We start from the raw sequence: 72,089 nt of genomic DNA on the forward strand, positions 1-72,089 counted from the left end.
TATTCAAGTATAGATGTATGTGTAATGTGTGTGTATATATATAGGTGTGTATGTATACATGGGCATAGCTTAGTATAAAGTGGGGGGTGCACCCGCCCCCCGAATGTTTCGGTTAGAAGTGTAAAATTTCCTATTTTCGCCCGAAAATTTTAAAATTATATAGGATCCCCCCTCCAATTATTTTGCCTAAATATTTATACAATATATAAATTGGGTCCCATTACTTTCCGCCCCCTCGGAACTTTTGTTCAAGCTCCGCCACTGTATGTATATATGTATAATTTATATTTGTGTGTATATATATATATATATATGTGTGCATATACATGCTTATATATGTATGTGTGTATTTGTATATGTGTGTGTATATATATATATATATATGCTAATTAAAAATTAATAATTCGAGCCAACCCGAGCCAAGCGGACCTTTGCTCATGCTTGGCTCGTTTACAAGCAAACCGAGCAGCGGCTCGTTTACAACCGAGCGTCAAATCAAACGAGCATTTTACGGGCAATTTCCGAATGAGCGTTGTAACACCCCTAAAATTATTAAATGATTAGTATTTATATTTACCATAATAGGTAACTATTAAATACATAAGGATTAATATGACTTAACTTGGTTAAAATTTGCTAATTGATACATAACTAGCAACTAAAAGTGTCCCTTTAGTACATACTAATAGGAGAGGGGCTGAAATAGACAAACAACAAACTTAGTTTAATAAAAAGAAGTTTAAAATATATAACACACACTTGTGTGTGCTCTGGTGCGATGAGGAGAAGAGAAAAAACACCCAAACCCTAATCTTCATCAAAAGGTCAAAATTAAAGCTTGAAAAAAGAGCCCAAATTCATGCATGAAACTATAATGGTGATCCCCAAATCAAGAGGATCATAAGGTATGTTGAATTTTAGTATTTGGTGATGTTATGAAGTTTGGTGAAATTCTTGATATAGCAATCCTTGCATAAATTGTAAGAATTGAAGTGAAATAATGATAGTTTAACTACTTAGAATCATCATACTTGCTATGTCCATGAAGTGATTACTTGAACAACGTGTTAGGATTCAATAGCACATGTATGTGTAAATGGGTTTTAGTAAAAGTGTGAGAAACATGATGTATGATGATTTAGATGATACATTTGATGAATGATAAATTGAAATTTGATGATACATTGGTCATGTTGCGAATGTGAATGTAATGAATTGAGAACATATGGGTAAATGATGTTTTCTTGTTAAATATAAGAAGTAACACAAAATCTTTGCTTGCAAGGTGTTCGATGAATTGCCTAAAGGAGAATGTTTTGCTATGGTAGCATAGAATAAACTGGAAAAGAATCATATGAAATGATTCTTAATGAAATTGGCAATTTGTTAATTAATCGGGTTGTTTGCTATAGGCGACTCGAAGGATAAGTTGGGAGATCAATCCGGAAGCGATACTCGACTCAAGGGAAAGCTCTAAGGTACATGGCTTAACGCTTCGTTATTATTGTCTTTTAAATTCCTTATTGTTTGATGTGTTGATAAGTAGAATAGGAAACTTGTGTGTTTGATTTACTTGATGTGAAGGAAATTCATGGAAGTAAATCAAACGGATCAATTTAAGATAAGTGCAAACTAGGTAACGGAAGCACTTTTACTTAAATGACAAACACGGGAATGGGAGGTCATTGATTAAACTAGCGATCCAATTACGGTAGCGTGAAATATCGAAACTCAGAATGAGTATAAGAAATATGAGAAAACTTAACTAGAAGCGTTGTTATTTAGTCTAAGTTCATGATCTTAGACTTCAAATGGGTCAATCATGTTAGAAGCGCAAACCAGGATTTGGGAGCGTGTTGGACCGTTCCGATGACCTTAAACGTCAGTAGAAGTAGTTCATCTCAGTTTACAAAGGCGGAAACAGAGTAAACCAAGTCAAAACAGCTTGTTCCTTCCAATTTCTCTTTCTATTACTGATTGCGAGTCTTTACAATGATTCTGATACAAATCCGACAGCACCTCGACTCACAAACACACATGCATCACTACTGACCATTTGAAATGAACTGTCTATTTATAGACCCATGCTGTCCGTTTGAACAAGACACATCTTGTTCAAACGATCACGCTTCAAACGACCAGCATATTCAAACGGCCAGGTCCTTCTTCAAACGGCCAGATATCTTTCAAACGGCCAGGACCATTTCTACCTATACAAACCCTAATTTATTCATGTTTAAGCACTCGTTTAACCTATCTAGACATAAGACTTGATAAGACGTAGTCAGCAGACAATTAGTGCACCAACAGAGCGCAAGTCAAAGAGTTATAAACTCTTAGGGTGAGTATGATTAGTAAATGCACAAATTCCACATGTAGGAATTGTGCTAAGAACGTCCAACTACTAATAGTTGAACGGGTCGAATAATTGAAACGAGTATTAGTTAACGAATGTGTAAATCACTTGATTTGCAACTCCGGATATCGGAAAACTTTTATGGATATAATGTTAATGTGAGTCAACTTTATACACTCTTACAATGTCAAAAATACCCTTTTTGCGTAAAATAGATTTAAACCTACATGAGAAAAGGTTTTGACATATAAACTGATCATACAATATTATTGAACATGTTTTGACATATCGGACTCGTCATGGGACTCATTCGACCATTCGGACCCGTGATTATGCATACGACCCATTAAAGTGGCGTAAACCACTTTAACAAGTCATAACGGGTCAAAACACCTTTAGACACCTTCTAATCAGAATGTAAGGTATTATGAACCATATTACACGAGATCCTTGACTCGTTTGGTTAATAAACCTCATTCTATCCATTTTTCCGTTTAAGTCACGATATACACTAATTAATAATTATCCAAATTATTAGGAAACACTTGAACCACTTGAGCTTTGCTAAAAACAATTAAGTAAGTCATCCACAATCCAAATGAGTACATAGTCCCCACTTTCAGTCTTCAAATTATTTTGGGGTGATTCATATGTGCCTATTACTTTTCAAAGTTCACAAAACCTATTACATATGATTTATATACACAACATGCTTTACATTGTACGAAACTTGATGGTCGTTGAACATGACAATGATACATTCATTAACTTTGGTCAAGTTGACCGGTAGTATGTTATGGTACCATAGGATTGACAACCCCATTCACGCTTCCTAGGTCTGTTTGGAAGTTTCCTCTAGGAATGACAGAAACTGTGTAACACATTTGATAAACCTTTATTTTTAAGGGTTTGTCTGACAATCAACAAGGCTTGAATGTATTCGCCGACAAACCACACCTTGTTTTATACAAATAAGGCAAATTGTTTACAACAAACATTTGGACATTCCTTCTGAAGGTTGGCTACTTGACGAATAATTGATGATGACTTTAACGTATTATTGATGATCCTTCTGATAACGCCCATGATGAGGGGAAGATGGACGAAAACGTTGTTACTAAATTCACGTCTGGAGGCCCCTGTCAGCAAGCTATCCTCTGATTCTAATATGCACTCGATTTTAGACTCCTTTGAGTCCGTGACATTTACAGCCTTATAGATGGCCGGATTACAACCTTCTACTACTAACTCGGACGCCGCCGCCGCTATGACTGCTGCACTATTCACCTGCCCGAGGCACCGAATCTTTACAAGACCCAGAGTCTGCTTCTGAGCCAGCTCCTGTTCCTTTTGGGTCAGCCTAATGTTGCACCTGCTGATCCTGCACCCTTGATTGATCATGACCCTGTTTCTTTTGGTTTACCAGACATTGCATCCCTTATATCTGACCCAGTACCTACACCTGACGATCTCCTTATTGGTTGAGACGTTTGTTTTTGCACCCGCGACCGCTGATGTTGCTCCTTCTCTCCTATGGAAACCAATGTCCATTGCACTGGCATGCCTATCGCTTTCTCTTAGGACTTACCCGCACCCCGGAAAGGTACTCCAGGTCGGCACCCGCGTGACGATCCCTATTGCTGCTGCAGCATTTACTACGACCTCACGGGCCGCGCCGTTTGCTATATTCACCTCTGCGTCGCTGGACGAGCCATTTCGATGGCTCCTATCATACCTTATACTGATTTTAGACCCTTACCATCCCTCACTTTATGGAGGCTACACACAGGATGAGCACACCTGTCACATCAATTACAGTTTGAGGTTATAAGTCGCAGAGTTTTAGAGCTTGAGCTGATACCACGTCCTCCACCCTGTCTATTACCAGCATACTTTGATCCTCCACATATATCAAGGTTCCTTTTGCGCTCTCAACCGTTGCTAGTACACCTTTCCCAGGTTTCTGATGCTCATTTCTTTACTATCAAGCGGCAGAGCAGATAATTACTTCGACGTGTACACAAGCCCGAGGAGGAAGTCCACGCATGTTAACAGTTTACTTTACTTTCCTCCTCCACCTCAGACACCGGTATAGTGGTTTCTGGATTATGCGGATTGCATTACATTTGGGTAAAGACACTAATGATAAGCCGGGATTGTGGAGACTTTTAAAGACCACTTCAGACTATGTGATTTTGAGACACTGATATACTTGTTGGGCAAGGGTAGGGTGACCCTGTGCCCCTCTTGATGTGATACATTTTGAAAGACGATACAATTGTGGTCGGAGAATAATGAGAGCCCAATCATCCTAAAACATGCGACAATACTTTGTGGCCAATGACCAACGAAACCTCAGACGCTATGTCTTCGTTAAGCATGATTGTTGATCCATATATGTGTGCTGTAATTATAATGCTACGTGCTTGCTTACTATGCTCTCATTAAACATAATTACCAAATTGCTTGGTTATGCTATGATTATGCTATTGCTTGATTGATTGGTATTATAACCTATTATGTGTATGTACATATGACCACTAAACAACTAAATGCACTTCCTGAACAAATAAGACTTGGCCTAACCAATCTTCTTCTTAGAAGATGTCGATACAAGGGAACGTCGATACCAACAACCCTCCGCCAACAACAGCGGCATGACTGCAAGGGCGCATCTCGCAGGCCATCACACAGCTCGAGGCCCTTCGCTCCGAACACGGCAGAGGTACCTCAGGAAATAACCCACCCAGCGGCTGCACCTACAAGCAGTTCTTGAACCACAAACCTCGAGAATTCGACGGCACTGGGGTGCCTTAGCTTTTGTGCGTGGAGAAGACGAATTCTGTTTTACGGTTGAGCAAATGTGCCCCAGAACATCAGGTCGCGTACGTAGCTGGACTATTTGTAGATGGGGCTCTGTCATGGTGGAACTTTCATGTTCAGGCAATGGGCGAGACTGCTGCGAATGCTTTGACGTGGGACGAACTGAAAGAACTAATGCGAAAAAGGTATTGCTCTAGGGCAGAAGTCCAAAAGTTGGAGACTGAACTATGGAACTTGAAAATGGAAGGCCCAAAGATAACTGAGTATGTGCAGAAATTTGGCGAATTATCACAAGTTGCTTCGCGTTTGGTGGAACCAGAATCTAGGAAGATCGACGCTTCATTGGGGGACTGGCACCTCAGATTCTAAGCCTGGTAATAGCATCTAAGCCTTCAACAATCATCGAAGCTATCAACATGAGCGTGGCGCTCACTGAAGAAGCAATTAGACTAGGAGAATTTTCCACTTCGGAGGAGAAAAAGGAGACTCCTGTAGAGTCATCTGGGGATAACAAGAGAAAGCTCGCAAGTTTCAAAAAGGTTACTCAGGCGAATAACAAAAAGAAGGCCAAAAAGGGGAAATATTATATGGGTATCCTACCTAAGTGCGAAAATTGTCTACGTTATCATGTCGGGCGATGTAAATATGAAAAATGTGATAACTGTGGTAAGAGGGGGCATCCTAAGGAAACTTGTAAGCAAGACACTGAACGTAGAAATGGAGGTCAAGATGGCAGCGAGAATCACGTAGAAAACAACGACAACGACAAAGGCAGGATGAGTGACAAACAAAAACGTGCTCAAGGGTGTCTTAACTGTGGGAGCAAGAGGTATTTCAGAAAATACTGCCCTAAGAAGAATCAGGCCCAAGGATAAAAGCTCAGTAGCTGAGCTAGGGGAGCACACCAGGAATCCAAGCGTGGATATCGGTACGTCCCATATTACTCAACGTTATGTACCTGTGCTGCTAGAAACTGTTGCAAATATTAGCTACGCATCTCTAGAGTTTGAGAGTATACTTGGTTGAGTAGCAAGTAAGTTAGATAATCCGCACTCGAAAGAACTAGCTAATGGGAAGCTAGCGGAGGCCAACGAAGTAATTGAAAACGACAAGATAGAACCCGGAGAACGTGAGTTTAAGCTTAACCTACTACCAGATAAATTGGGAAGCTTCGACAAGGTAATTGGATGGATTGGTTGTAAAGTGATCAAGAGGAGATTGATATCCGCATCCCGATGCCAAACGAAGAAGCAATCACGACTCATGAAGCAGGATACGCCTCTACGAATTACTAAATGCTGGGAGGCACGAAAGTTGTTGCGTAAAGGATGTGTTGTTTTCTTGGCTCATGTCGGGGACAAGGGAGCCGAAGAACCAAAACACGAAGATATTCCTGTGATAAGGAAATATACTGAAGTCTTCCCCAAAGACTTGCCAGAATTATCGCCTCGACGGCAAGTCGAATTTCGCATCGATTTGATCCCAGGCGCCACGTCTGTAGTTAATGCACCCTAGCGGCGTACACCTCCGGAAACGCGAGGATTGACAGTGTAGTTTCAGTAGTTGATAGAGAAGGAAGTTAACAGACCAAGATTCCCGTTATGGGTAACCCCAGTTCTGCTCGTCAAGAAGAAGGACGATGATATTCAAATGTGCATCAACTACTAGGAGCCGAGCGAGCTAACCCACGAGAGTTAGTGACTCTTGCTAAGGATTAACGAATTACTTATCTAACTAACTGTGAGGATCCAATTACTATTTCACGATTGATCGACGATCGAGTGTCATTAGCGGTGAATTCAGGAAGAAAGTATACCGGGGAAATTGTGGGACAATAACTTGTTTTAAACATACACAAAAATGGTGTTTCCTATACAATACACAAAACAGATTTACACAGAATGCGAAACTTTGTGAATCTAGAAAACTTGTAAAGGTTGTTGCTTAAGAACCATATCTGTTAACTCAATCGAACACCATTAACCTGACATATATGCCATTTCAGTTAGCAAAACAGAAAGTACTTAAATATCTTTTGTTGAAATCCTCACTTTTTGCTTCTAGCAAGTAGATATTTGCATCTCTACTCCCCTTAATGGTAGTTGCATCGCGTTAATTCTCTTCGCTGAGAGCCAACACTCATTTGCTTCGAATATTTGGTCATTTCTCCATTTTAGCAAATACTCATTGTTCCATTACTTGAAAACTCGTATGTTACGCATGCACCATTTGCTACGAATGCGGTTTCATTTCAAACGCTTCATTGAAGTTCAAATATTATGTTGACAAACCTAATTACGAATTTGTGATTCGAATGACCTACACTATTATAATTGTTGGCTCTTTTGCTACCAAGTCAACACACTTCTTGAAACTTCTCGTATTTCAAGTTATATTCATGGATTATCTTTGTGGCCATGCCGAGGTTCCTTTGTTGATACATACGTTTATTGTCGGGTTACGCTAAAACCAAGTTCAATTGCTTGAACTTATCCATCTCGCATGTTCAATTTAAGACGCCATATGATGTATTGGGAACATCATATTCAAATATTTTTGCAAAGGTTCTTTTGTTTTGAGTCGTAGTAGATTTGATTGGTCTACGACCCCACTAAATCATTTGTTAATTTCGATACCTTACGGTGACAACTGACAAATTTGCATGTATCCGTACAATTAATTAATTTTAATTATGTGCTTAATGACTGTGCTTGATTACAACTGACGAATTAAACTGCTTTATGATTTTTGCATCATACATACTTATGCATCAAATTTCATACTGTCACTCCATTCATTACATACAAGCTTTAGGGTCTGTTTGGTATGGGGTAATGGAATGGACGAAGGAATGGAATGGACGAAGGAATGGAATGGACGAGGTAATGGAATGGACGAGAGAATGCAATGGATCATTACCATTCCATATCTTGTTTGGTTACCATGTGAATGGAATGAATTATTATTGTGTATTGCTCGGTAGACAAGAAAAACGGAGTAATAAAGTTAGCGGTGAGTGGTGGTGGTGGTCGGTGGTAGTGATTCTGGGTGGTTATAGGTGGCGGTGGTGGGTGTCGGCGGCGGCGATGGGTGGTGGTGGTGGCGGCGAGTGGCGGTGCGGCGGTGACGACGAGTGGTGGTGGCGACAAGGTGGCCGTTGGTGGCGGGTGGCAGCAAAGGTGGCGGTTGGTGGCGGCGGCAGCGGTTGGTGGTAGCGGTGGTGGTGGCGTCGACGATGGGGTGGGCGGCGACGGCGAGTGGCGTTGGCGGTTGGTCGCAGCTGTGGGTGATAACGGTGGCGAGTGGGTGGCGGCGGCGGCGGTGGCAGTCGGGGTGAGGTGGTGGCGGGTGGCGGCGATGGCGTCGGTGGTGGGTGGTGGTGGTGGGTTGTGGCAAGGTTGTGGGTTGTGGTGTTGTTGATGATGAATGGTGCAAGAGTGGATGGAATGGAAAAAAAAACATGGGGGGTGGAAGGAATGATTTTGAGGGAATGGAATGCCTTTTGGAATGAGTGATTTCATTCCATTGACCAACCAAACACTCTTTTCTTCATTCCATCGTAATTACTCATTCCATTCCACCTCTCATTCCTGCGTACCAAACACTATCTTAGTGACATACTTGATGCACATATGTAACGCCCGTCTTATATATCAAGATTTTATTAATAAAATACACATTTAAATGCTAAAATGTGACTTTACAAAAACTTTTCATACTAACATTTCCACATGTTAACAACATTTCAAAAATTGCAACTTAATGTAATTGGATTCGTCGTTTTAAAGATACGACAAAACGCCGCGCGGAAGCTTGTATTTTATCGTGTTCGGTTCCTCATCGAGCTTGATCTTCATCCAGGCACTCTTGGCGATCACCTATGATCAAAACCAACTTAAAAGTTAGTTTTGATAGTCAAATATTAAGTTCAAACAAGTACAGGGGTTAAAATGACAAAAATTAAAAATTTTCCGGAGTTAGGGGCGTCGCGTGACGCCAAGGGGCGTCGCGTCACGCTAGGCCCCCTTTTTCACAGACTGTTGCTTCAGCTGTTGCTGTACATTCCCAGCTCAACCCGATTTCACGGAAACGGCCATAGCTTCTTCGTTATTGATCCGTTTTACGCGATTCTTTTTCCTACGCGTCCATAATTTAATTCTCCATCATATGGAGTTAAAATCCAACATCCAACATAATAAATTTTGAGACTTCTAAGCCTTCGACTCGTTCCCCTTTTACCGAATTTTAACCCGTTTATGCATTTTATCAAACAAACCTATTTATTTGATTCCTATATCTCATACACTTCTTCTAATTAATGTTACCTACTATATTAGGTTCTAATCATAGGTTTATTACACAATTTAAACCCGTTTTCGCTCGTATGCTTATTTTGACCCGTTAAGGGTATTTTAAGCACTTTAAAGCTTGAAATCGCTTTCATTCCCTTCTAGCATTGTAGTTTTACATTTCTTATCTAGTAACCTCCCACTACAACTATATGTGTATTGGGTTTAATGTGGATATCTATATGTTCCGAGTTTTACCCCTCGGATTACCATTTTACGGCAAAGACTCATATAAAGCCCTTCGACCCAAGAATTTACGTTTTTCACTATCTAACTTATCCTAAGCATTTATATAATCATAAAACTTATTTCCGAACCACCTTTAAGGGTCGTTCGTCCGAATTGGCTTATAATGGCAATTTGGTCAATTTTCATCCTTCTTTAACTACAAGGGTCCTTTAAATACTTGATTAACCCAAAATCCGACCCTTTTAACTATAATCTTATTTATAAACCCATGTGCTTCTAAAACACCATAACATAATTCAATTTATTCGGTTTACCTTAAAGATAACCGAATATCTACACTTTAACATTGTCTAACTCTTATAGAACTCCAAATTCTACATGATGAGTTGTGATATTATACATACCTGGCTCGGATCAATATATTGACCCGTTTCAATACCTTGCCTTAGTAGCCGCTAAGCAATAGCGATGTACTTATCCATTTGATATTTATTCCTATAACATGTAACTCGACAAATCATTAGACAATATTGTCAAAAGGTAATAATTTCACCTTTCGACCCGTCTATTTACCTAGGGATCTTCGTCACTTCAAGTAAATGCCAATTTCATGTATTATGCTAATTTAAAGTCTACTAGCGAGAATACGGAATCAAGCATAACGTAACGGAATCGTAGTTACGTACCTTTTAAGCACTCTTTTTAAACGCGTATTTCCACCGGCTTGTCCACTTGACGATCCGGATTCCTTGCCTAAAGAGTTCAATTCACAATCCGTTTAGAACCCTTTTTATAAGTCTTTACGCACAATTTCTTAACATATTCAAATCTGCGTTTTACTCTACCTTTAACACTTTAACCCTCATTTAGGCGTTTTATCAAACACCTAGCGGGTCAGATTTCTACATGGTCTAAGCCAAGTTCATGACTTGAGTTTATCACCATAATTAACTTAAATTAGACTACATGTGCATATTTTAACATCAACAATTTAGAGATTAACTCACAATTTCAGTTTACACTAGAACAAGAGTGTTAATCCTAGTGTTTATCGAGTTCCACTAACATATTAGTCACCCACTATGGTGATTTTGATCCTTACAATTAACATGCAAGAATTTATCAAGAAATCATCTAGGGTTTGTCCCTACACCTTATATCACTTCCAATTTCATGTTTACAACACATAATTAAGCTCTACACTCGATTTCAATCACATGCATTAACTTTGAATCGAAGCAAAATGACCTAATTTGACATACCTTATGACCCCTTTGATGAGGTGATCACGATTCTATGTTCAGATTCCGATTTCAACTGGATTTTGGCCTTCAATTTGATAGTTTAGTACATGTTAGGGTTTTGGAAGTGAGGGTGTCGCCCCCTTCCTGTTCTTGATCGACCAGAGCCTCAATTGAGGTGTTTGGTTTTATTTTTTTTATTAAAACTAATAATAATAGTTTCAAGTTTAACAACATTGGTCCCTCCCCTTTTGTTTAACATTTAGTTTTGGTTATTCTAACCTTATTTCAAGTTATTTCTAGACTTGTAGTTAACTAGGTTATAATTTTCCTAGTTATTCATTTTGTTCAAAAACCCGCTTTATTTTAAGTCCCGTTAAATCTCGGGCCTTTTTATTATACTTTGCTTTCTCAAAGTATTCCCCATCCTTTTAATAAATATTAGACTTATTTATTTAAATCATAATATTCATCGGGTTAATTTTACCACTAACGGTATTTTACCCGTTTTTACTATTAACGAGGTTTGATTACCAAACCCGTTTTCGGGGTGTTACAAGTCTACCCCCCTTAAAGAGGTTTCGTCCTTGAAACCTTTTCTTTCATAATTTATCGAGTTTAACTCCATGCATATGCTCTCAATATTCAATTGAGCATTGCTCATATTTTAATCGATTGTTAGTGTTACCAGAAAAATTATGGTAATACCTTTTTGGTTACAAAACATCTACGTGCCTCATACGACATAATGTAACTTGAAATAACGTGATTCCGTTATTTCTACTAGTTTAGTTAACATAGCGATATTCATCGCTTTTATATATTATTGAACTCTTTGTGAATCCGTTACCTTGACCCGTTTAAAGGTCTTTTAGTGAAATCTTTCACTTTTAGCAACTATTTCTTTTGTTTTCAAATTCGTTTATTCGGTTCAGTTACATCGAATCCTCCGCTTACGAGCAAACCAAATTTCTCGATTTGAATTGCTGACCTTCACCGGTCTCACTAACTAGACTTATTAGTCCAGTTACTTTTTACCGCTCACTTGGTTATAATGCGATTCTACTTCACATTACATTTCTTGACCGTGATCGTGTCGCATCATGTTTAATTTATATATCTACCTTTTATTTTTGAAAAGATCACTTTTCGAATATATCGTCTTGCGCCTATCAGCATCAAGACTCGAATCTTTCATGCTTACTATTCAAATTCCTATCAGAATTTATATTTGTAAAAACGTTATTTCTTACTAAAACTGAATTTTTAGTTTAACGTTTTTCTCTTTAACTATGTCAATTACTCATATCAAGGAAATTGACAACCCATAATTTATTGTTTTCCGTTCCCGTTTTACACGTACATCTTTCATGTGTAAGGTCTCGCGGGCCGTTACTTTCAGCTTATATCCTTTATCTTTATTGACCGAGTTGTCACATGTCCGCTTAGTCTCATTAGTCTGTTAACAGGTTTATCACGCGCTTGTCTTATATTAACAAGCGTTTTGTATTCGTCATGACATTTTCTTAACTTTGAATAGTTTTGCCGGCTAGCCTAATTTGCCACCGTCACTTCATACCCCGCCACACGGTTATACTATTTTGCCATCTCCGGCCTTATGTGTGTTTAAGATTTTCTAAACCATCTCATACTACTTATGTTTGTTAAGACATTGCTTTTGACTAAAAACTAAATTTTTAGTTTACATTTTCTCCTTGTCTTATATCTTTTTCTCATGTCTAGGAATTTTCGTTTTAAGTTTTATTCCTGACTGTTATTATTTTACACGGAGAATTGTAACCAGTTTCCCTTGCTTTACAATATTGACCCGTAGGTTTCTTCACTTAGCCTCATGGGCTATTTCTTTATATGTTTCACCTTTTAAGGTGAGACCCAACAGTTCGTCTCTTTCTAGTTATGACCCAACGGTCTCCTTGGTCTCGTAGACCTTATCACTACGTTTTATCCCGTAGGTTATGATGATCCCATAGATCGTCTTTTATTCACGTCTACATTCATATGTCTATTTATACATATATAGCTTTAAAGCATCCTTTGTTATGTTTGGAATCATTTAATTTTGCTTTTGAACTTTAGTTGACCTTGACCGTAGTCTAAGGTTTCATTTGTTTACTTTCGGGCTATCTTTCCGACTTTACGAATTCTAACGTCATTTACACGTCGGTTTATCTTACGCTTACCGTTACCCGGTTTATACTTATACTCCTTTACAACCCATTACCCGGGCCCTTCTATCTTATTGTTTTTAGCTTTCCGATTTCACCGGTTTGCGCTTTCCTATTATATTTAGCATTATTCCTCAATTGACTCGTTTGACTCATTTTGGGTGAATTTTCATCACTTATGAATGTCAAACTTCATTCTCTATTTGACCCGTCCAACTTTGAAATGGTTGAACGTAATTACCAAAATTTATGTTTGCGAAAATTCTTGTCATCTTTTAGTCATGACTCGTATTTCGAGTCTTTTGACTTTCTATTTCGCGTTCCCGTCTCTCGGTTTGCGCATTCACCCACAATCCTACCCGTTCATCTGGTATTTTTACCGTAATCATTATCAAGTAATCATTCTTATATGGTTTTAGACATCATTTTAATTTATTTGGTCGTCTTAGCGAAATCCATCGCTTTATTCAATTAAGTCCTTTATTCATTATTTAATTCGTTTGACTTGTTCATGTGAATTTCATCACTTATGTCGATAAAAATTTTATCCCCATGCCTTAGCATTCTCATTAGTTGGTTTGTATTTTCATTTACTTCGATCTTTGTCCCTTCTTTCGGGCTCGTCATTTTAACGTAATACGCTTCCGTTGTCCGACTTGCGTTTACGTTTACTATCAAACATCTTATTTATTTGATTCATTTGGGTACTATTTAAGTTAGTCCCATTCACCCCGCCCTTACTACATCGGACGTAAATGTGTCCGCTACAAGAAGTTCATAGTATCATATGCCACTACTTACTTGGCCAGAGTAAGCGATCGACACATGATACACATGACCTTTTTATAGTTTTCACATCACACCCTATGTAAGTAACGGCTCTATTTATTTCATACCTTTTATTTTATTTAGTAAAACTTTATTTAATTGCCAAAACAGCAATCGTTAGTTTTACTAGTTTTACATTTGAACATATAAAATGTTTTTCTTCTCTATCAAACTATTATATAATCGCACCCGTTATTGTGATCGCTACTCTTCTCAATAGCATTATATTGAGAGTTTTCCACTTGGAATATTACCACCGTCCAAGTTTCCATATGAACTAATCCTGTTATTTCTTTGTTATTCATCATCGTGAATAACACATTTTCTATTAAATTTCTCTTGGAAATATCATCCTGAATAGATATCCTATTCAGGTTTTCTAGGTTCTATCATATATATGCAACCGTCATTCTTTACGTGTTTGTTGCATACGACTACTTGTGCGATTAAATTTAAAGCGTGCACCTGTAATGTTTGCCCCGACGGGCGTTCCTTGCCATTATCCCTATTCGCGATTGTTACGCAATTTGGTCCTTTGTGAGCATGCTCCACTTGTCATACTTCGGACCGTTCTTCTATCCTATCCGTCACTTGTCACACCCTTGCCATCTTCAGATGCGAGTATCCTTTCATTTAAAACATTTACAAAGATTAGTAATGTCAACTTCACTAAACGCCCGTATCATAATACAAGGCTTTTCAACCATACGTGTCAACACGCGTAGTTTCGTTAACTATATCTATCAATTATTTAATTGAGGTATCGTATATTACACGATAACCCTATGTGTTGTTTACAACACTTTAACATGCTAAACCATTAAAATACACGTACTTACCGGATTTGCGATCAAGCCACGAACCGAACACCAATCTTTATCAAGAGCATAAGGTTTAAGTCCAAGCATAGTTTTCCCACCATACTTGAATCTCTTAAACCAAGGCTCTGATACCAACTTGTAACGCCCGTCTTATATATCAAGATTTTATTAATAAAATACACATTTAAATGCTAAAATGTGACTTTACAAAAACTTTTCATACTAACATTTCCACATGTTAACAACATTTCAAAAATTGCAACTTAATGTAATTGGATTCGTCGTTTTAAAGATACGACAAAACGCCGCGTGGAAGCTTGTATTTTATCATGTTCGGTTCCTCATCGAGCTTGATCTTCATCCGGGCACTCTTGGCGATCACCTATGATCAAAACCAACTTAAAAGTTAGTTTTGATAGTCAAATATTAAGTTCAAACAAGTACAGGGGTTAAAATGACAAAAATTAAAAATTTTCCGGAGTTAGGGGCGTCGCGTCACGCTAGGCCCCCTTTTTCACAGACTGTTGCTTCAGCTGTTGCTGTACATTCCCAGCTCAACCCGATTTCACGGAAACGGCCATAGCTTCTTCGTTATTGATCCGTTTTACGCGACTCTTTTTCCTACGCGTCCATAATTTAATTCTCCATCATATGGAGTTAAAATACAACATCCAACATAATAAATTTTGAGACTTCTAAGCCTTCGACTCGTTCCCCTTTTACCGAATTTTAACCCGTTTATGCATTTTATCAAACAAACCTATTTATTTGATTCCTATATCTCATACACTTCTTCTAATTAATGTTACCTACTATATTAGGTTCTAATCATAGGTTTATTACACAATTTAAACCCGTTTTCGCTCGTATGCTTATTTTGACCCGTTAAGGGTATTTTAAGCACTTTAAAGCTTGAAATCGCTTTCATTCCCTTCTAGCATTGTAGTTCTACATTTCTTATCTAGTAACCCCCCACTACAACTATATGTGTATTGGGTTTAATGTGGATATCTATATGTTCCGAGTTTTACCCCTCGGATTACCATTTTGCGGCAAAGACTCATATAAAGCCCTTCGACCCAAGAATTTACGTTTTTCACTATCTAACTTATCCTAAGCATTTATATAATCATAAAACTTATTTCCGAACCACCTTTAAGGGTCGTTCGTCCGAATTGGCTTACAAGGGCAATTTGGTCAATTTTCATCCTTCTTTAACTACAAGGGTCCTTTAAATACTTGATTAACCCAAAATCCGACCCTTTTAACTATAATCTTATTTATAAACCCATGTGCTTCTAAAACACCATGAACATAATTCAATTTATTCGGTTTATCTTAAAGATAACCAAATATCTACACTTTAACATTGTCTAACTCTTATAGAACTCCAAATTCTACATGATGAGTTGTGATATTATACATACCTGGCTCGGATCAATATATTAACCCGTTTCAATACCTTGCCTTAGTAGCCGCTAAGCAATAGCGATGTACTTATCCATTTGATATTTATTCCTATAACATGTAACTCGACAAATCATTAGACAATATTGTCAAAAGGTAATAATTTCACCTTTCGACCCGTCTATTTACCTAGTGATCTTCGTCACTTCAAGTAAATGCCAATTTCATGTATTATGCTAATTTAAAGTCTACTAGCGAGAATACGGAATCAAGCATAACGTAACGGAATCGTAGTTACGTACCTTTTAAGCACTCTTTTTAAACGCGTATTTCCACCGGCTTGTCCACTTGACGATCCGGATTCCTTGCCTAAAGAGTTCAATTCACAATCCGTTTAGAACCCTTTTTATAAGTCTTTACGCACAATTTCTTAACATATTCAAATCTGCGTTTTACTCAACCTTTAACACTTTAACCCTCATTTAGGCGTTTTATCAAACACCTAGCGGGTCAGATTTCTACATGGTCTAAGCCAAGTTCATGACTTGAGTTTATCACCATAATTAACTTAAATTAGACTACATGTCCATATTTTAACATCAACAATTTAGAGATTTCCCCACAATTTCAGTTTACAATAGAACAAGAGTGTTAATCCTAGTGTTTATCGAGTTCCACTAACATATTAGTCACCCACTATGGTGATTTTGATCCTTACAATTAACATGCAAGAATTTATCAAGAAATCATCTAGGGTTTGTCCCTACACCTTATATCACTTCCAATTTCATGTTTACAACACATAATTAAGCTCTACACTCGATTTCAATCACATGCATTAACTTTGAATCGAATCAAAATGACCTAATTTGACATACCTTATGACCCCTTTGATGAGGTGATCACGATTCTATGTTCAGATTCCGATTTCAACTGGATTTTGGCCTTCAATTTGATAGTTTAGTACATGTTAGGGTTTTGGAAGTGAGGGTGTCGCCCCCTTCCTGTTCTTGATCGACCAGAGCCTCAATTGAGGTGTTTGGTTTTATTTATTTTTATTAAAACTAATAATAATAGTTTCAAGTTTAACAACATTGGTCCCTCCCCTTTTGTTTAACATTTAGTTTTGGTTATTCTAACCTTATTTCAAGTTCTTTCTAGACTTGTAGTTAACTAGGTTATAATTTTCCTAGTTATTCATTTTGTTCAAAAACCCGCTTTATTTTAAGTCCCGTTAAATCTCGGGCCTTTTTATTATACTTTGCTTTCTCAAAGTATTCCCCATCCTTTTAATAAATATTAGACTTATTTATTTAAATCATAATATTCACCGGGTTAATTTTACCACTAACGGTATTTTACCCGTTTTTACTATTAACGAGGTTTGATTACCAAACCCGTTTTCGGGGTGTTACATAATGATTAAAGCCATGATGTTAATCATCATATAAGACTTGTTAAATAATGATTAAAGCCATGATTTAACAAGATTAGGAGGTGATTATGTGTTACATAGAATAATCATCTTCTAGTATAAACATGAACTTGAAAAAAAATGATTTTCTTGAAATATAGGTAAACAAAGTAGGTCGATGATCATGTAAATCCGAGGTTTACAAGAGACTTTTCTAAATAAACCAAGTTTAAAAGACGGTTTTTAAAAGATCATGATTCTTACACTATCTTTGGAAAGGAATAAGCATATGGATGCTAGTGAGACATGAAAATGTGGTAAATAAATATTTTTGTAAAATGTGTTCACAAGTTGTGAACATCTAAAAATCCCGAGAATGAGATTTTTACAAAAGAAAACACACTTTGAAGGGTAACTAAACCCACTAAACACTTCACCGAGTTACTACGCGTTTTTATAAAACATCAAGTTCATGTTGTGTTATAAATAGAATGTTCTTGCACTTGAAAGACGTAATATTGTTTAGTGACTTGTTGATGATTGTTTGGGATGAGTTTTGCAAAAGAAAATGATATGCTTATTAGCATGGACACCTCCGTTTACAAAGGAAACTCTAGCGAAATTTTCTAAAATTCCAGCACTTAGAAAATATTTTTCTAACAGGTGTTTACAAGTATATTTTAACTTGATTTTCAAAATAAACTTCGCCATAGGTTTTGTTACAAAAATACAAGGTATCGGAGGTTGGTTTTTGTAAATAAAAATGGGTAAATATATATTTAGAATATATATTTTATACTAAGACACGTGTGTGAATATTTGTATATTTTGTGAACTAGTTATATTATTTTAGGGTAAAATAATATAACTTAACAAAATACCTTGACCTTTACAACTCCAAAATAATACCATAAACATCAAGGAATAAAATATTTAAGTTACACACTTGTCATTGTGAAACCGAACGCGGAAACGTAATTTACAAAATATTCCGGGATATATCATTACGCTATATTTTTGGTAAATATTATTTTGGAAATGAAAGAAGTGAAAATATGGTTTTGTAAATATTACCAAGTATATCATATTTTTGACAACGAGAAAATATATTATATTTGGGAGATAAAATATATTTTCATTTTCCTAGTATATTTAGAAGATATATAATTTTTGTAGAAAAATATATATTTTATGGGACAATACATGATTGAACAAAATAACTTCATATGTATCTAAGTGAGACTTGAAATATATGGTTTTGGTAATATATATTGGGAATATATTAACATATTTTTACTTGGAACAATACACCGAAATACGACGCCAATACATGGCTAAATACACACATACAAAAATACAAATACACATGTATGAGATACCCCCCCATCCTTGGGAAGGAAATACGAATACAAATACTTGAGAAGTATTGTTACAAAATATTGTTCAACAATTATTCCAAAACTAAATATAATTATTATAACTTGGAATAATATCAGAAACATAACTCAAAAACATAAATACTAAGACAGGGCGCGACCCGTTCGTCTAATAGACGTTAGACCATTGTAGGTAGTCGTGTTTGCTGAGGAGATTTGGGTTACAAGTACCGAAGACGCAATACAGTGAGTTCATGTCCCCCTTTTCTCTTAACTGTTTTCAGTTTTATACTTCGGGGGTGAAATACATGTTACAATTATTACAGACATTTTATACATGGTATGGTTAGCTTAAGGAGGGTTACTACTTAGATCATGTGAGTGGGTAGGCGGATACTTAAGGCCATTAATTCTCGTCGTAGGACCGAGGGACATGAGTGATAGATCTATTTGGGTGTAGCGAGCCCCACTACTGAGTCCACTGAATGGACCATGTGGTGACTATGTCTCACAGCCGGAAGCCCGGTGCGAAATCTGCTAGGTTTGAGTCTTCCTGCATCACTTCACACATACCATTGGCTTTGCAACCCAGTGGTGATCTCTTTTTCCTTATTGCTACATACCAGGGACTTTTATACATATAGACATATTTTAAAGGTTTACTCATACACATATACACATGAACTCGCTCAACTTTTGTTGATTTTTCAAACTACATGTATTTCAGGGAACTAAACGGATCTGGCAGGTGTATGCATGTGTCTACAAGCTGCCTGTTAAATAAAGGATGTCATCTGTAGTCGTAGAGTTTAAAAGATGTATCCTATTCCTGGATGGGATACATGTTTCTAAACTCAGGATTATTTAAAGTCTTTTGTTGAGTCCATGGGAACTCATCTGAACAGGTTATGGTTTGTAACTAATTGGCGTCAATGTTTTCAAGACAATGGTATTGTGGTATTTGCTAAACTTTATTAATGGATGAAAATCTTTTGGTTTTATCATATAGCATTGTTATGATTGATTGCTATGTATTAAGAAGTCACACCAAATAACCACGCTTCCGCAAAAGTCATGGTGTGACAGCTAGATCTAATGGGTACGGGCGAGACCCACTCACGGTCCATGGGTGACTACTTAGAGTACTGTTGTGTCCCAGTCGAGGTGAATTAACACTAAAAATCGTCTACTCGGGTTGAGTACCTCCTATGTCGTCACATATATTAATGTCCTTGCAAAACATTAATGATCAACATGTTCATAGATGCTTTACATACCTACTTCCAACTAAACTTTCAAATGTTTTTGAGATTCATTTGATGCGCATATACATAAAACACATAAACTCGCTCAACTTTTGTTGATTTTTCAACTTACATGTATTTCAGGAAGATAAATGGATCTTGGTGCAGCGTTGTCTACAAGTTTTTGGGTTTCAAGTCTCGATGTCATCCACATTTTGGAGGGTTTGGTTTATATATCTCATCTTAGATGAGATATAGAATGCAAAGCCTCATGAAACTTATCTTTTGTTAAAAACAAGTCCTTTGATGGAATTTTAAAACTTATGTTGGTTTGTAACTTAACTTAATACTTGTGATGGCTGGATATTTAAACAACTTATGTTTTGTAATGTTTTAAACTTGTGTATGGATGAACATCGCTTAATTTAATGCATGTAGTTGTTTGTTATGATCGAATGCAATGAAAACTGATCAAGTTACACACACACGCTTCCGCAAAAGACAGGGTGTGACAAAATCGAGGTGAGTTCACAACTTTTACTAAAAGCATGCGTTCTCGGTGGTTGGGAAACGAAATCAAAAACGCTATCTCCTTGTGTGGGATACAAACAACGCTATCTCCTTGCGTGGGATACAAGTAACTTTTCTCCCTTTGTGTGGGACACTCAGTTAATTACTATTTATATTAGATGCAACAAGTGTGCTAAACGAAACTCTATCACGAAGTCTCTACTTACTATACCGATTAGTCGCCGGGGCCTGGCGAACGGGTTATTATTTGATAGCGCTATTTAGGTTGCACCAGCCTCGCACCGTGCCTGGAGAGGATCAGCCGTGAACTAATAGACCTTGGCAAATCGTCAATGATGTTAGACATTGACTAATATGGCAACAAACAACATGAGGTCGCTAAGTATTCGGTATTACGCAGTTTATTAGCTTACATATGGGGTAGCTCCCCATGGCATGATATAAATGAGTAACTTAACTACTTAAACAAAGTTTTTATGGAATTAAAACTGGACAAACTCGTGAACTCGCCAACTTTATGTTGACACCCTACATCATGCTTTGCAGGTACATAGTGACTTAGGAGCTTGCAGCTTGGGGAAGTGTAGTGGTTGCCTTAACCCGTGTTGGGTTCTTTTATTAATTATGAACTGTGAACTTATGTTTGAACCATCTTTACTTATGCTTCCGCTCCGTTGTTTCCTTAAAATACTGTTTTGAACTTAAAAACTTAGGACTTAAACTTTTATTGTCTCTAATCATAGTGGTTTGGTGAAACTATTTTACTATTATTATTATAATTGTTCAATATGATTGATAGCCGAATGCTGGTCAGTCACACGTCTCGTGATAATACTCCGTATAGGTGTGACACATTTGGTTGGTTTATAATAATGGGAGAGAGAGACTATCCAATGAAAATGAAAATCGGGGGTATAGATAGGAGGAGCATTGGATTGCTTACTACCTTCCCGGCTGTTTGTCATCGGCAAGTAAAAGTAAAACCCTCCTCATTGCGAGTGCTTTTAAAACCCTACGACTACTACGACTGCTTGAATCAATCGGCTGCCATGAAATCTCCTCTGGAAGAATCCGACGTCGGCATCTCCTGCTACATCTCTCCGCTCCCTGGTTTTCGAGGCATTCTCAAGCAACGGTATCATCTCTCTCTCTCTCTCTCTCTTTCTTTTGTGTGTCCTCCATTCATTCATTAATTCAGTCTTGTTTTGTTGTGTTTACAGATATTCTGATTTTGTGGTGAATGAAGTCGATTTGAATGGGAATGTTATTCATTTGACCTCCCTCGAAGCGCCAACTGAGGTTATTATTATTATTATTATTATTATATGTTCCCTCCTTTGCTGTGCTTTGAGGCTTAATCATCTCTTAATTAATTCATTTTAGGTGAAGCAGACAGCGGAAGAACATCAACTGAATGGTAATCATGATGATGAAATCGAATCATTTAGAGCTCTAGCCGGTGACTCTGATGCCAACTCCCTAAAGGAATTCATAGATAAAGCTACTGCTACTTCAGATGGAGCTACCTCCATTCTTCTTTCTTCAACTTCTGATAAACTTCACCGCACGGTAACACCTTCCTTTCATTCCATTCCATTAACTCAGCAGTAGTATTTATCAACAGCTTCATTACCCATTGACCCCCCTGAGCCCTCATCAAATACAGGCAATGCATAATTTCTTTAAAGAAAAACTCAACTTCTTGGTTACCGACACAGTAGATGGACCTGAGCCCTCATCAAAATGCATTCGCGTGAGATTAAATTCAGGGGCTTCTTCTAAGAAACGGAAAGGCAGAGGTGACAACACTCCTTATTATGATAGTCGCGGTTCAGATCACTGGCCAGATCACCTTGGAAAGTTCCTCAGGTTTCTGTTTCATCTTTGAATTAAGTTGTTAGCTCCAACCAGGTAGGGCTCATTTATTCATATGAAAGGTTTTCAAATATGCATCTCCAGATTTCATCTATGCAAGGAAAACAAGGATACACAAGAGGCACTAGGGTTGATTGGAAAGATGCTTGGGATTCAGGTTACTCTTCTGATTAATTTCTTCAGTTATATTCCAAGTGAAAAGTTTCTCTCTCTTTTTCCTTTTCTAGGGTCCATCTCATGTAGAATCATAAACCCTTGCAGTTACTTATATTTACTTTTACAGCCAAGGTCATTTGGATTTTCTGGTACAAAAGACAAGCGTGCAGTAACGACTCAACAGGTAACTAGTCTTTTGCTATAACTTAAACCAACAACTGAGCCAAGTGTACGAGTTCAAGCTGCGGTTCGGTTTTACTGGTTTACCGTTATGACCTGAGTTTACACACCTGATAAGAACTAGAAATTAAAAACTTCGATTACTGAAAGAACGATTACAATTAGCCACTTTCGAGATAGGCTTGATCTCCAGTTTTAGAGTAAAAAAACCCCTAATTTAGATAAACAAAACAACCACCCCAATTAACCCTAAAACTATGATACTTATCTAAGAGAAATAGCGGGAACGGTTACACCCACTACTCCTGAATACGTGGGTTAACAGCCCACTTCTAAACTACAACTAATTGGGCCTAAGTTCGTATCAACACCCCTAATTTTTGCAACATGCATGTTAATACGTGAGTGATGGATTATAGGTTTGTATCAGTATGCACATTAGGTCTTTTTGAGTTGTTTCTTGCATAGTTATTAAAGGCACTAGGTGCACTCAAGGCGCATAGGTCTCGCCTGGGGCCTAGGCGCAAAGCGCAAAAATAGCGAGGGCCTGAGAAAAATAAAGCGCATAATGAAAAAATTTTAAAAATATATTAGGTATTAGAAAAAAGAATACTGTTCTTCAAATAAAATAAACAAAGTCTATTATGTAACACTTTATATCATCTAATTAGTACCAAAATATTAGTGTATTAGTGTTAAAAAGTAGTTTTCCTTGATTAAAAGTAGAAATTTGGCTAGAATCTTGTCGGAATTTAGCTGGAAACTCTCTGGAATCTAGGAATCTTGCCGGAATGTGCGCCTGAACCATCACCTAGAGAGTTAAAGCGCAACTGCCTCGCACGAAAAATGGGCCTAGGCGCAAGAGGCGATGGCTTTTAACAACTATGGTTTCTTGCGTCTTAACTCAGTTTTCTTAATGCATCTTGAACTTAGATTTACTAAATGCATTTTGTAGTTTAACTTTTCCTATTTGTTTTTTGGCTCAAATGCTACTCGTTGTTCATATATAGTGCTTACAAATTAGGTATTACATGACAATTACAGATTGTATATAGGGTTACATAGGCTTGATTACATTAAATAGCTGTGAAATATCAATAGAAAACACATCTTTTCCCAAAGTCTCCGAAGTTGAGTTTTCCATTTGATCTCGTTCGTGGTTAAGCTCATAATATCTTATAATAGGGGACTAATTGAAGTATTGTGTACTTAAAACAACTGATTAGGATATCGGTGTATTAGTGAAAAAATGGAACAGATTCTGCTTCTTTCTGTGATGTCTGACCTTTCCTCTGTCATACTTGACTTCTCAGGTTACTGTATTCAAGCAGCGGGCAAATAGATTAGCTAGTCTAAATAGTAGATTAATTGGAATTAAAGTTGGTGACTTTTGGTAAGTGCAAGAAGTTAAAACCTCTTGGTCTGTTCATCATTAATCAATCCTTATATGTGTTACTTGCATGTAGTTATGTGAATGAAGGGCTTGTTCTTGGTCAGCTTCATGGGAATCGATTCACAATCACACTGAGGTTTTTGCATAACTAAGATTCATTTATTTTATTTGGCAGATAAAAAATTGTGATTATTTATTTATTTTTTTTTGTAGGGGAGTGGTTGCAGATTCAGAGGATACTGTAAAAGCAGCAGCAGATGCCTTGGGAAAGCATGGATTCATAAACTATTTTGGCATGCAGGTAAAAGTCCCACCCAACACTAGAACACCCTCTCTTTCACTTTGTAATTATTTTTTCTTATTCTGGAACAGCGATTTGGCACTGGTTCTGTACCTACTCACCTCATTGGTGCTAAACTACTTCGTGGAGAATGGAAAGAGGCAGTGAGCATGATTCTTGATCCAAGGGATGGTGATATCCTTTTAATTTAAATGTTGTAAAGTTTTTTGATTAGACGCTTCATTATAATATAAGTTTTCCTTAATATAAACTTTTGGACACAAAAGGATGACATAAGGAGGATACGGGAATATTACAAAGAAAGTGAAGACATTGATGGGACCTTGAGGCAATTGCCTCGCTTTCTGGTAGCTGAAAAGGCCATAGTAAGTTATAATAGACATTTTTAATCATATATTTCTTGTTGTTTTCCTTTCATATGTCGCTTACTTATAAATCAGTTAATGAATTTTCTTCTCTCTTGCTCACGTTTTACATTGCTTTGTATGGTTAGGCAAGCAGCATCAATTTATATAGTGTTTTCGTTTTTGTAACTGAATTATGTTTTCAACTTATTATTATCAGCTGCAGTGTTTGAAAAAGAGTCCTGGGAACTACTTGCAAGCTATGAAGGCTGTACCTAGGACCCTTAGAATGATGTAAGTATCACTTCTATTATCTAAGCCGAATATAAGTATGCTTCTTTAGGATCTGAAATCCACATCTTCTATGCTGTTGTTACAGATTTATATTTGAACAACTTTGATTATTAGTACTTAGTTTGAAGAACTCTAATTTATCAACGGATGGTGCTTAGCTCTTTTTTTCTATGTATTATTAAATCTAGAGTTGCAAACTTTATATATATATATATATTTATGGACAATGGCTTGAGTGACAAGCTTCGTCAATATAAAGTGGATTTTCGTTTACTTTTCAGGTATGTGCACAGTTACCAAAGCTATCTGTGGAACCACGCCGCTAGCATGAGAGTACAAAAATACGGTTATGATTTAAAGCATGCTTCCGTAGCTTATATTATGCACCCTGTAAATGTATTTGTGTAGAACTAAAGGATAGCTTAAATAAATAATTCTGTATTTTTTCAGGGACTGAGCAAGTAGTGTTAGGGGATTTAGTCTATTGCAATGAGGAAAGTTGTAATGAAGTTGTTGATTCTGAATTTGAAGCACTCGGGTGCAATGATTCATCTGAGATTAACCATTTAGATGAGGTTGATGCACGTGCATCTGAAGGAAATTGCACCTCGGTTAAGGTCAGATAATACTTACGATATCAGATGTTATATCAAAATATGAACACTCTTCAAGTGTATTATGGCTCTGTTGGAACAAGCTCACAGCTTAAGAATATATTGTTAATAGGTAGTGAACAGTGAAGACCTTGCTTCAGGACGTTACACTTATACTGACGTCGTTCTTCCTTTGCCTGGGTAAGGACTAAGGAGAACACTTCATGTTACATCAAACTCTTGGGATATAGAATTTGGTTTATTTATTTTTGACATTTTTATGTGGCAGTTCAAGGGTAATTTATCCACAGAATGACATTGAACAATGCTATCAAGATTTGGCCAACAAGGTGTGTTGTTTGGTCTTGCTAAAGTGTATGTGTGTGTGTATATATATATATATATATATATACTATATTATAATGCATGAAGGAATGATACTCAAAAGTTAACAACTTTCTTTTTAAGTTTAATGCATAAGGTAAAACCCAAAATTGAGGGTAAATTAGTCTTTTAAACACTAAATACACTTTAGTCCCCTTATTTTGGTTACACTTTAATTCCCTCATCTTTAACCAAATTATGGATAATTAGTTAGTATTTACATTTTATCCCCTTATAAAAAACTAACCACCCCACGATTTTAAATGGCCATAACTTCTTCGCACGTTAATATTTAAAAAAAAATACACCAAAAAAACAAGCATTTTATTTTCTTTAATCTGAGTATAGTATAGCTATAGTTTTTTTTAATTAAAAAAAATGATATGTGACATGATTAACGGTGTCTAGGAGTGAGCAATAACCGAATCGTTAACCAAAAACAGATGAAATCAAACCGGAATCAACCAAAAACTGAATTAACTGAAACTGATTAGTTAAAACCGAATTAACCAAACACCGGTTATTAGTTTTTTGTAGCCTCGTTTAACCAAAATTAACCGAACCGAACTGATTATTCATATTTTATATATTTCTAGCTTTTATTCCAGTTCATGTATTTCATATTTTATATCTTCATTTCGTGTATATAACTATTTATACATCCGTTTCGTGTACTTATACATCCATTTCATGTATTTACACCTCAGTTTCATGTATTTCTAAGCAAAACTTTTAGCCCAGGTTTGGTTTTCTATTAACTGAAATTGAACGAACTGAATAAAAAACCGTCAATCTAATCGAATAAACCGAACTGATTAGCCAAAATCCGATTGGTTAATAAAATAGACTAAACGATGACTTCGGTTTAGGAGAATAACTTAACCGATCGAACCATGCACACCACAATGAAATGGACTAACCCATGACTTCACTGGCCTTTACATCGACAAAATACATCCTTGACTTAAGTTATTTATGAAAAAAAATTTAATACCGCACTTTGCTATTTTTTGGACTTCCATTATGAACATCATCATTATTTCTATGTTTCTAAAGTTTACTTGTGAACATTCACTTATGAAGTGTATCTATTCTGTGTTTTCTCAATAATAAGTTCTTTTGGTTACCTCTTTTTACATGCATTTTTTTAATAACAATCCCATATCAATCATGAATGTAGTGTTTGTTTCATGACAGGATGGTGTCAGCTTGACAGAGAGTATGCATAACGTCAAGTTAGTTATCCTACTTCATTTATTTTATTCTTTTTGCTTACCGTATGATATGCTATCCATCGACTTGAGGGGTCTCAACAAACTTTTGGAATAAAATTCAATCTTAGTATACATACTACATGTTTCCCGGTGGATAAAAGTTAAATTAAAACTGTATTAAATTGGTGGTAAAAACATATCCCGACCCTCTATTTGAATATGTGGATGTGCATTTAAGCACCATCATATGTAATAAATGCTACTAAATTTTGCTAGGGAGTTCTCACTGACAAGCATGACTGGAGCTTATCGACGGGTATTTGGAAAGGCAAAGGATTTTGAATGGTAACTTATGTCTTCCTTGCGAGAAATGAAATTTTAATACTTGATAATTTTGTTACCGTTACTTTTCTGATATTAGTTTCAATATATATTGCTATCTAGGAATTTTAGACTAACTTCTGAAAGGGTTGTTTGTTACAGGGAGTTGATAAAGTATAAAGACGTAAGTATCCCGTTGACAAGGACGGATTTAGACATTGTTACAAAAGCTAACAAAACACAAAACGAAGAAGCAGTGTTGCAAGGGGAGCAGTTAGCCCTCAAATTGAGCTTCACACTTGCAGCATCTTGCTATGCAACTATGGCAATCAGGGAGCTGCTCAAAACATCAACTTCTGTAAGTGTTATTCGATGCATACTCAACGGGCGGGTTGGGTAATAGTCCTTTTAAGGATGTGTTGAAATGACAACAGATCCCATTTCTTGTACAATATTACAACAATAACAACATGAATCTTTGAATAAATACGATTTTGGAGGTTGTATGCATTACAACAGACCCTAGATGCTGTTGAATTGTTCGACCCATCTGTCTTGTTCTTGTAGCTATTTGATTCTCAAGTTTCACAAGTACATGAGTTGAAATTTTCACTTTTATGTAACAATATTGCACATTAGGAGTTGCTTTTATCTAACCTAAGAATTTGAAAAACCAATACAAAATCGTTGAATTTTTTTACAAAACAGCTATTAAATTTCAGCATAGTTAATTAAAAAATCATTTAAATGATATCTGAACACAAAATGGCAGATAACAAAAGTTCATTTATCAGGGCCAATTGCTAAAGCAAATGACCATTTTAGCCCTTTGCTACTCAAAAAGAATATATATATATATATAGGGTTAGGTTAACGTACAATATCTCTTATCGTACAATATGTACGCGCTCATCTCAGCCGTCCGATCTGGTGCGAATTCAATTTTGAACATGCGATTTATGCTGAGAAAACCAACATGCGAAATTGCTAAAAAACATGCGATTTCATCAAAAAAACCAACATGCGAAATTGCTACAAAAAACCAACATGCGATTTCCAGCATGTTTACTTATAACATGCGATTTCATTATATCGTACGTATTGTACGTTAAGCGGTATTGTATTTTACACTTTCACTATATATATATATATTAAATTTGTGAATTTACAACTTTCTTATCTCAAACTCTATTATAAATTACATACTGATGTAAGATTTTTAAGTTCAATACATGTACAAGTTGTTCAAACGTCCAACATATGACTAGTAAATGCAAAACCGTAGATAATATAAATCAAAATCACAAAAACTCGATGCACGTTACAAAACTTGAGATCTAATAAAATTCTACTGATAGATTTTGAAATCTAAACTAAATTTACCCTTTTAAAATTAATTCTTTATACACAATTAGCAACTTATATAACGTCCATGACTTAACAGGGAAAGTAACACCACCTTTAAGTGTTTTCGCCATCAAGTCTAAATATCAAACACGTACCCAAGTAATATATTGAAATTATTACAAGGGTAGAAGAACATCATTGTTGAACAAGGACCAGCCTTCTGAACTGGGTTTTTGAGATGCGCTTTCCTTACCTGCTGGTTTACTTACTATCCAATGTTAGATCTATCTGCTGATTACCTAGATTAATAGTTGTTGGTTGTCTTCTGGTCTTGTCTTTATGTTTGCATGATATTGATTGCACTATGGTGTAAACGAGCCAAGATGCTTGTGAGCTCAAGATCGATCAGAAAAAGCTCAAAATGAGCTGAGCTTGACGCACACAAGCCTGTTATTTATATTATTATATCTGTATGATAAGTTTATAATTACATATTAAATAATGATTAAATTGAATAAATAATATATATTATTATATGTTAAAAACTAAAATAACAACATTATATAAATGATTTTATGTTATATAACAATTAAAATATTTATTTAGTACATAATAAACGATCACTGGTTGAGTTTGCTCGATTTTTAGACAGCTTTAGCTCGAGCTTAGGTGTTGGGATCGGCTCTGACCCGTTTACACCCCTAATTGGCATTTACGGTTTGTTGATTGTGCAGGTTGCTTTTCACAAAGCATTGAACCAGTAGACTTGTCATACTGGAGATTGGATTACAAGGTGGCGAAGGCCTAGTATGGAGAGAAGAAATGCATCGGTAGGCTGATCTAATTTATAAAATTTTGTCTCTTTTACATTAGTAAACATTTGGACTTGACAATTAGACAATCAGTAGATGTTTGTTTGAAATTTCTGAAGTCGTCTCTTTTACCCCAACCAGGTTCATAAACGGTTATGTAATAACTATTTTGCGAGCTTAATGAAAAAACAGTTGGGCTGTACATAAAAAATGTTCTGGGCTCAAGCATAACAAGCTTGGAGGACTGGCCAAGCCTCCTCAAGCTTGGTCTGCTTAGAGAATTAAGAGCTATATTTCTTAGATTCTAGCTCGGCTTGGCTTTTTTTCCATGCAACTAAAATACTTTCAAGCCAACCACCCTCGAACCACTGAAAGTAAGAATCAATGGTTAAAAAATGTCAACAGTGACCGAGTTGACTACGACGAGTAAAGGGTCGAAAGAGGTTCGTGTTAAAACATGTGGTGTTTAGTAATATGGGTTGACACGGGGCGAGTTAGTCTGGAAGCACTTCTTTGTCCTTTTTAAAAATGATCTTCAGTATAATTTCAATAACATTTGTACCTTAAGCCAACGCATTCTGGTATAGACCAAGTGTAATGGACATGGGGCAAGCTTGTCGATACTTCTTACTTTTTACTGTGTTCAATAGAGACCCAGTTTACAAGTCTTGATTTCCATGCATTTTGACTCCATTCCATCTATCTATACTTTCTATAAAAGGAGAAAACTCGATGACATAAGAAAAGCTGATGTGGCTGTCCAACAATGCTTTTCTTATGTCATTATTACATCATAAAGCCTAATTTAAAATCACTTTAAAATCCAAACCATTGTCCTACGTTCAAATTTCAAAGGTCTTGCACACATTCAAAGTTCTAAGATCTGCCCTTTATTCATAATTGAAACATCTGATGTTCATTCAAAATTCAAACCTCTGATATTTCATTAAAATGGAGGGTAATTTGAAATTTAAAACTTATAGGGATATGTAATTTGCATTTAATACGATCAAAGCTTCAATTCTTCTCTCTCATATATAGGGTCCCATCTTTCAAAATTCAAATCCAAACCCAAACTCTTCATTCCTCCCAAAAACTAAAAATAGAATAGAATGCGTGTAATATACGATGATCTGTTGACTGAGTGCAGATGGAGGGATCGGATGGTGTGCCGATAGATCTGTTTGTGTCGAAGACGAACCTACCTCGCTTTGTATTACTATTTATTCTTCGATTTCATAATAAACCTTCATGTGTTGATTGATTAGGATTATTGTAATCATGTTTGATTTTAGTTCATGTTAAACCTTAATATTTGTCTTCGATTTCACATTAAAATTGGTATGCTTACACAGGAAATAACATTCCAATCTCTAGGGCTTAATCGCCTGAAGTCCTGAACAACAAATCTTGAACAAAATGGATGGTTCATCCCAAAGTCCGTGCTGACCAGGTTTGACTTAATCGATCTACCCAATCCCCTCAAATTCATCTTCTTTATAAGATTCAAGTCATGTGGCTGCCAGTATTTGAACTAGACTTAAAACACTTGTATTCACGTTATGTGTCGATTACACTCTAAGGGTGTGATAGTCGCATAAAAAGCTGATAAAACTAGGGGATCTTTAACCTATTTTAGTAATCTTTCAATTACTAAAATAAAGGAAAATGTCCAATAAACTATTTGAAGATAAAAAAAAAAAGTTCCGATTCACTACCAAACATCAATCTTTCATTCGACCTGTGACTCAAATGGTCCAAGTCACTAAATGAACTAAGTGTCCCAAAATTACTAATTACAATTGAAAAAGTCTCCAAAATTGCAACCCAACACAGACAAAGAAATATTGTTAGAAATTAATGTGCATTTGCCATTTATGTTCAGAGTCCGGGTCAACCAACTTGCGAGATGCTTGCCATAATTGAGCTTCAATCGCCAATTTTCGAAGCTCAATAAGACCACGCTCAACTGCAACAAGGAGAAAAGAAAACATTACAATTCATATCAATCAGGGTGAGCAATTGGAGAGAAAAACATTAATGTGTGTTTGAAGTACTGATATACTAATAATCTAAGGGGCTGTTTGGCAAACCTTGTGTTGAGCCAATAAGAGGCCTGACCGATTAAGATGTAGCCTCTTAATGGGTAAGCATGTTTCTAAAACTTACCTTGTGAACCATGAAGAGGTGTTTGGTGGATGATGAGATTGTGACAAGTCTTAATGATGAGCCAACACAAATCTCTTCATTTTTTAACATAAATAAATAAATGTAAAAGAGATGGTACCATTAACTGCATCATGAGAAGTAGGTGGATGACCTTGGTTGATCCAGAACTGCAAGCGCTCATCTACAATATCTGGTTCTAACCCATGAATTTTTACCCTTCTCCAAAAGTATAATAGCCAAGCCTGCAACAGTATCCGTTAATTCCATGTCAAGTCATCAGTTTTACAACTTTGAATTCATTGATATTTGCAGATGGCTAAAGAACCTTAATCAAAAGAAAATAATAACTTACCTGCTTGAACAGCACGTCATCAGACTCCTGTTTACTCAACTCTGTGGAAAAACAGTAGGCTAAACAACAAGATGATTATGAGATATGTGAAAATTGTATGTTGGGTTGGGTGCAAACCCAATGCTACATTGGAGAAAAAAAGAAGAAAGTAATTTCCTATGCCTACAGGTTACTCCCTCCATTGCTAAGTGGTTTTAGGGTGGAACCCAATGTGGGTTTAAATGTTGGGCAGGTAATCGGTTTTATCACGACAATACTGAAGGTCGGATCAATGGACTTGGATCTTAGGAAAAGTAATTTGTTTTAGAGTGGAATCCGGTGTGGGATTGATTATATGTTGGGCACGTGAGCTAAATAATCGGTCCTATCATCCTAAGTATGATTAAAATAAAAGAGGAGGTCAGATATTACCATATGGTTCCCATGTATGTTGGCCCTTGATTGGTAGTTTTGTTTCATCTACTGCCATGCCCAAAAACAGAAATCAAAAAAGGTAGTTTATATATCGAAACAATAATCAGAATACTTACTAGGTTGCTCAAAGCTGTTGTTATATGACAATGAAATTAGTAAAGTAAATGCTTCACATTTTATCTAGAATATTATTGTTGGCAGATTATTTTATTTGGTTCCAACATTTGTTTACTTGTCAATGGCATTGATGCAATGATTTATGAGAAATGAAGGAAGATTCTTGAAACACAAGTAAACATTTTGAAACTAACCAACGTTGCCAGCACGCCTACTCGCCCATCGCTGCTGAGCCATTGCAAGTGCTAGTGCATCCTCTATCTATGAAGAAGCAAAACAAAACATGTCATAAAACCTAGTTTTCTTTTCTGAACTGATAAACACACACAAATCAAAAATATATACAGGTTCCACGTTCAGTTGTTTTGCTGTTTAGTCACAAATAAATTAGGTAGTCTTACGGGATGCAATTACGCTATTTATTTAACTTTCTTTAAATAACTTGGGTTCTTAACCTTCAAGGAGCGGGGCAAGGTGCAGTTTACCTGGTCCCATTGTCATTGATGGGGCCGGCCTGTGTGTTTTGCCCAATGCTTCTCATGGTTACAGATCTTTCGTCGGTTTTAGAATTCTTTTGAGTTTTAAACATCAGCTAGCTAGGTGACGGAAGGAAGAAGTCTCAAGGGTGGTTAGAAGACTGTCATTTTGTTTCTATAAATAAATTGAAACTAAATAGTCAAAACTCCTACCAATCCCTTCCTTTTGCCCATAATATGAAAGTTATCAATTCTAATCATGAAACAATATACTATAACTCTTTAAGTAGCCGATATAATTTTTGCGAAACCCATGGATGTGAGATGAACCTTGAGAAGGGTCATTTCCCTTAGACCTCTTTCGACTAAAAGCATACTTTCCACACTCCCCTCCCCACTTGCATCCTTTGGAACATTCTTTCTCTCGTTGTTCACTGGTCAAATGAGTAGTATGAAGCAGAATTAGTGAAGTAAAGAAGAATAGGATACTCCTGATGATCGAGTTGGAAATAATAATAATAATAATACCCATCAGATTATGATGTTTTGCTTTCTGTCCAGCAGCAATTACAACTTCCACAGGAAGAGGGGCAAATGATGACCAGTACTCGTATCTTGCACCCGCAATTTCTGGATGAATACCTGCAACATCATATTGTACTTGCCCAGTGAGTGAGTACGTACGTCAAACACGATGTTTACCATGACTCACGAGTTAAATTACAATATACGAGATTATTTCATTCCAATCATCAGGGCAAATTACATGTAGACTTAAATTGAACACGATGTTTGGCAAATTGTCATGACTCACGAGGTAAACATAATATACGAGAAAATCCTAATCGGCAACGTGCCTCAAAAGGAGATGATGAGTTCATGCATGCTAAATTAAAAATATGAGTAAGTTTACCATGTTGAGCACACAAACTCCAATACCGAGCAAGCCAACATCTCTTAAGAACGACCTCCTCCTGTAACAAAATAAATGGTGTATCATTAACATGATGTAACAAGATGAATGAAATATTCCTTAAATGAACTGTTTACTAATCATACTTGTAACTTCCTAGCATACTAACTATTATATATGCAAAATGAAAAAAAAATAATAATAGAAAGTTAACTTAAAAGGTATTCAGTTTATGTTTAATATCTATCTATCTAGGTAACCAACTTTGTTTGTGCCAAAATAACCCCAAACTTTCAACTAAGAGGCAGTTTAGGGCCATTATAAAAAAAAAAAAAAAAAGGAAATTGGGACTTTTATCGGTAAGTTTATAAGATTTTCAGGATTGCATCGATATTTTTGGAAAATTCAAGGGTCTTTTCTGAGAAGATAATTGATTACATGAAATATAACTTGGACCAAAGTTGGTTGAAACCCAAGAGAACAACAAGGTATATTACAAGTACGATTATTCAAATCACGTGCTTGACATATTTCAGTTTTTATATCTAATATAACAAATACAATAGTTAATTACAACAACAACAACAAAAAACAAGTAGAATGGGTAATCTCATGGTTAGTAGATACCATCTCTTCATGTGTGAGTACCATTCTTTGGGTCATTGTTTTGAGCGACCTAACTTCATGCTCAGTTTCATAAAGTTTCTCCATGACATAGGCCGCTTGATCCCTGGCATTCTTATCAAGGAAGAGAATACCGATTATAATCCAGTCAATAGTTGACTTTTTGTGATTTACCAAACCATACATGTTCCGTACTTGCAAAATCAAAAAATAAACGTACAAGATAGATTTCTGAATACCTCAGCTTCCTGCCGAAGAGCATCTATCACTTCCCCTTTAATAGCAGTGTTGTGTGCTGCAGCTTTCAAAGCAGCCTGCAAGAAAATGATTGCTCACATACATATTAATATATATAATCAATTATAGAAAATAGTGTAGCACAAACCTCCCTTTGTTGCAGGGCTGCTTCCTTTCTGGTGGAACATAATAATAATAATTACAAAGTGAGTTATTAATTAAATGGAGAGAAAATAACCAGATTGCTGAAATACGAATTCTTGCCTATTCAAAAGTTTGGCTTCTAAAGAAACACCTTCCCCAAGATGAGCGACCTATTTATAAGAGATGGTGTATTTTCTGAGTATAGAAAAAACAAATAAAAACTGAAACAAAACATCAAAAGGCATGAATTACAACGGAGATAACATACAGATTTTGCTTTCACATCGTACCTGTTTTTCAAGCTGCCTAGCCCTCACTTCTGCTTCTGTACACCTTTCTTCTGCAATGCGAAGCTAGATAGAAGAAAGAAAAGGATAATTAATGTAAACACAATCAAATACTAAATAAATTGTTAACCAAGCAATGCTTGTGTTTGCCTAACAGCAAAAGATCCGGATGTGATACTTCAAATTCATAGGGGTATATTGATTGAAGGCAAATAATCAAGTTTAGCGTCTTTTACCTTTTCGAGTAAACTCTCGTTTTCTTCCTGTAGCATATCAATCTGCAATTAGAATGTACACTTGTTAATGGGACCCACAGGCATTTTTCTGGGTGTGTGGGGAATACCTCATCTTGCAGAGCAGAAGTAGAAGCCGAACTGGAAGTGGAACGCTGGTAACCAGATTCCCTAAAAGCGAGAGCTCCCAAATCCAGAGACAGCCTGTTTAAAAAATGATTTTAACAGCATTATATAAGAACATGACTACTGCATTTAAGTAATAAAATAGAGTATAAAACTAAATAGAAAACAACTGCATTCAGATGAAAAAGATGAGAAATGTGATGAAATATTGGCATGTTGAACTTAATAGATGCAAATGAAGGCGCATACATTGCATGTTCATGAAGAAAAATGTAATTTATTTCGGTGACGACAATGTTCATAAGGATTATAGTAATGGTGATTGAAAAAGTTCACATTATAGTATCAGTATTTTCAGGTGAGGTATATTTTTGTTCATTTTAAAGAAGAAAAAAAAATTAAGTAGTCAATGCACATTTATGATTTTAAATAGAATATAATAGTGATAATCTGAAAAGACTGGAATTTAAAAAAAAAAGAAAAAAGAAAAACCTTTTATTCTTTAGATTATTGGTCTGAGTATCTCCTTCAGCGGATGGCCTTAAAGACAAAGCAACAGTTGCGGGTACCATAATCACAGGCTTCATCAAGGAAGTTGGGCGAGCAGCCGAGGGGGCGGAACGGGCAGGTTGAACATGTCCCATAGTAGTATTTGAGGGAAGGCTGTTTGCTGTTAGAATTTGGTCAACTGCAGAAGAAGGACCAATAGATGTCGCACGTGGAGCTGACTGGTGTTCTGTAGCTGTCTAGTAGAAAATAATAACATTTGAATTGAATTCTCAAATGATAGCAGTTAATGAAAATGTTAAGCCATAGGTGTCATGCATGCAAATTTGTAAGATATGGTTTGTGGAGCAAGTGCGTGATTATGAAAACAAAACATCAAGATTTCATTTCATTTGTCTGTCTGTCTGTCTGTATGATACATACATGCATAGATACATACCATAATAATAGGGCGGATGATTTGAGATGTTGTTCTTCCATGGGATTGGGAGGTGGTAGGAGGGGGGTTATAATCCGACAACAAATCGTCGTCACTATCATTAGTAGTCAGCTGATGAGACATCATCCGAGCCAGCTTCTGTGCCGCTTCTTTCGTCTTCTGTGACTTCTTCCCAATACGATCCATACCTGCATGCATTTTCATTTCAATCAAATTCATCTTTTTTGCTTTATTCATTCAATTCATTAACTCACCCACCTGCGATCGATCACATTCTTAGATCACTTCTTTTGTTTAGGGGTCATTTTTTCATCATCACATCACAATTGAAATAATAATAATAATAATAATAATAATAATAATAATAATAATAATGATGATAATAATAATAATAATAATAATAATAATAATAATAATAATAATAATAATAATAATAATAATAATAATAATAATAATAATAAGAGTAAACTGCAATTTTACCCCCTGGGGTTTAGGCCAATTGGCACTCTGACCCTCCTAACGAAATAATTGCAATTTTACCCCCCAACGTTGGTGTTATGTCGCGATTTTACCCCCTACCGTCAGTCAACAATGGGTATTTTGGTAATCTTACCCTATATTTATTATTATTATTATTATTATTATTATTATTATTATTATTATTATTATTATTATTATTATTATTATTATTATTTATAAAATCAAATTATCATCATCTTCTTTCAAATAACTCACAGATCCATCATCATCATCTTCAAATTATCATCATCATCTTCAAGTAACTACGGTGGTGGTTATTATTCCTATGGCTCCTCCACCACTAGCCGCCGCTCCTCCCCCACCGCAACCACCCACCCCCTTCTTCCTTCAACCCACAAGAACATATCTGAATCCAAACAAAGCATAAAGAAGATTGTACAGTTGATTCAAATCACAAGCCACTAATCGATCCTTACAAATCATCTATCTGTTTGAAGAAGGTATTCTTCTTCCTTCAATCCCTAATTTTATTTGCTCCCTTCTTTGTGTTTCAGTTACAGATATCGATTTGTTCGTTCAAACCCAAAATCTTCCAAACACACTTAACCCACACAGTCTTCGTTCACCCCTTTCTTCTCCAAACCCTAAATCTGAAACCCTAACCCTAACTCTACTGAATCGCCAAATTATCATCCGATTTCAGTTCCAAATTAGCAATGCAACGAATCATCCAACAGGTATAAGAAGGAAGTTGAAGGTTCCAATGTGATTCGACAGGATTTGGTTTATCGCTGGTAGAACATGTTGATTTTGGTGTTGTTAATAGCAATGTGATTCGACAGGACGAAGTTTCTCTCATGGAGCATCTAACATGTGCATTAGTACGATTATCATTCGCTACAATACATTCTACAGCTGAAAATTCAATGGAACCGGTACAGAGATTTGTGGCTTCACAAGTGTCCTGTATGATTGTGTTTGTATTATCTGAAGCATTGAATCTACATCATTCTCTCTAAACAGACATACTGCACTCGATTCAGTGTTAGTGACCAGTCTCATTTTAGCTGATATTGTTGATCTGGCACTGGCTGATGCCATGGCTGTTCATTTTATATTTGTTATCAGAATTTGTGGGCGCATGAATATTGTTTTCCTTCAAGGGACTTTACCTTTTGACACCTGGATTAGTTCATTAGGCTGGAATCAAATTTGATTCTTTTGCAATTAGCCTATGTACAGGTAATGAGCATCTTAAACTAATTCATTTTTTTTCTTCAGCTGTTGGGAAACAAACAAGAAGCCATTGCATCTTACACAGACCTTATCAAGTGAAGTCTGCCTTATGCAGTAATAAAGAATCTGATAGCAGTTTACTTGCTGCATTTCAGTTTGTGATCTTGAGTTAATTTGAGGTGTAGTAAATTGACTTTGGCTTTTTTTTCTTGTTTTTTGTGTAAAACCATTACAATGGTAATTAAGAGTAATTTGAGGTGTAATAATTCTTATGAAGATTATTCAAAGCCAACATAGAACAGATTATTCCAATGTAATAATTCTTGCAGGGGGTAATATTGTTGCTTAACACAAAGTATAGGGGGTAATACGAAATGGCATTTTAGTAATTTACCAGTGGGGGTAATTATGCGACATAACAAGAACCTTAGGGGGTAATATTAAAGGGTAAAATAGTCATTTCACATTAAAGTTAACAGATCTGTTAACAAATTTGACACCGGGGGGTAAAAGTGCGACATAACACCAAACGTTGGGGGGGGTAAAATTGCAATTATTTCGTTAAAGGGGGTAAGAGTGCCAATTAGCATAAACCTTAAGGGGTAAAATTAGAGTTTACTCTAATAATAATAAGGTTGCTATTTTATGGTGGCCTTAAAGTAAATTTTTATTCAGTTGGCCATTAATACACAATAATTAGCTACTTTTTTAACATTAAACTAACATAATACTTTTAGAATATACACTGAAAACCAATTATTATAAATAACTTCGAGCTAACCTTTATTCCGTGAGGAATACACCCATGTAATAGCTAGTTAGACAATCCGTAGTGGGTTTTTTTTTGTGTTTTTTTCCCAAAAAAAAAAACCGCTCTATAATGCCCCTCTACCGCCTCTAGGGGCGTTTGTCTTCAAAATTTAGCTTGGGGCGTTCCAAATCAAACGCCCGATGAGATTCTTTTGGCCAATCATGTCACTACACCCATTTTAAACATTAGTTTTAATTAAAAACAAAAAATAATAATAGGTAATAATTGCAAAGGCATCATACCACTACACATGTTATAAGATAATGCCCTATAATGCCCAAAAGCTAACTGGACCGCCACATGACGGATAATGCCCAAGGGTGGGGCATTATCTTCCCCCTCCCACTACACATGGTCTTATAAGCAACTTTATATTTTAAATTAAGTTAAGTGATTTAATTATAACAACATTACATATAGCTCCATCGATTATTATTGTTTTGGTCAAAAATTACCGAAACAATTAAGTGATCAAATTTAGTTTGTAAGGTAGTATGCTATAGAGATTTGCTAAAATGTATTACGTTGATTTATAAAGGAAACAGTTTTAGGTTATAGTTTCAAGATATCAAACTATATCAATTATCAAGTAATGAACAATAAAAGTAAAGATAGGCGCGGGATGTACGAGGAAAGCCCTTGATTTATCTAGATCGCCGACACAAAACCTCGGGAGCTGACAACTGTCAGCTGCCTTTATTCTTCTTATTGATGGAAATATCAGGATACAGCTTCAGGATAATGCACGGATCAGCTCTAAGTGTTACAATAATTGTGAGATGTGAGTGAATGATTGTGAATAGTGTAAATTACAAATATCGTCCTTTATGTATGCTACTTATTGCAAATTATGTCATTTATCTTCAATATATACAAAAAACGTCCTCGATGTTTGCAAACTCTTGCAAGTTTTGTCCTTTAGCATTAACTCAATTATTTTTTATGGTTAAATCTGACCTTGTGTACCTCACATAAGGGTATTTTGGTCATTTACTAAAAAAGTATTTTAATAATTCTAATAAATTAAAACAAGATTAATTATATATATATATATATATATATATATATATATATAGGGGAAAGTTTATTTGAAAAAAATTTAATGTAAGAAGAAAAAGAAGAAAGGGCATATTAGTAAAATACTATTTCATTTATAACTCATATCATTAATTTTTCTCTCTTTAATTAAGTAGTCAACTAATTATTAATTATCCTACATATAATCTACAAAACCTACACATATCAAAATTTTCCTACATATACCCTACACATTATAGAATGTTATCCTACATAGTCGAAATTTATCCTACACACCTCGAAATATATCATACACAACGCGTAATTTATCCTACACAAATAGTAATTTGTTCTATACTTTAAATTAAGTTGTTTTTTTAATTTGGAAAAAGTATATATTTTGAAAAGGAGTTACAAATTTAATTTAGTTAGTTATTAAAGAGGAAGAATACAAATTAATGAGTTATGTAAGTTTACCAATATACCCTTATATTAAAATTAAATGAAGTAAAATGAAGCATTCTTATTAGTTGAAACTTCTTCTTTTTTCTTCTTACAAAAAAATTATTCTCATTTGAACCTACCACTATATATATATATATATATATATATATATATATATATATATATATATATATATATATAGAGAGAGAGAGAGAGAGGGTCAGGATCTGGAGAAAACGGTAGAAAGTGTGAGAACGGTGAGAACGCTTATGAGTCGTCCGATCAAAACAATCCATGGACTAGATTGCGCGGTGGCGTTTTCGTAAATAACATCAATTTTATTATGTGGGACACGCTTCATTAAGGGTAAAAGGGTCTTTTACCGCTCATATTCAAAACGCCATCAAATGATAACACGCCATTAAAAAAAATAAAACGCCATTAAAAATAAAAAACGCCAAAAATTACTCATAAAACGCGTTGGATATTACAGGAAGATGAAACAACACAGTAACTGAAATTCAGTTATTAACATTTATTAGAAGAAAGTTTCCTCCTAAATTACGCGCCAAAAACATCATTATATAAACGAGGTAAAACATAGCTTCCATAATCACTTAGTCTATCCATTTCTGCAAAAAAAAAACATCTTTAACCAAAAACGCCAACTTAACCAAAACGCCAAAAATGGCAACAATCGTTTCGTGGAGATACACTCGCAATCAGGCGATTCGTCTCCCTCCGTTTTGACAACAGAAGGAGGGTGTACGTTAAGACGGTCAGGGCAATTCTAAAGACGGAAGAAGACATACAGAGGGGAATCTTATCCCTTTGCATCGCTCTAGACAACGAATGTCATGAAAGACATATGCTTATGAAAGCATTAACCAGAAAATTTGGACCAATCAAAGCATATGTGAAGTCGGACCCTGTCATGACATCATGGCGTTTTGATGATGAAACAGACGTGGTGACCGTTACATACGACAACGGAGAGCAGGAAATATACTTGCTAGAAAACATATGAAAAAGCAGCGTCTTGGTTTCATCGAAGAATTGCATAACGCCACTTGTACCAACACAGAAATAGACTAAAAATTGGAGTTAATGCAAGACATGTTCAAGTGGAGGCTTCAGAATGTTTAGGAACAAGAAGCTGATGAAGGTGAAGGTGATGACATGGATGAAGATCCAGATGAAGACTCCAAGGAGGAAGAAGATGACGCAAGTGTTGGATACTTTTCGGATAAAATACCTTCTGACGAAGGCTTTTAATTTTTTTTCTTCTTTTTTTTTCTTCTGTGTAATCTTCTTTTTTTAAAGATAATTAAATAATATATTTCTCTCTTTTTTAGCAAAACGCCAAAAAAATACTAAAAATGGTTATTCCTTACAAAACGCCAAAAATAACAAAAAATATTTTTCTTGCTTAATATTTTATTTACTCCGTTATTGTATTTTGTCATCTTGGTCTGCATAACGCCATTTAAAAAAACGCCAAACATAGAAGATGGGATGTCTATCACCTATAAAACTGATAAAAGTTGATCAACACAGTAAATACAAAAACAGTAACTGAAAAGACAGTTACTTTATTACTATCATTTATTACAATAAAAAAAGTCTCGTCTAAACTACGTGCCAAAAAACTTCTATAAGAGAGGGGTCTATACACAATGAAATTGATCATACCCAGAAAACACAAACGCCATATCCTCTAGAAACCACTCACTTTAAAACGCCAAAAAATGTTAGTTAAAAAAACCACAGATGGCAAAGCTTTCACTGAATGGATTCTTCTTCTGAGAAAGTTATCTCAATAATATTTTGCTGAATGAGATGGACAAATATTCAAGAAAAAGAGACTGATAACAGTGATATGCCATCATGTGAGCTTTGTTCTTGATGAATATAGGCATGGAATAAAGGGATCAACACAAGGGTAAAATGCTTTTTTGGACTCCATTATTACAAATAGCATCAAGCAAGAGTTGATCTTTAATGACATACCACCAAACAAGAATATCACACCAAAACACAGGATGCCACTAAGCAGCTTCGTCTGAAAAAGACAGGGTTTATGTAGGAAAGTTGGATCTTTAATTATCTGTCGTACGTGATGTATGTTAAGCCGTATTGTACGTTAACTGGCCTATATATATATATATATATATGGGGATGGATCATGAGAAAACTAGTTTAAATGAGAAAACCAAAAAACTAACTAAAAAAACCTAAAAAAATACCAAATTTTTTTTTTTTTACAATTTTTTAATAAAAAATCGCTACTTTATATTTATGGAAAAAAATTTTCAAAATATATAGGGGTCCCCGAAGGGTGCCCCGATCACCCTTATTCACCATCGTTTACCATCTATACCATCTTTTATAAGAGCAAACATGTAATTTTACAAATTTTTAAAACTATAAACAATTACACTTTTTAAAACATATTATACAATCCTACAAAATATATTGGTAACTTTTAAACTAACTTCCCTCGTAATTTTTAAATGATTATAACCTTTTAATATGTTAATTTCAAAATATACGGTTAACTTTTAAACTAACTTCACTCATAATTATTATAAGATCATAACCTTTTCATATGTTAATTTAAAAAAAAAATAAATAAAAAAAAAAAACTTACCATAAAAATGAGCTTTTTTTTCTTTAATTTGAGTATGATATTGTTATATTTTTTTAATTTATAAAAAATAACATGTTACATGATTACCATTGTGTGTTTCCTGCGGCATCGCGCGGGCACGCTACTAGTAGTTCTCATAGTTCTCGATGCATGTATATATAAAGAAAAGTGAGGGTAGAGGAGTATTTATAAGTTGTCTTCTTAGTACCAAAAATCATAGAAAATTCAGAAACAAAAGTTTATTGCATTTCTGGGAGATGATACGTTATGTTACATTACACGCAGAAACTAATAGTCATCGCCTCTTGACACAACCTCTTTGCATGTTGGACGAAGTAAGATTGTGTGTTCATGCTGAGAGACATAGCTACCCTTTATGTCGCACAACGGTGGGTAAGGCTGCAAAACCACAATTGTTTTAGCATTCTGAGAGAACTAAGCAATTAATAAAAAAAAATGGCCGAAAATAGGAGACTGATATGTAAAAACAAATGAACAAATTATGAGAGATTTGCTTGATCAAACGGTTAATATATGAAAATATCAGTTCCATAAAGTATAATTGTATAAGCGAGTACTTAAAAATGGTTAACGCCGCAATCGGTCTTCACATCAAATCCCAAAAGTAAGAAAAACCAAACCCATACCTGAATAACACCAGCATCACACAGATTCTTGAGAGCCATTAAATATTTGGTCTCTCCAAGTCGATCTAAATAGCGTCTGCAGAAAGCTAGTGTAGAGAAATTCTTATCAATTGTGGCAAGAAGCTGTTTTGCTCTTGGCAACCGCAACGGAACATGCCCCACATCAAAGTTTTTCATGTAGTGGCTGCACTCCAGATCTTCTCTCACATATCCCTTACCTAAAGCAAACACAATGCATTCATTTGTATGCCTTTGTTTCTCAATACTATGATACTAAAATAAATAATATATACCCGTAGATCCAAAAGTTTCAATTGCATAGAATTCTCCCTCTTCCATCTTTGTCTGTTCTCCTCCCTTCACGATTGGCACTGATTTCCCAGCATGAATTTGATATGGCCCAATGCTGTGTCCGTTCAAGTTTCGGATACTTTTCACTGCAAGTGTTGTAGCATGCGAGTTATATAATACCAAAAAAGTTGCAAAAAGAATCATGACGCGCTATAGTGAAGATCATACATACCTTGGAAAACCTTCCCATTAATTTCTACCTCGTATGATTCCATGACCTCTTGAATTGCAGCACCTATATCGCATAGGCGTACATCGATCCCTGCTTCCTACATACCATGAAATGCAACTTTCTAAAATTATTTGTGATCATAAAATTATTTAAGTTTTGGCATGATGAGCATATAACTCCTCACTGCTTTACCTTGATACCAGTATTTGTGGCTTCACGAGAGGCCTCAAGTAATGGATCAAACATAGGATTAAATGCAACTGTGAATGCACAGTCAACTATGTGTCCTGAAACAAACAAAAATACAACCGTCTCAAAAACTGGGAAAAAGAAAAGAGAAGAAGAAGATTACTTGATACCAGATTTCTAACCATTTATATGAGTTCCAAAATCCAATTTCATCACATCATCATATTGAAGCACTGTTTTATCTCCAGAGTTGGGGGTCCAGTGGGCTGCCACCCTGCATGGTAAAATATGTTTACACTCTGAAAACTAAAATAAACATAATAGAAAAAAAAAAAAAAAAACAACAAAGGACGGCAATCAAAAAAAATTGGAGGATGATTGTTATGTCCTGACAACCAATTAACACAAAATAACAAACAAATAAGATATGTCAAGACTTATGAAAGTCGGGGATAAATTACACGTTTTGTCCTTTATCTTAACACCACTTTTTCAGGCGGTGTCCTTTTCAACGAATTTTGACTGGTTTTGCCCTTTATAGAAAAAATCCTTGCACGTTACGTCCTTTGGCCCTAACCCAGTTAGTTTTTCTTGTTACATCTGATCATGTGGACCCCATATAAGGGTATTGTTGTCTTTTCACATCTTAATATATAAATAAACCCTTTTTAAAAAAAATATATATATATATATAAAATCCACTCTTCCCTTCCCACCCACTCTATTCTCTCTCTCTAAAAACCCAGATTCCCTCACTCTCTCTCTCCCTCTCTCTCTTTAAAAACCCACCATCAACACCACCATCCATCCACCGCAACAAAAAACTATAATCCAATCGACGGAAAATTTCAAGTCCCTTCTTTACTCACCAAATCACCACCGACCAAAACCCCAATCAACCTCAGTCACCACCAATGGCGTCATAAAGCAGCGGCTTAACCTTCAAACTCCACCCACTCGTCATCGTCAATATCTCCGACAACCACACTCACGTCAAATCCCAGTCGCAACCGCCAACCGCCAGAGTCTTCAAAGAGAGAGAAAGAGTGAGTGAGATAGAGAGATAAACCAGACAGAGGGTGGGTTATGGTGGCCGATTTGGGGTTAGGGTTTTGATTTGGGGTTAGTTTTGGTCTGAAATAAAGGTTATGGTGGCCAATTTGGGGTTAGGGTTCCGATTTGGGGATAAATCAGAGAGGGTGGTTATGGTGGCTGATTTGGGGCTAGTTGTGGTCTGAAATAAGGGTTGGGGTTCCGATTGCGGTTTCAAATTGGGGGTAAGGTGGTTGTGGTGGTGAACTGAAAGAGGGGGATGGATGGGTGGTAAGGTGGTTGTTGTGATGGTGAACTGAAAGCGGGTGGTGGCCAGGGAGTAAGGTGGTTGTTGTCAAGGTTTAAAAGAACGGAAACGAGTTTCGAGGCGTTTTCCCTTCGCCTCACGATTCGTAAGCCTCGAGGCGAAACGAGGCGTAAGGCCGAGGCGGTATTACTAAATAAATATAAAAATTATATATATTATAAAAATAATAATACTAACTAATTTCATCAGCAAAATCATTAAAAACACACTTAAAAAAGACATGAAATGTTTGAAACTGACACAAAAAGTCAAAAACAGCTATCAAAATCCCCTGAGGCGCAGCTTTCTTAGCGCCTCATATCCTCTGAGGCGCATGTAAAAACACCATGAGGCGCGCCTCCGACTCGTTTTTTGGCCGTTTCGCCTCGAGGCGCGCCTGAGGCGCACGCCTCAAACGTTTTTTAAAACCATGGTTTTTGCAGTGGCGGAGAAGGCTGAGGTGGTGGTGGGTGGGGTGGCGGTGAAGGCTGAGGTGGGTGGTGGCAGTGAAGTCGTGGTGATAAGGGTGAGATGTTTGAGAGAGATAGAGAGATGAGAGTAAATTGACAAAATTACCCTTATGTGCATATCACATGACTAGACTTAACAGACTTTTTTAACTGAGTTGGGTGTAAAGGACAAAACGTGCAACAAAATTCCATGTAAAGTGCAAAACCTGCCAAATTCGTTGAAAAGGACACCGCCTGATATATGGTATTAAGATAAAGGACATTTCTTGTAATTTTTCCGAAAGTCAATTGCCTCTCCAATGATGCTAGATTTAATTCTTCACTATATTGGTTATCAAATTCATCATGATGGTACTTAATCACTGTTTATTTTAATCCCTAAACTATTAAAAATACCAACCCTATTAATTGAACCAACACCAACTCACCAGTCCCCTTAATAAAAAAATCAGAAAATTATCTAATAAAAATACCACTAAGACTTTTAATATAAAATCTATAAAATATCCCATTTATGGTCTGACAGTGATCATCCTACTATCCTAGGTATCGCAAAATAATTACCAATTCAATGAACATCCAGTAGGGAATGCAATGCCCGCTTGCAGACCATTTTCCGATATTAACTTACGAACAGTATCCTCCAAGGTTTCACACAGGTCAACCATCAGCATTCCAGGCTTCATAATGCTCCTCATATATTTCCGCACCTGAAAACAAAGCACCATATGTTAAGAGCACAAGCAGTAATAGATATTCTCAAAACCCAAATACTACTTCTAAATAATACCCCAGTAGCAAAAGATACAAAAAAAAGAAAAGAAACCTGACGGTGAACTTCTGCCGCTTGTCGTATTGAGTCATACATAGGCTTTTCTAAGCGCTCTAAATCTCTCTTTTCTTCAGATGTAGTCCTCCATAAGTTACTGAAAAGTCAAGCGGGAATTACAATTCAAATGCCCATTGGAAAATATAAATTAAATTTACATACATAGTGGACCCTTACTCGTCCTTATATTGCTGAATTTCACCCTCTGGAAAGTCTCCTTGTGGGAAAAGTTGGGCAACTGGAATAGTAGGTGGATCAGTTTGCTCCTTTGTTTCCTTTTTCTTCCTGGGATGATAAATGGTAACTAAGAAAACCGAAGAACTAGATGGATGATGATATTGTGAACAGCAAGTCACAAGTGGGTAAGACTCTTACTTGGTTTTGTTCCTCTTCTTCTTCTTTTTTGCAGCTTCCTGAGCACCAGTTTCTAACATATGCAACTTCAGTTATTAAACACATAACATTAAATAAAAACTTAAAGGAACTTGTTCATTTATGAATAGTTTATTATTCAGTCTCTTTTATATATGTATCCAGATAGTCATTATTTTCGAAATGTAAATCACTTTTCATCAGGTATTGACTAACTTTAATGATTAAAATAAGACCAACCATATCCCAATTCATAAAAAAAAAACTAAGCTTTTGAAATGACCTCCCAAATTGCGATTTGCAGCAGTGTTGTAAGAATCGCTAGTCGCTAGTCGGGCGGTGGAGTACCGACTAGCGATTAACAGGGATTAATCGGATTGAGATTTTTATATATAATTTTTAGTTATATATACACACACACATATTTATATGTAGTTTTTTAAAGTATACATGTTTTAACCCTTCATTGACCCATTTTTTAAGTAATTGGAAGGAATTTATATGGTTTGGTCTAAATTTGGCCGGTGTCAGGCCAAAATTTGGCCAGAATAAGACCGCCTAGCGATTAATCGGTAAACCTCCGATTAGTGATTAATCGGCGACTAGTTGGGATTTACAACCATGATTTGCAGAAAGATACCCATAAAAAAGAGTAGATAACTCAGCCAGGATATCCATCTATACCTTAAGAGCCAGGTCAGCTGACAAATCAAAGAGTAAAAAGGCCCCCTACCCACCACTGGTACATAGTTAGCAGCTGCCATTGATTAATTTTTTTCTAGAAAGACAACCTTGTATTTTGTTCAAGTCATAAAAACAAACACAAAGATTCTACTGGCGTGGTGTGTTTTATCAATCAAATTCCAGATCAAATTATTAATTCAAGCATATCAGTCCTTTCTCTATTAAATCAAAAGGCATCATCATCTTCCTAACATAAAATACAAATAAAAACTAACCTGAGGAATCTGCTACGGTCAAATCATCAACTTTTTCATTCAATTCTTCAAGTGCAGCAGACGGTACTTCTCCACCATTCGCCTCTTCTTTCGACATCTCTGTTATAAAACATTCACAGATTATATTCAAATAATAATAAAAAAAAAAAAACGAAGATCAAAAGTGGAAGACAACGTACTGAGAAATCGGATAATCAACCGCCGAAGAAAGCAGTGGTGAATTAGGGTTTTGCGGGGCACGACGACTGTGTGACAAGAGTTTTATTGCCACGAAGCAATAAGTTTAGGTTTGCCCCTTCATCTTTGCACCTACTTTCATATCATATCCATCTACAACGACAAAAACTTGCATTCCATATTTTTATTTTTAACCCAAGTCTTTGTACCAATTCACAAGCATTGTGAGAACAAGATGGGAAGACACGTAACCTCTCACGTATTGAATTTAGTTATCCTACCTCATGTGAGATTCATGACATAGTCATGCTTTTAGTAGGTATCCTTTTGATTCGGTTGCTTCCTTTACCCATGAATAGACCCATATTCGTTGCTGCATTGGAATTCACTGACCCGAGCCATTGGTCTACCACATTACCCGAGCGATTAAGAGAATGAGTGTGTTCATGATAGTCTGAGGTTGGAGAATCATAGTGGCTGATGATGTGACAAATGGCAAAATATCCGGTAATTCCATACAACTTAATTCACTATTTAAATTATTTAATTTCGCGTTAGACTTAATTTTTATTTGATTAAGTCTCATAACTCTAGAAATATACAGTTTCATATTAGGATATCGAGTTCGTTGCGAAAACAATAAACTATATTCTAGACAAGTTAGTAAAAATGCGAACACACATGTTAGGATAGTCACAGTACAGCCCAAAATGACAAAAATTGTCGCACCCGCTTGTAGGCGGAAGCGCAAGATTTTCATTACATACGATATATGTAAACAAACTATATGAATAAAAAGCACAATGTTCATCCATTCATCATAAGTGAAAGAGAATACAAGTCATACGTTGTTCGGTAATAAAAGTCAACGCGAGTTATAATGTTTTACAAAGACTTGTTTCATAATAAAGTTTTTAAAACGCAAAGGTTTTGCATCCTATGTCTCATCAAAGATGAGATATATGGACCAAACCCTTCAAAAGCGGATGACATCGCCAACAAGACAACCATATTCTTCGTGATAACCATAGCGCCAACATCCGCTTAGTTTCTTGAAATACATGTAAGTTTAAAAACGTCAACAAAAGTTGGTGAATTCATGTGTTTTGAGTTCACAATCAAATGAATCTTAAAAACATTTGAAAATTCGTGTATAGAAAACCGGTATGTAAAGCGTCTATGAAATCGTTGGTCATTAATGTTTTGCAAGGACATTAATACGTGTGACGACATAGGAAGCACTCAACCCTTTGAATGTTGGGAAATTTCAGTTTGTCGGATGATCAGAGAGGCGTGTAATCACTCTCAGATCAAATTATTTCGGTGGTTCACCTGAAAATTCAATCGGATATAACTCTGATTTTATGAGAAATTGAACCAGGGTATGTTCGCATGTATGTGAATTTTCGAACCAGAGAAGATGATCAAACTGTGTCTACGAATTTTTGGGGATGTTTGCAGATAACTGCCTCTGGCAGTTATCTTCCAATTTAATTAAAATTGCATTAAAACATGCTTTAATTTTTGTCTGAAAAATTAGGACGAATTTTCACAAATTTTATTTTCTAAGGCATTAAAATAAAATTTTTCCAAGCTGACATGGCAGCTCGACCCCAGCCACGGGCTCTGCCCCTTGGACCCCACCAAGGGCCTTGGACCCTGCTCTCAGGGGCGCTGCTCCCTTGGAACCCCCGTAGAGTACGGACGGGGCTCCGCCCGTACACTTCGAATTATAATAACTCAAACAAGTGTGCACTCCCCCACCTCCTAACTTGCTTGATGTATATTATTATTCGCTTTGATCACCAAGTCAATCCCGATTACACTAAATATCTAACAGAATCCACTCGATTGGGACAACAAAAACACTCCATGCGGCCACACAAGGACCCATGAGTGGGGCTCGCACGTACCCGATATATCTACCCATTTTGTTCCTTGGTCTTATAAAAGATTAATGGCGCTTAAGAGACACCATATTCACACATAATCTAGTGTCACAACCGGTCATAGGCGGAAGCACGAGGTGTGATCGTGATTGATTCTTATTGCATACGAATTAGCAAACATACTATATGATTAAAATAAACTCCAAATGTCATTCCGTAAGTTTTAAAACACAAAAATGAGTTAATAATAGTGTTTACATCACTTCAAAAGAAACTAAGTTTTAAAAAGTTAACAACATAGTTCAAGTTTTAAAAGATCAAGGATTTGTTCCTCGTATCACCGCAAGGAGGCGGGATATAACGAACAACCCAACAAAAGTGGCATGGAGTTATGACGCTTGACATCTTGAAGCAAAGTTCCCGCTAAGATGTAACACCCTTACTATTAATTTACAGTTTTCGTTCATTTTACGAAAATACACATGTAATTATAGTTTCATATACATTGTAAATACAGGTTAATTAAAACTTTTACAATCTAAAAGAATATATAACTTAATGTAATTGAATTCGTCGTTTAAAAGTTACGACGAAACGTTGTGCGGAAGCTTGTATCTTGGTCATGTTCGGTTCTTCGTTGAGCTTGATCTTCATCCGGGAACCCTTGACATTTACCTATGATCAAAACCAACTCAAAAGTTAGTTTTGATAACTTAAAAACAAGTTTAAACGAGTCCGGAGTCAAAATATACAAAATTCAACAATTTTCGAAGTTTATGGGGGCGTCGCGCTACGCCTAGCCCCCTTTTAGGGCGCCGCCGTACGCTAAGGGGCGTTGCGCTACACCTAGCCCCCTTTTAGGGCGTCACCGTACGCTAAGGGGCGTCGCGCTACACCTAGCCCCCTTTTTGACAGAATGTTGCTTGTCTGCAGCTGCAGTTGCCCAGCTATAGTTTTTAATCGAAACACAAACTTCAAAGTGCCATAACTTTTTATCTACTTATCCGTTTTACGCGATTCTTTTTCCTACGCGTTCGTAATTTAATTCTCCATCCTATGGAGTAAAAACCCGACATCTGAATTCGCAAAATATTAGATTTCAAGCTCTCGGCTTGAAATTCAATTTTGACACTTTTTGACCCGTTTGTGATATGATCAAACAAACTTGTTGGTTAACTTTAAAATGTCATGCAAACCACATTATATCAGTTTACTAATATCCAAGGTTCTAATTACGGGTTCTTATGCAAATCTTAACCCGTTTTGCATATCTACTCATTTTGACCCATTAAGGGTATTTAACATTTTCAAGCTTAGATCGCGCTTCTTTTTAGTTTACATCCTATCTCTATTTTTAAGTGTATCGTAAGGACTCCATTTAACAAAATGCTTACTTCTAAACAACTCTTAAAGGTTGTTTACCCTATTTACCCCTCAAGGGCTTTTTGGTCAATTTTAGTCCTTCATTCGCGCGACGAAGGACTTCCGATATTATTTGACCAAAATATCACTTTTAGCTATAATTCTAAACATGTGTACCTGGCTCGGGTCATAAGATTGACCCGTTTAAATACCTTTCGCTATTAATATCTAGTTAATAGCAATGCTAACCATGTGTTAACTCCTGTGATCACAAAACTCAACAAGCAATCATCAAATATTATTGACAAATGGTGTTAACAACACCATTTGACCCATTTAGTCGAAATGACCAATTATCATTTCGAGATGGTATTAAATTACCATTTCACCCCCTTTAACCTATCCCGGTTTACTTTTGAATTCATCTTACTTAAGAATTGTTCTCGTTTTGTTTGACCCGTTATGGCTCATGCCAAATGGTGTCCTTTCAAATCCCTCTATATATTCGTTAGTCCATGTCCGGATTACTATTTGACCGTTTTTACCCTTTTTACCATAATTCATGGTTTCTTATCTTTCTCACTTTTTCCGACTTGCATTTAAATCGTGTTGGAACCTCATGTTTCGTTTACTCAATATAATTCAGATTTAATACTCGAAATCAAGTATTTGGTAATAAAATAAAAGGGCGTAAGCTACACTTACCTCGCATCCAGACTATGATTTTCTGTCATTCTTGCTTCGTTTGACCCGCTTCCTTCCCAAGCTTTCACCTAGCTTGCCAAGCGTTAAACTATCATGGTAAGTTGTGAGATGGTTAGACTAGTCATACTCATTCAGGACTATTCCATCCTACGACTCTTATGTCGAATTTATCATTCGATCATATCGTTGGTCAGTTTGACTTTTTTTTAAAGTCAACTGCCTGTTAACATAAATAATTTCACGAAGTAGCCCAACTATTCGCTTAATCACTTGGTCAATTATCCGATAACGTCATTTCTTATGTTACCGGTTTAATCATTTTATTAACCAAGTTTTATAACCATAATCCATTGAGTTAACACAACATTAATCTTTCTTAACACATGATGATATCAAATATCATTTTTTAACATGAATTTATCATCATTTCATCTTATTATTCAATGACCCATTTCATGGTAATTATGATTTATGTACCCAAATACCTAAATTGTTCAAGTACTTTGTCTTTACTAACTAATATGATGATTCTAATCACAAGTTTGACACTAACATCATCATATCATAAAAACCCATCTCAATCTTGTATGAACAAATACCCAATCATGTAATTTGTTCAAGTACCTCGTTTCTACTATCAGTTATAATGATTTTTAAACACAAAGTTATCATCATCTTCATTATTAAATCAAAACCCACTTAGCACATACAAGGGTCATCATCAAATCCTTTGTTTCTAGTACTAATTCATCAAGTTTTCATCTAGGGTTTATTTCTAAACATGAATTTCATCACATATCACTCATAAAATCAGCATTCATTCACGAATTCTGATTTTGAGTGTTCATCATAGATTCCAAAACATCACCAAATTATAAAATTTGACATACCTCAAATTTGACATACCTCACGATCCCCTTGACTTGGTGATCGTTTGTAAGTGATCATGCATTTGATTTGAGCTAGTTTTGACCTTCAATTTGGTGAATTAGCTTGAGTTAGGGTTTTGGCTTCTCCTTGTTTCCCCTGATCTCTTTTACGCACACACACACACACCCACACACTAGTGTGTGTGTGTAGTGTTTTTAATTTTAATAAATATTAAGTTTCAATTTTCCTCTTTTGGCCCCTCAAGTTTGGTTAGTTAATTAAGTAGGGTACAACCCACTTATTTCTAACAATATTCCCCACTTATTAACTAGGTTAAACATTCCTAATTAAATTAGTGGGTACGGGGAATCTATGACTAAGTTTATTTTAAGTCCAGTTAACTCGGGCCTTCTATAAACTTTATTTCCTAAAAGCATTCTTTTTCTCGTTTTATTATATATTAGATTTAGTTATACAAATCCTAATATTTTCCGGCTTAATTTTACCACTAACAGTACTTTACCCGTCTTTTAGTATTAACGTGGTTTGATTACCAAACCCGTTTTTGGGGTGTTACAAAAGATTCCACTAATTTTGTAACAACCCGACTTTTCGGATCGTTACCTCTTTGTTTTGCTTCGATTTTGTAACCGTCTTGTATTCAGGGATTCGATATAAACAAAGGGTTATGTTATACTAAATACTTTTTCATCACACCGCACCGCTATACGCTTAAACGCTTACGCAACACGAATTACATAGAATTATGCTATTTAAATTGCTGTGTTTGTTTGTTTGGTTATCTTACGCTTATCACAACTAACACGCTAAATCACAAACGTTGTTATTAGTAGTAGTAATGTAATAACGTGTGTTCTTACGTGCTTTACTTGTGTGTGTTTATTATGTGGATTGATTACTCGCAACGCAAACTCAACGCTACTCGCACAACTCGATTTATCACTCTAAAACGCAACACAACTCGAAACTCAGTGCTACGCTAAAATACTGAAAGTACCAATACTAACTAACGCAACAAAACACATTAAGCAAGCACCCTACATGCGAAACGAGGATTTCGTTGCACAAAACAGCACCTCTGTTCGAAGCCAGGCAGCTTCGTACGAAGCCACTTCCTTCGTATGAAGGCAGTTGGTTCGAACCAAGGCTTTTTGTGTGAACCCCCATCCTTTATAAATACCCAGCCACACTCCTCTCATTCTCACTTGCTGATTTTCATACCGAACCTCTGCCGAATTGATGTCCGACCATTTTCAAGTAAGATTTAACAGTTTTCTTCAATTATACAACGTTTTCCACTTCGATTTTCACAAGAATCACTTCGTTTTCATCTAAATTCTTATGTTTTCACCTAAAAAGATACAACTTTTCACTTAACTTCTTCTTTTCTTTATAAATTCCTTCTTTTCACAAAAACCCTTCATCTTTTTCACCAAAATCTTCTTATTTCACTTCTAATCTACACTTAATCGGGTGTATTGGGACTAGCTACGGCTTCTCAAGTTAGAAATCAGCTGATTTCACACTCACCAAGTGTTGGATCTGGGTGAAAACTCTTTAAAACCTTTTAAACTTGATTTTTACACCAAATTGGACCAAAACGACATATATTTCGTTCACTGAATCGTGGAACGAGGTAATGTCAAAACCGTCTCGAATTGGACTCGAAAACATATTCGATTCAGGCGAAAACACAACACCGAATGCCAAGAACAGCCACGTTTGTGAACTGGACTATTCTGTGCGAAGCCAGCTTCGTACGAAGGCAGGCCCTGGTTTTACACAACATAGCCCAATTTCCATTCGTGACACAATCAAAGACCTCTCCGACTCTAAGCTCAATCAATAGCTTAAGGTTGGAGGGATGAACACTCGATTTTCCGAAGACGACGCGAAGACACTCGATTTTGGACAACGGAAGCAGCACATGTATGAAGACCCACCTTCGTACGAAGGCACCAGCTTCGTACGAAGCTTCTGTATCCCACCGACCCCGATTTTCGACCGTTTCAACACTTTGGAGGACTTATGCTTCTGTTCCCGTACGCAAGCTGACCCGGCGCTCCCTTCAATCCATCAAGGATCGTGTTTCTTGATTAGTACACGCTTTGTGTGTATACTCGAACCCATTTTCGTTTAACGTACTTTTTGGTGTTATATACGTTCTCCATCAAAACGCAATACACAACGTAAACACTTTATAAACGCTAACCGCTCCCGCATGCTATACGTGATTTGTTGAATGCTTGTTACTATGCTTATACAGTGTTACACTAGACCTCCTTTAGCAACGATAGTACTATAGTTTGGACTCAGCACCTGTTGTGAACAGGGGTTTCTAAGTATCACATTACTTTACTTCACGTGTTCACTTGGTGAACATGTGTCGCGCATACTCTACATCGCAGTCACGTGGTTAGGTGGTATCATTTTTTATAGTTACATGCTTCGCCCGTTATGTGTTACATGCTGGTTATGCGTAAACGCTTTTCATACTATATCTATGCAAACTTGTGTACTCACCTTTACTTTATGTATTGACTTTTATTTTAACGTATGTGACAGGTTGATGGTCTGTTTGCTGCAATGGATTAGGAAGTCTAGTAACCCGTAAATAAAAATCTAGGTTATCGGATCATGTTTTGTTTATGAGAACTCGCTATCTGTAATAACTGTTTGTTGAATATTTGTTCGTTAGTATGGGATGATGAACCTTAAAAATATTGGTAATGAATAGTTGTTATGGATTCTCTTGAGCAATCTGGTTCGCCTAGTGCCGCGCCCCGATGATTCTGTCATCAGTTGGGGTGTGACAAATTTCCTGAAATACATGTAAGTTTGAAAAACATCAACAAAGTTGGTGAATTCATGTAGATTGTGTAATAATTGAATATTTGTGAAATGTGAGATGTATTTGTATGAAAATCGGTATGTAAACGTAAATTAAATCTTGATCATTAATGTTTAACTAGGACATTAACATGTGTGCCGACATAGGAAGCAATCCAACCCTTGACAATTTTTGTGTCAAAACCCAATAGATCTACCCCTTTCTGTTCCTCGATCTAAACTTGATTAATGGTGCTTAAGTACAACCATATTCGCACGTGATCTACTTGTTTCATTTCCTATTCTAGCATACCTTTTGTACATGTATTTCTTCCAAAAGTTTTAAGAAAACTAGAAAACGTTTAAAAAGAGGGGACATGAACTCATAGATTTGCGTCTTGAAGCGTCGTAAATTCATCGGTAGTTCTCTTGGTTTGCGACGTAACCTACAAGTGTCCTAAATATGTTATCCACCTAAGCTTACGTTTACTATGTACAAGTTATCCATCTTGGTTATGTATTAGCTTTGTCTTAGGTGTATATGTTCTTGAGTTGTTATTATATATTTTACGAAATGTATTTAGTTTTGTATACTTGTGAGTTGTGTTAACGGGACTCGGCCCTCTTGTGACTTCGTGCCTCGCATGAGCAAGATGTGCATGTCCACGACATGTGTGGGTCGTGCCCATTGTAGTCGGGTTTCACCCGTTCGTCGCGTTATCGTTATTATTAAAGTGTATTGTCTATTTGTAAGTATATATATTTTTATTACCAAATATATATATATATATATATAGAATTTATATATGATGTTTGTTAAAAATAATATATTTTAACTTATCCTCGTATATGTATACTTGCATTATTTTATGTATTCTTGTCTTTATATTCGTTTGACCAAGTCAAAGTAGATTTATACTTTTTATTAAATAATATTTTCAATATTGTTTTAGTATAAATATATTTGTAATTTTACCAAATGTATACTTAGGCAAATATACATGTATTTAGGTGTAAATACCTATGTATTTTGTATTTAATGTCAAAAATCATTTCTTATGATTTTATACTTTCTGGAATTATATTTCTTAAAAATAATATATTTTAAGGGGTTGTTTGTTTACCTCTTAATGGGGCTCTTAATGGTTCAGACCTCTTACTGGTTCAGCACTTAATGGTTCAGACTGTTTGTTTCGTGAGCAAATGTCTGAATGGTTCAAACATTTGCCTCTGAATGGTTAAGAATTATACAAAGTCTGAATGGTTAAGACCTCTAATCTGAATTGGTCAAACATTTGCCTCTGAACGATTAAGCTTTATACTGACTCTTAATGGTTCAGACCTCTTACTGGTTCAGCACTTAATGACTCAGACCAATCGTATAGCATTCCATTTGCGATCGGCTCTGACTCTAACTGGTACACTTGATAAATGCCTGAAATTCGAAAAGCAGCTCCAAAATCACCCGAATGGAGATTGAGTACGGGTGGTACATATTCAAACCTGCATAATCAAAAACAAACAAAAACCAAAGCAGTACGAACTCAAAACTACTAAATTAGACTCATGGTACAAAATAAGCGACTCAAAATACAAACTCTATAAACCTCCCACACTTGAATTTAATCAGGAGGTTTCTCCTTTATCCAACCTCGGTCCAACCCATTCAATTCCACTCTTTTACCAGTTTTCAATAAGAAATCGTTTGTGAAATTGAAAAACAATCTAGAAAACTCAAATGGGTCAACCCACCAATATTTAAACTTACTTGGACCAAACTTGATTCGTGGCATGTAATGAGGAGAATGGTTTTCTGTACACTTTAATGTTCCATTAAGCTTCCTTTTGTACCATCTCTGCACCCTCAGACTATGTTGATCCAAGTTTCTCTGTGCCTTCTCCCGTGATTTTATATATGATGGCGATCCAACATCTAAATCTTTCACGGGCCAGCTGTCAAACTCTTCAGCCACTTCCTCTTTTACGTTCGGTGTATATTTGATCTCCATGGTCAACGTCTCTACAAGTAATGTCTCTAGATAAGCGAGATCACCAACCGGATCAAATTCCTCATCTTCAAGAGATGGTAAACCTACCAACTCATCACCAAACTCTTCCTCCCAAGATGGTACGTGCTCCAGCTTCTCATCCTCCATCTTGTCCAGTGGCTCACAAACTTCTTCATCCCGGGCTGCGGTGTAGTCGGGCACCTCCAACTCTGCCTCTTCTACTACCCCCTCATCATCATCACTCCAAAGTCGGGCACCTCCAACTCTGCCTCTTCTACTACCCCCTCATCATCATCACTCCAAAATCCGTCATCAATATCCCATGGCGTGGGACATCAATAACTGGAATTAACGACTTGCTGAACCAAAGGTGGGACTTCAACGTCCATTATCGTCTCCGGTTCATGAGTGTGATCCTCATCTTCTTCATACAAGGGCTCAGAATGTGAAACCTGCACGACATCATCCTCACAAGACAAGGGTAAATCTGATTCATGAGAATTATAATAATTAAAAGTAGAATCGTAATATTAACCTGACTGTGAGATCTCAATGCGCATTTCTCCCCCCGGATCTGGATTTGTGTAGTCCATCTTACCCTCAGCCGTTTGATATCCTAGATAATTTCCATTCATATCATAAGTGTAACGGCCTTGGCTTTTCAAGCTCTGTGAATTTAAAATATCAAATGCGGCTTGAATTGCCCTATCACTTTCTTCCTTAGCAGCCTTAATCCAGTCAAGAAAGTCCTCTGTTGTTTGTTTTGGTTGCCAATTCCAAGACTGATATGACTGTGGCTGCACAAGAGGGTTAGCATCAAAATCTGTGGGACACCCCAAATCGTTTGGACAATATTTGGTGTAATGGGGCCCTCCACAGATAAAACACATGATAAAAAGTTAAAAAAAATTAACTAACAAAAATATATTTACAAAAACAACTAGACACACTACTACTAGACACAAACCCTAATACTCAAACTACAAATAAGACCAATTAAACAAATAAGATCAGTCAAAGCTAATATAACGCAATCGCCTAAGTGTCCCAGGCAACGACGCCAAAAACTTGATGTGCAGAATGTGGTCTATAAAAACTAAACCTAATCTAGACACCCTAGTTTTAAATTTATAAACTAAGACTCTCTAAATGCTAGACCACTGACAGGCAAGTGTACCTATCGTACGTAGTAAAGCCTAATGAAGTCCGAGTATCGAACCCACGAGACACTAGCGACGCTAAACTAGACTCTGACTCAACTAATACTTAATTGGTTTCTTTGGATTTTGAGGTTTTAACTAATACCCTAAATGATTAAGAAGATGGCAGACATGACAAACAACGTGAAACAAACACGAACACGAGAGCAAATTTTGATCAAATATATATGAGACAAGGACTACCTAGGTGTCGAATCCCTAGAATCATGCAATGGCGGGTGATTTGGTTTCGATGGTGCTAGTGGTGGGTGAAGGTGAGGGCGTGGATGTGGTGTTGGGTTAGTCCGGCGGCGGTGAGTGATTTGGTTGCGACGGTGTTGAGTGGTAGGTGGAGGTGAAGGGGTGGTTGTGGTGGTGGGTTAGGTGCGGTGGCTGTGAGATTCATTCAAAATCCCCACCTACCGGTGAGTTCGTGATATGGCATACTTACAAGGGCATTCCACAAATCAACCCACTGCCAAGTCTCTTCACCAGGAACCTGATACGGCACTCTCGGTGTCCCTATCGGCATCATCGTAATCCGCCCACGTGCCGGTTTAATCCCAACCCTGAGCATAGGGGTTCAATAAAACCTTGTTTTCGAAGCTGTTGAATAAAGAAAAAGATTAAGAGTTAATTGGAAGTTTTTGTTCACGGTTTATATTGCAAGAAATTACCTGAGAGAAGGTTGAGATGGATGAAGATACGAGGAACAGGTGATGGAATTCATTGAAACCGCCATTATGTTAAAAGTGGCGAATTTTGTGTTGGAAGAGAGATACGGGTTGGGTCTTTTTGTAACCGGATCATTGAATTTGGTGTACGAATTCGTTTTGGTATCATGGGTTGTTCTCTTTTTTAGTGTTTGTGAATAGGAGTCGTGTTAGAACGGGCTCACCTGTCACGACCCCCGACCCCATCCTGGCCGGAATCGGTGCCGTGAGCAGTCCAGTGGTACCGGTGATTATTTTTGAAAAACGTTGCAGCGAAATTTTCATCAGGACCGTGAGTTAGGAAAAATATCAGAGTTTATAAAACACCGGATTTGATTTAAATGGGATAAACCCCTGTTTTACAATGGTAGCTTTAATAAAGATAAATTTTATTTTATAAAACAATATTTCTTAATTTGATTAAAATAAACCACTTCTTGATGCCTTTCAGTGCCGTATCTAGCCTTTATTCCAATCTATGGTAATTACCTGAAACATGTTTGAAAAAGGTTTTGTCAGTGGAAAATACTGAGTGAGATCATTCCATTTTTATAAAATATATTGTTATACCTTACAGTATTAAGGTTTTTATATTTATTTGTATTTACCCCACTCAATCAGTATTTTGTCACATGATAGCAGTTCCAATATAACAGCAATAATATCACTCATTGGCTTACTTTCGTCCAATAGTGAATTTATCAAATAACTATACTTTACTATTATTCAATTTATCTGTCATTAGGCGATTCCTGTGACGGGGTCATATCACTGTTGATCATTCTTTCAACTAGTGACTCTGGTTATATCACTGTTGATCATTCTTTCAACTAGTGATTCTAATTATAACACTGTGATCATTCTCTCAACTAGTGTCTTTCGGTCATATCACTGTTGATCATTCTTTCAACTAGTGACGCTGGACATGATGATGTCCTATGACATTACTTTGTCAAATATATTATTTATGGCACAAAATCATGTAATCCAGAATAATGACATTTTATGTCAACTATTATAACTTACCCAATATGTCAATTTACTAATTGTAATATCATGATATAGTAACCTGACTACAAATAGAATACATTATACTTGACTTTATTATGGTATCCACCATTTAGATTTATTCTTAAACATACATTAAATTTATTAACAATTTAATGTTAAGATAATATTAGTTATAATTGTGGTCATGCTATTATTAGTTAACTTTTTGGTTAATCGTAAAGAGGATCAAATAATGTATAAAACTTCCCATACCAGCAGTTATTATAAAATATAATAATTTAATCACTGTAAGTATAACTGGTAACCATTTAGGGTTTTTAGAAAGCATTTGTAATATAATTGTATCACAAAAAGGTGATAAAAATGTGATAAAAGAGTATGGACTCACAAACGGTGAGAAAAGAGAAATGAACTCACATTGCAGATTTCTACGGGCAAAGTTTAGTCTATAGGTAAGTCTTGATATATTGCAGATTTTAATTTGAGCAGAGTCTGGCCTAATGAATTGCCTTGATTAACCTAATAACAATTCACACAAACGGGGTTGTAACTAATACAGCAGTTACGACAATTCACGAGATTAAACCCTCACAACGATTAACAAGTGCAATACTTAACAATTCAATCGGATTCGCAACGAATAACAGAGCATAGTCCGAATTCGAACAGCACTCAAATATTCAAGTCGAAATCACGATGAATAACAAAGTATATGCTCAATTTGAGCAGCACCCGGACAATCGTTGGATAGTTACAATCGATCGGACGTTGAATCGTAATAGCGATCGAGTTATTACCCTGATTGCGGCAGCGTTTCGAGGTGTGTGTGTGTTTGGGTAGTAGAAGAAGTATAACTCGACGTCAATTTGGAATTTGAGCGTCGTTTTTGTGCCCAGAAGCAAGTCCCGAAGCCTGCTATTTATACACGAATTTGCTCCTGCTTACGGACCGTAAGCCTGAGCCCTTACGGTCCGTAAGGGACACCTATAATTCTTTGGCTTGCCCCCCACGGGACTAGCCCTGATGAGTCAACAGTTTTATTAAATTCGATTTTTATAATGATTTATAAGGATAATCGTCAACTAGGTTTTACCCCCCTTGAGTTTTAGGGGTCCTGATCCTGATTCCGATTGTTCTGAAACTTTCAGGGTTTGTGTAGAATTACTTGGGTGTCTTAATTAGGTTTTCCTATTGAATAAAATAATATAATAAATAGTGGTTTTGTCGAGGGTTGTTACATCCTCCCCACCTTAATAAAAATCTCGTCCTCGAGATTTGGGTTATGATATTTCTATTAGATTTATGTCATAATTTAGTCAATAAAACTAGATTCTTAAGGTAAATGACACAGAATCAAATTTTGTAAATACTAGTTGTGTAAGTAGGGTTCAAAAAGTTCAACTGAAATAGTTCAAGAAATTGATGACAACCGAATGAGATGAAATGATATAGTTTTGAATGGGACTAGGTTCAAGCCAACAGATATATGATCAAATAGATATCTGTTTACAGTTAGTGAATGACTTTTTAGAATAAAATTCATGGTCGAAAGAAAACTTACTTTGATTGGCAACTGAGGAAGACTCAGAATTAATAAGCTCAAAAATGAAATAATAGCACGAAGATGATTGTTAATTATCGAATCATATCAAGAGAAAAATCAGTGTGTTGACATTATTGAATTTGCAAGGATACACCGAAATACAACAGAGTTTAGTGTATCATTGTCTTAATACACAATTGTATCAAGACTACTTTCAAATGATGAGTCAAACGAAAGATATACGTGGGTTTTGAATGATTCGTATGTTTATTATAAGCTACAAGTTTATAACGACTCCGCAAGGTGTCGTAATGATTGGAATAATTTCAATAATTACGTTGCTCGAACAATTTCACCATATAATCAACTGAAAGTTTAAATGAAGAAAACTTGGATATTCATTTCAAATAGGAGTTTCAATTTAAAATGAAAAGACCAAATGAAATATTATAGAATTTTCGATAAATGATGAAAGAAACGTTTAAGAAGTACACCGGAATATGATACGAATTTGTGTACTGTTATCTTAACACATAGTTGTATTAAGACTGATTAAGAATATGAACCAAAAATTAAAATTCGTATATTAGGAGTGTTTTTGGAAATAGCTCAAGCTTCAAGGTAAAGAAAATGCCACCACAAGGTGTCGTAGTCATTGAAATAGTAGCGGTGAATGAGAATGAGTTTCACCATCAAATGAATGTTTCAAATAAATCTAGTAGGATTTTTGAATTGAAATGGAAATAATGAAATAATATTTTTCGATCAAAGATGATAAAGCAATAAAGATTACGAAACGCTCGATTGCTGATATAAAAATCATTAAGAGATACACTGAAATATGAAATGAATTTGTGTATCATTATCTTAGCACACGATTGTGTTAAGATTGCTTTTGATAAGATAAACTATCAAAGCGGATTTAATATAAATAATAATTAAACCCGTATGTAAGAGGTGCAACGAGATTAGCACAAGCTTCGAATTTGTGAAAACGTCACCATGAGATGATCATAACCAAATAAATGATTCAGTGGAAGTGAAAACCTAACAAGTTTGTTATGGATCTGAAATGGATGAAATATTTGACGGAATGTATTTATTTATGATCTTTTATTTGTACTAGGGTCAAATAATAACTTAACTTAGATATTATATATCAGTGACTACGTCTGGAATCATCTCTGCTTCTTGTGTAGTAAGTACGTATGCTCGCGCGTTCTTCTTAGCTCCGTCTGTTGTTCTAGCCTTGTTGTCAGATGCTTTGGTTAGTTTCGGGCAATATGGTTTGATGTGTCCGGTTTCCCCGCAATTGTAACAGACGTTAGTTTTCCTTCTACACTCTTCCTCTATATGCCCAGTCATCTTGCAGAAGTCACAGTAAGGTGTTTTCCTAAAACGACATCGTCCTGAATGCGTTTTGTTACAGTTTCCGCAGATAGATTGCTCCAATGACGGTTCAGTTTCTTTCTTCTTGAATTCTTAGAAAATTTTCTGGGCTAGCTCTTTTTTCTTGTTTTCTTCTCTTGTGCGGATTAGTCCATCTGTCAGCATGTTAGCTAGTTCAACTGCTTCCTCAATAGTCTGTGGTCTAACGGCTTTGACTATGTCTCGGATTTCGCTAACTAATCCCCAAATATAACGAGAAATTAGTACGGGTTCTGGCGAAGCCAGAGTTGGTACCATTCTTGCATATTCGAAGAATGTTGTCGTATATTCACGACAATTCACATCTATCATTTTATGATTTAAGAACTTGTTAGTTATTCTTTCCTTTTCATAAGGAGGACAAAATTTTCTTTCTACCATTTCCTTTAATTTTTCCCAGTTTATGGCATAAGCCATGGCCCTTCCTTTTGCCTGAAGAATTGTATTCCACCATTCTAAGGCTTCTTCCTTAAAGAGGTTAGATGCATACATCACCTTATCTTCTTCAGCACATTTGCTGATTGTAAGAACAGCTTCCGTCTTTTCCAACCATCGCAGAGCAGACGTGGCACCTTCACTTCCTGCGAACTCAGTTGGTTTACAGGCTAGAAATTCTTTGTAGGTGCATCCGAGAGTCATCGCCTTCTTCTTCTTGGGAAATGGGGTTTTGGTAATATCATTATTACCACTATTGTCACTATGGTTAAAACTATCGTCACGGGTATGCTTGCTACTCGTAACTTTGGTGGGTTCTATGGGATTTTTAACAGCTTTAATTATTAAAGGTAAAGCATTAGCTATTCCTTGAGCTATTAGATTTTCTATAGCATTTTTATCCAAAGGATTTTCATTATTAGCATGAGCTTCTGGATTATGTGATACTTCATTCGACATCTGGATTGCAAATATTTTCACTTATTAATATCACAGAATAATTAAAACAAAATAATACCTCCAGGATATTATATGTGCATATTGACATATACATATTCATGTACAACACATAGGTTAATTTGTATTAGTTTCCTAACTTTATTGTTTAGGTATTAAAGAACACCTAATTAGCTTAAACAAGTGGCTTAACTTATACTAAGGCATCTTTTCTTATTCAACCTTTGAATGTTATCAGATGTGCTACCAGTTAATAGCAATCTCCTAACTCTTTTATTTAAGTTTAAATATTATTATCACAACACTTATAGGCTCAAAGTAGTGGCTTAGCTCTGATACCACCTTCTGTCAAGACCCCTGACCCCATCCTGGCCGGAATCGGTGCCATGAGCAGTCCAGTGGTACCGGTGGTTAATTTTGAAAAACGTTGCAGCGGAATTTTCATCAGGACCATGAGTTAGGAAAAATATCAGAGTTTATAAAACACCGGATTTGATTTAAATGGGATAAACCCCTGTTTTACAATGGTAGCTTTAATAAAGATAAATTTTATTTTATAAAACAATATTTCTTAATTTGATTAAAATAAACCACTTCTTGATGCCTTTCAGTGCCGTATCTAGCCTTTATTCCAATCTATGGTAATTACCTGAAACATGTTTGAAAAAGGTTTTGTCAGTGGAAAATACTGAGTGAGATCATTCCATTTTTATAAAATATATTGTTATACCTTACAGTATTAAGGTTTTTATATTTATTTGTATTTACCCCACTCAATCAGTATTTTGTCACATGATAGCAGTTCCAATATAACAGCAATAATATCACTCATTGGCTTACTTTCGTCCAATAGTGAATTTATCAAATAACTATACTTTACTATTATTCAATTTATCTGTCATTAGGCGATTCCTGTGACGGGGTCATATCACTGTTGATCATTCTTTCAACTAGTGACTCTGGTTATATCACTGTTGATCATTCTTTCAACTAGTGATTCTAATTATAACACTGTGATCATTCTCTCAACTAGTGTCTTTCGGTCATATCACTGTTGATCATTCTTTCAACTAGTGACGCTGGACATGATGATGTCCTATGACATTACTTTGTCAAATATATTATTTATGGCACAAAATCATGTAATCCAGAATAATGACATTTTATGTCAACTATTATAACTTACCCAATATGTCAATTTACTAATTGTAATATCATGATATAGTAACCTGACTACAAATAGAATACATTATACTTGACTTTATTATGGTATCCACCATTTAGATTTATTCTTAAACATACATTAAATTTATTAACAATTTAATGTTAAGATAATATTAGTTATAATTGTGGTCATGCTATTATTAGTTAACTTTTTGGTTAATCGTAAAGAGGATCAAATAATGTATAAAACTTCCCATACCAGCAGTTATTATAAAATATAATAATTTAATCACTGTAAGTATAGCTGGTAACCATTTAGGGTTTTTAGAAAGCATTTGTAATATAATTGTATCACAAAAAGGTGATAAAAATGTGATAAAAGAGTATGGACTCACAAACGGTGAGAAAAGAGAAATGAACTCACATTGCAGATTTCTACGGGCAAAGTTTAGTCTATAGGTAAGTCTTGATATATTGCAGATTTTAATTTGAGCAGAGTCTGGCCTAATGAATTGCCTTGATTAACCTAATAACAATTCACACAAACGGGGTTGTAACTAATACAGCAGTTACGACAATTCACGAGATTAAACCCTCACAACGATTAACAAGTGCAATACTTAACAATTCAATCGGATTCGCAACGAATAACAGAGCATAGTCCGAATTCGAACAGCACTCAAATATTCAAGTCGAAATCACGATGAATAACAAAGTATATGCTCAATTTGAGCAGCACCCGGACAATTGTTGGATAGTTACAATCGATCGGACGTTGAATCGTAATAGCGATCGAGTTATTACCCTGATTGCGGCAGCGTTTCGAGGTGTGTGTGTGTTTGGGTAGTAGAAGAAGTATAACTCGACGTCAATTTGGAATTTGAGCGTCGTTTTTGTGCCCAGAAGCAAGTCCCGAAGCCTGCTATTTATACACGAATTTGCTCCTGCTTACGGACCGTAAGCCTGAGCCCTTACGGTCCGTAAGGGACACCTATAATTCTTTGGCTTGCCCCCCACGGGACTAGCCCTGATGAGTCAACAGTTTTATTAAATTCGATTTTTATAATGATTTATAAGGATAATCGTCAACTAGGTTTTACCCCCCTTGAGTTTTAGGGGTCCTGATCCTGATTCCGATTGTTCTGAAACTTTCAGGGTTTGTGTAGAATTACTTGGGTGTCTTAATTAGGTTTTCCTATTGAATAAAATAATATAATAAATAGTGGTTTTGTCGAGGGTTGTTACATCCTCCCCACCTTAATAAAAATCTCGTCCTCGAGATTTGGGTTATGATATTTCTATTAGATTTATGTCATAATTTAGTCAATAAAACTAGATTCTTAAGGTAAATGACACAGAATCAAATTTTGTAAATACTAGTTGTGTAAGTAGGGTTCAAAAAGTTCAACTGAAATAGTTCAAGAAATCGATGACAACCGAATGAGATGAAATGATATAGTTTTAAATGGGACTAGGTTCAAGCCAACAGATATATGATCAAATAGATATCTGTTTACAGTTAGTGAATGACTTTTTAGAATAAAATTCATGGTCGAAAGAAAACTTACTTTGATTGGCAACTGAGGAAGACTCAGAATTAATAAGCTCAAAAATGAAATAATAGCACGAAGATGATTGTTAATTATCGAATCATATCAAGAGAAAAATCAGTGTGTTGACATTATTGAATTTGCAAGGATACACCGAAATACAACAGAGTTTAGTGTATCATTGTCTTAATACACAATTGTATCAAGACTACTTTCAAATGATGAGTCAAACGAAAGATATACGTGGGTTTTGAATGATTCGTATGTTTATGATAAGCTACAAGTTTATAACGACTCCGCAAGGTGTCGTAATGATTGGAATAATTTCAATAATTACGGTGCTCGAACAATTTCACCATATAATCAACTGAAAGTTTAAATGAAGAAAACTTGGATATTCATTTCAAATAGGAGTTTCAATTTAAAATGAAAAGACCAAATGAAATATTATAGAATTTTCGATAAATGATGAAAGAAACGTTTAAGAAGTACACCGGAATATGATACGAATTTGTGTACTGTTATCTTAACACATAGTTGTATTAAGACTGATTAAGAATATGAACCAAAAATTAAAATTCGTATATTAGGAGTGTTTTTGGAAATAGCTCAAGCTTCAAGGTAAAGAAAATGCCACCACAAGGTGTCGTAGTCATTGAAATAGTAGCGGTGAATGAGAATGAGTTTCACCATCAAATGAATGTTTCAAATAAATCTAGTAGGATTTTTGAATTGAAATGGAAATAATGAAATAATATTTTTCGATCAAAGATGATAAAGCAATAAAGATTACGAAACGCTCGATTGCTGATATAAAAATCATTAAGAGATACACTGAAATATGAAATGAATTTGTGTATCATTATCTTAGCACACGATTGTGTTAAGATTGCTTTTGATAAGATAAACTATCAAAGCGGATTTAATATAAATAATAATTAAACCCGTATGTAAGAGGTGCAACGAGATTAGCACAAGCTTCGAATTTGTGAAAACGTCACCATGAGATGATCATAACCAAATAAATGATTCAGTGGAAGTGAAAACCTAACAAGTTTGTTATGGATCTGAAATGGATGAAATATTTGACGGAATGTATTTATTTATGATCTTTTATTTGTACTAGGGTCAAATAATAACTTAACTTAGATATTATATATCAGTGACTACGTCTGGAATCATCTCTGCTTCTTGTGTAGTAAGTACGTATGCTCGCGCGTTCTTCTTAGCTCCGTCTGTTGTTCTAGCCTTGTTGTCAGATGCTTTGGTTAGTTTCGGGCAATATGGTTTGATGTGTCCGGTTTCCCCGCAATTGTAACAGACGTTAGTTTTCCTTCTACACTCTTCCTCTATATGCCCAGTCATCTTGCAGAAGTCACAGTAAGGTGTTTTCCTAAAACGACATCGTCCTGAATGCGTTTTGTTACAGTTTCCGCAGATAGATTGCTCCAATGACGGTTCAGTTTCTTTCTTCTTGAATTCTTAGAAAATTTTCTGGGCTAGCTCTTTTTTCTTGTTTTCTTCTCTTGTGCGGATTAGTCCATCTGTCAGCATGTTAGCTAGTTCAACTGCTTCCTCAATAGTCTGTGGTCTAACGGCTTTGACTATGTCTCGGATTTCGCTAACTAATCCCCAAATATAACGAGAAATTAGTACGGGTTCTGGCGAAGCCAGAGTTGGTACCATTCTTGCATATTCGAAGAATGTTGTCGTATATTCACGACAATTCACATCTATCATTTTATGATTTAAGAACTTGTTAGTTATTCTTTCCTTTTCATAAGGAGGACAAAATTTTCTTTCTACCATTTCCTTTAATTTTTCCCAGTTTATGGCATAAGCCATGGCCCTTCCTTTTGCCTGAAGAATTGTATTCCACCATTCTAAGGCTTCTTCCTTAAAGAGGTTAGATGCATACATCACCTTATCTTCTTCAGCACATTTGCTGATTGTAAGAACAGCTTCCGTCTTTTCCAACCATCGCAGAGCAGACGTGGCACCTTCACTTCCTGCGAACTCAGTTGGTTTACAGGCTAGAAATTCTTTGTAGGTGCATCCGAGAGTCATCGCCTTCTTCTTCTTGGGAAATGGGGTTTTGGTAATATCATTATTACCACTATTGTCACTATGGTTAAAACTATCGTCACGGGTATGCTTGCTACTCGTAACTTTGGTGGGTTCTATGGGATTTTTAACAGCTTTAATTATTAAAGGTAAAGCATTAGCTATTCCTTGAGCTATTAGATTTTCTATAGCATTTTTATCCAAAGGATTTTCATTATTAGCATGAGCTTCTGGATTATGTGATACTTCATTCGACATCTGGATTGCAAATATTTTCACTTATTAATATCACAGAATAATTAAAACAAAATAATACCTCCAGGATATTATATGTGCATATTGACATATACATATTCATGTACAACACATAGGTTAATTTGTATTAGTTTCCTAACTTTATTGTTTAGGTATTAAAGAACACCTAATTAGCTTAAACAAGTGGTTTAACTTATACTAAGGCATCTTTTCTTATTCAACCTTTGAATGTTATCAGATGTGCTACCAGTTAATAGCAATCTCCTAACTCTTTTATTTAAGTTTAAATATTATTATCACAACACTTATAGGCTCAAAGTAGTGGCTTAGCTCTGATACCACCTTCTGTCAAGACCCCTGACCCCATCCTGGCCGGAATCGGTGCCATGAGCAGTCCAGTGGTACCGGTGGTTAATTTTGAAAAACGTTGCAGCGGAATTTTCATCAGGACCATGAGTTAGGAAAAATATCAGAGTTTATAAAACACCGGATTTCATTTAAATGGGATAAACCCCTGTTTTACAATGGTAGCTTTAATAAAGATAAATTTTATTTTATAAAACAATATTTCTTAATTTGATTAAAATAAACCACTTCTTGATGCCTTTCAGTGCCGTATCTAGCCTTTATTCCAATCTATGGTAATTACCTGAAACATGTTTGAAAAAGGTTTTGTCAGTGGAAAATACTGAGTGAGATCATTCCATTTTTATAAAATATATTGTTATACCTTACAGTATTAAGGTTTTTATATTTATTTGTATTTACCCCACTCAATCAGTATTTTGTCACATGATAGCAGTTCCAATATAACAGCAATAATATCACTCATTGGCTTACTTTCGTCCAATAGTGAATTTATCAAATAACTATACTTTACTATTATTCAATTTATCTGTCATTAGGCGATTCCTGTGACGGGGTCATATCACTGTTGATCATTCTTTCAACTAGTGACTCTGGTTATATCACTGTTGATCATTCTTTCAACTAGTGATTCTAATTATAACACTGTGATCATTCTCTCAACTAGTGTCTTTCGGTCATATCACTGTTGATCATTCTTTCAACTAGTGACGCTGGACATGATGATGTCCTATGACATTACTTTGTCAAATATATTATTTATGGCACAAAATCATGTAATCCAGAATAATGACATTTTATGTCAACTATTATAACTTACCCAATATGTCAATTTACTAATTGTAATATCATGATATAGTAACCTGACTACAAATAGAATACATTATACTTGACTTTATTATGGTATCCACCATTTAGATTTATTCTTAAACATACATTAAATTTATTAACAATTTAATGTTAAGATAATATTAGTTATAATTGTGGTCATGCTATTATTAGTTAACTTTTTGGTTAATCGTAAAGAGGATCAAATAATGTATAAAACTTCCCATACCAG

The 72,089-nt window shown here is 35.8% G+C and overlaps 3 protein-coding genes and 1 long non-coding RNA gene across 4 annotated transcripts; 2 read left to right on the forward strand and 2 right to left on the reverse strand.

Moving 5' to 3' along the window:
- Window positions 1–21,622: 21,622 nt before the first annotated feature.
- Window positions 21,623–30,181, forward strand: LOC110895703 (multisubstrate pseudouridine synthase 7). The gene is made up of 20 exons (XM_022143028.1): window positions 21,623–21,900; window positions 21,986–22,064; window positions 22,149–22,334; window positions 22,432–22,634; window positions 22,725–22,797; window positions 22,924–22,980; window positions 24,290–24,369; window positions 24,443–24,505; window positions 24,583–24,670; window positions 24,742–24,844; window positions 24,932–25,035; window positions 25,235–25,308; window positions 25,590–25,654; window positions 25,759–25,925; window positions 26,035–26,102; window positions 26,191–26,251; window positions 27,483–27,520; window positions 27,776–27,844; window positions 27,983–28,178; window positions 29,902–30,181. The coding sequence occupies exons 1-20, from the start codon at window positions 21,638–21,640 to the stop codon at window positions 29,929–29,931; spliced, it is 2,067 nt and encodes a 688-aa protein (XP_021998720.1). The 5' UTR covers window positions 21,623–21,637; the 3' UTR covers window positions 29,932–30,181.
- Window positions 30,182–31,664: 1,483 nt separating this feature from the next.
- Window positions 31,665–37,330, reverse strand: LOC110895704 (coiled-coil domain-containing protein SCD2). Its single transcript, XM_035981122.1, has 17 exons — window positions 37,018–37,330; window positions 36,564–36,817; window positions 36,056–36,149; window positions 35,949–35,990; window positions 35,716–35,778; window positions 35,546–35,595; window positions 35,430–35,457; window positions 35,284–35,358; window positions 35,048–35,158; window positions 34,421–34,481; window positions 34,036–34,149; window positions 33,838–33,941; window positions 33,226–33,292; window positions 32,912–32,962; window positions 32,501–32,559; window positions 32,267–32,390; window positions 31,665–31,948 (listed from the first exon to the last, which is right to left on the reverse strand). The coding sequence occupies exons 1-17, from the start codon at window positions 37,252–37,254 to the stop codon at window positions 31,830–31,832; spliced, it is 1,653 nt and encodes a 550-aa protein (XP_035837015.1). The 5' UTR covers window positions 37,255–37,330; the 3' UTR covers window positions 31,665–31,829.
- A 409-nt stretch (window positions 37,331–37,739) lies between these two features.
- LOC110895705 lies at window positions 37,740–39,011 on the forward strand. Its single transcript, XR_002567309.2, has 2 exons — window positions 37,740–38,541; window positions 38,779–39,011. It is a non-coding gene; the product is annotated as an uncharacterized LOC110895705 (long non-coding RNA).
- Window positions 39,012–43,838: 4,827 nt separating this feature from the next.
- Window positions 43,839–49,321, reverse strand: LOC110895706 (methionine aminopeptidase 2B). The gene is made up of 12 exons (XM_022143031.2): window positions 49,163–49,321; window positions 48,984–49,082; window positions 48,028–48,079; window positions 47,830–47,937; window positions 47,650–47,749; window positions 47,388–47,533; window positions 45,197–45,288; window positions 45,018–45,112; window positions 44,826–44,922; window positions 44,596–44,739; window positions 44,303–44,520; window positions 43,839–44,054 (listed from the first exon to the last, which is right to left on the reverse strand). Exons 2-12 carry the CDS (start codon window positions 49,078–49,080, stop codon window positions 43,944–43,946), a joined length of 1,260 nt encoding a protein of 419 aa, XP_021998723.1. The 5' UTR covers window positions 49,081–49,082; window positions 49,163–49,321; the 3' UTR covers window positions 43,839–43,943.
- Window positions 49,322–72,089: the final 22,768 nt, after the last annotated feature.

The sequence above is a fragment of the Helianthus annuus genome, chromosome 12 (genome assembly GCF_002127325.2).
Source record: "Helianthus annuus cultivar XRQ/B chromosome 12, HanXRQr2.0-SUNRISE, whole genome shotgun sequence".
Taxonomy (NCBI): domain Eukaryota; kingdom Viridiplantae; phylum Streptophyta; class Magnoliopsida; order Asterales; family Asteraceae; genus Helianthus; species Helianthus annuus.

Excerpts from the sequence above, each read along its gene's own strand:
- LOC110895706 (XM_022143031.2), bottom strand. The coding sequence starts at position 49,080 with ATGTCGAAAGAAGAGGCGAATGGTGGAGAAGTACCGTCTGCTGCACTT. Across the intron at positions 47,534-47,649 it reads CGGCAGAAGTTCACCGTCAG|GTGCGGAAATATATGAGGAG; the intron begins GTTTCTTTTCTT and ends CTTTGTTTTCAG. Across the intron at positions 44,740-44,825 it reads TAATGGGAAGGTTTTCCAAG|TGAAAAGTATCCGAAACTTG; the intron begins GTATGTATGATC and ends CAACACTTGCAG.
- LOC110895704 (XM_035981122.1), bottom strand. The coding sequence starts at position 37,254 with ATGAATAAAGCAAAAAAGATGAATTTGATTGAAATGAAAATGCATGCA. Across the intron at positions 35,991-36,055 it reads CTTCTGCTCTGCAAGATGAG|ATTGATATGCTACAGGAAGA; the intron begins GTATTCCCCACA and ends TTCTAATTGCAG. Across the intron at positions 35,458-35,545 it reads GAAGCCAAACTTTTGAATAG|AAAGGAAGCAGCCCTGCAAC; the intron begins GCAAGAATTCGT and ends ATGTTCCACCAG.
- LOC110895703 (XM_022143028.1), top strand. The coding sequence starts at position 21,638 with ATGGGAGAGAGAGACTATCCAATGAAAATGAAAATCGGGGGTATAGAT. Across the intron at positions 22,065-22,148 it reads CCCTCGAAGCGCCAACTGAG|GTGAAGCAGACAGCGGAAGA; the intron begins GTTATTATTATT and ends AATTCATTTTAG. Across the intron at positions 25,926-26,034 it reads GAAATTGCACCTCGGTTAAG|GTAGTGAACAGTGAAGACCT; the intron begins GTCAGATAATAC and ends TATTGTTAATAG.